The sequence below is a fragment of the Mercenaria mercenaria genome, chromosome 6 (assembly GCF_021730395.1).
Source record: "Mercenaria mercenaria strain notata chromosome 6, MADL_Memer_1, whole genome shotgun sequence".
NCBI lineage: Eukaryota > Metazoa > Mollusca > Bivalvia > Venerida > Veneridae > Mercenaria > Mercenaria mercenaria.
This window is the reverse complement of record NC_069366.1, coordinates 12,230,006-12,302,094: the sequence shown is the minus strand read 5'-3', so window position 1 is coordinate 12,302,094 and position 72,089 is coordinate 12,230,006. Positions and strand designations below refer to the sequence as shown.

Genomic DNA, 72,089 nt, shown 5'->3' with positions numbered 1-72,089 from the left:
AATGGCCTTTCATGGGAAATCATTTAAATGAAAAATGCTGACAAGATACAAAACTTACTTTGTACTACACCTCCCTATAAAGTCTGGTTAAAATCCAATAAGCAGTTTTATCAAAAAGACCGGTAAGAGGTCCCAATAAGATTTACTTATTTTATTTGTAAAAGGCCTACACCACAACCAAACATCATTCAACCCAGCAAGGCTGATCATTCTCAAACCTCACCAGCAGTAAAAGGATATATTGTCAGGACAAACTTATTAAAAAATGACCTTTATTTTATTTTTAATACAATTATCCTTTTTAAGGCTGTGGGGAGGGGTGAGTGGTGGGGGCCAGAGACACACCGGTACCATGACACAATTTAGGTCATTAATTAATTTGTTGGATTTAAGATACCATATATATATTATTGATTAATTGATAATATATATGGTATCTTAAATCTAACAAAGTCCGCATTTGAATCATCAAATATAAACCTTTATATAAAACATTACTCCAAAAGTCTTCAAAGTGTTACCACTGCGTTCAGGTCAGATATAATTATTCAATCACCAAATGCAACAAAATAAAACATTGTGAAAACTTCATCCTTACAGAACACGACACATAGACAAAACGTTTCATGAAATCACCATGATGTATTACAATTCTGAATGAAATTGTAAATGTAACGTACAAAGTCGATAGTTCGCCTTTACAATCCATTACAGTGCCATTGGAACCAGTTCAGTCATCCAGTTCTAATACATGCAAACTATCACTGCGAAAACCAACCAGTAAACGTTTGTATTTATTGTCAAAACACATCCCAAGTATTCCAAGTAAGTTATCTTCAACGACGATTAATTCTCCGAGGCAGGTACTATCATTATTGAACATAAAAATGTTGCCAGAACAATTTCCAGCCATAAATAATGTCCCATCTGGATAAAGCTGACTGTCCTCGCGTTTTTCAATAGTTCATCACTGAAAACTTTTGTCACTTTCCTATAAGCATTCACACTTGCAACACAATTATTCCTGTCAGATATGTATAGTGATATAGTGTCAGCGCCAGCAGGAATATACTGTTTGATGACCTTGATATTTCCTTTGAAATACTTTCAACTATAGACATAATTACTGAACCACTCATGTTGTATAAGCTAATACCGTTCACAGTTTTAACCCAGAAATTACCCGCAAAGAATGAAATTCCAGAGTTCTCTCCATCCTTAATATCAAAACTCCTCGTTTGAAATAAAGTGGCGCCTACATGAACATACTGTATCTTGTCATACATGAATCCGCCTACTTTAACAGCTACCTCTGATTCGCCAGAACAGCAAACACCAAGCGGCACACTGCCTAGGTCGCAGTGGTCCTTCACCTTATAGTCATTATCAAGCATTTTAAGATTCCTGTTGTCCTCGTCAGCTAATATTATAGTGTCATCGGGAAGCTGACATATTCCGATGATCCAACAGGTCATCTTATCTTTTTTTCCTTAATATTAACCACTTTCTTTGATTTAATATTCAATGGTTCTTTTCTCGGTCTTCTATCTGTTTGTTCCCTTTCCTCAGTTGTTACCAGGAACGCTGCCGTCATGATCTGTTCGATCAGCACCTCATTCGCCCTGTATTGTATCGCACTGGCTTTCTTCTGTTTCGTGCTAATAGTCAGGTTTTCAATATCTGCTAACAGATGTTTTTGCACCTTCTCCTGTACAAACTGTTGCGTCTGATTTAGATTTTCCAAAGAATGGATCTGCTCTCTAGACTTATCCAATTTTTCTATTACTTCAGTGATAGTCATGGTGTCGTCTTGCAGTTCTTGCCCTATCTTCTCATATTCACGTTCTATGTAGATGGACGCTTCATCACTTAGCTTCTCAAATGAGAATTGATCTTCCTACTTGTTCGTGTTACTTTCATCAAATGCTCATTCTTTTCCGTCCTTACAGTTTGTATGTTTTCTAATATCTCTTCCTTAGCAACAGCCAGCTCGTCTCGCAGATGGCTTATCTTGTCTCCGATAGCTGTATAACCTAATGTTCTACACCTTGCCGCTTATGCTACCTCGCTCACGTTATCACATAATCTGTAATAAATATCATATTATATATCGACAGGTTAACATTCTTAAAACCGGTAATAAAATTCATTTGGATTTCAAGTCTGGTCGACATGTTCAATTAATCGAAATGAATTATTAATGTTCAATTTTAAGACTTATACTTAATATCCCGTACATGTACATTTAGAGTACAGAACATCCGATCTATCATCTAAAGGTATCGGGTATGTTCAAAAAGGGAAAAACACATACTAGTAGCAGAACATCAGAACGGACGCAGTGTTCCAGTGGTAACACTGATTGGCTATGAAACCAGGGGTCAAGAGTTCGGGCCTCGCTCCTCTAATTACTAATACATATATTGGGATAAGAGTCCTGTGTACGAGTGCCTTTCACTTGGCAATTAAACAGCATCAGGAAAATGTAAGAAATTGGAGTGCATTCTGTATTGTACACACTATCATGCATCTAAAATTGCCAACATTCTTCTGGAGGGACCGCTAGTATGGATTTTCGGAGGCAACTATTAATTACCACTTTATTTACGAAAATCGCTCACCAAAACTTATTATTGTAAATACCGGGTATATAAATACCTAAATACCAACCTGTGATCTTTAGCAATACATAGAGCACAGTACACCATATCGTGCGAGCCACAGAACAACCCGATATCTCTGTCTGGGTGCAAACTGCAGCTGGTATTCAGGAAAGCCTTTGTCCAGTTCCTTGCTACCGAACCATTATATTTCACTGGGTCTGAAAGTTGGTGGTCTCTTGTTGCAGTGAAACGTGTGTGGCATCGTGTACATACAGTGCATAGATATTCCTTACACTGTGGGCAATATTTCGTCACTTCCGTCTCAGAACAAGGAGTGCAAGATACCTCGAAATCGGCATCAGACCCTCCTTGAGTAGACATCGATAGATCCGCACATTCGGCCATTCGTACTGTTAATATTTACAATAACTGATTAAAGTCATGTGAAAGCATATATAGCATATATCTCACGTATCAGATAATATGCTTTACTGACTGATTTATATCTATGCTTGGGCATGAAAATGACACGTAGCTGATAGAGGGGAGAGAACTCGAACTTATTATTTTGTAGTTCGCTGCGGCATATGATGGTTAACGCGCGCTGCACTGGCCCTATGTTCACACTGAAAATTTATTTGCAAATTGTACTAGAATTTCAAGGTTAAAAAATCAGTTGAGACTATCAATACTGAATAGTCATAATTCAACATTTAATTCTCTGTCCTTCATCACGAGCACTGACTTCCGGTCATCTTCGACTGTTTCCGCCGCTCACCCGTGCCAGACATTATGGAGTTTTGCAAGTTTATACTCACCACAATTTACTTTCAATTTAGGGAAGTAATATATAGACAGAAATTTGGGACGGCCATGGGCAGCCCAGGATTACCCATTGTAGCCAACATATACATGGAGAACTTGCAGAAGCAGGCTATAGCCACATCCCAACTGGATTGTCGGCCCACACTATGGAAGCGATATGTTGATGACGTCCTAGAACGCATCAAAAAGGGACAATTGCAAAATCTCACAGACCATCTGAATACAGTTGATAGTACTGGGAGTATAAAATTTACTCACTAAGAGGAAAAGGATGGAACAATTGCGTTCTTGGACACACTAATAGTGCGCAAGGATGATGGAAGTGTCAAGTTACTGGTATACCGAAAAAGTACTAACACCGACCAGTACCTTAGTTATCACTCACACCACCCCCCTCTCCATCAAAAACTAGGTGTCATACGTACATTAATGGAGAGATGTTTTACAATTGTGACGGAGGAGAAAGATAGATCGGATGAGGAAAAACATATCAGAACAGCACTAGGAAAGAGTGTCTATCCAAAATGGACATTTGATAAAGTGAAGCGTTCACTACAAAACAAGAGAGACGATAAGAAAAGGAAACAAAAGAGGAAGGGCGATTCAGACTCCAAATCGCGTGGACTCATGGTCCTCCCATATGTACAAGGGGTTTCCTAGGCAATAGAGAGAACATTCCGGAAACACAAAGTCTCAACGGCAATAAAGCCACATAAGATCCTTTCTTGGGCACCCGAAAGATAAAACAAAAGTTAGTGAAAAATGTGAAGTGGTGTACAAAATAGAATGTAAAAATTGTGATGATGTATACATCGGTGAGACTTGGAGAAAGTTTGAGACCAGATTGATGGAACATATGAGAGATACACAACAACATGAAAGATCCAATTTCACAAGATCAGAAAGGAAGAATTCACTGACTCAGTACAACAAAAGTGCAATTACGGATCATGTGAATCAGAAAAATCACGTCATAAACTGGGAGGGGGCGAGGACAGTGGATATGGAGAGTGACACGCGGACTCGACAAGTGAAAGAGGCAAAACATATCAAGCGCCAATCTTTGACTATGAACCGTGACGAAGGGGCGTACAAGCTTGCAAGCGTCTAAGATTCCATTTTTGCCGCTTCATCTTCTATAATTTCTGCTCCCACAATTATTAACTGTTAAGGTCCCCTTGCAGTTAAGCTGAATCAGTCTGCGAATTTACATCAAAGCCTTTGGAGAAATCCATAATGGCAACATCATCCTGGCTTCGCTGTATTGACTGAGCTATATCAAAAATAAAACCGACGAGCTGGGTTTCGCAAGACCGCCGGCCTCGAAAACTGATTGTCCACCAGGATAATGAATTAATCTAAATAATCTAGAATATTACTAACTACTATATACTCTTAGATCTTACAAGCTATACAGTTTAGATACACTGGCTCATAATATGAAGCTTTTTAAAAACAGGCGTTAAATAGGCCTCGGACCAGTCTAAGGTTATAGAGCCAGTATTAAGGGATTTATTGAATAAAAGTCAAAATTGGTGCCATCTTATTTGCACATTCCTTAAAAAGTCTAAGTTTAATCTGATGTGGACCTGCTGCTTTGTATGGAATTAAGTTTACCAGAAGTTTCCTAACACCATTTTCTGTTACGTTTATTTCAGACATAATGCAAAAGGTCTAGGACCAAGGTTTGGTAGATTAAGATCATTTGTGAAAACAGAAGAAAATTGTCTATTTAAAATGTCAGACTTATCCTTGGCACTAGATTTTAAAACAGCATTTTATCTTAATAGAGAAACGCCACAGGAATCGTTTCGTAATTTTTAAAACCAAAAAAAAAACAGAAGCGGTTGGTTGTGCCATGTTTATGTTCTTCGGGACTACAAACAATGTAATTCATATAATCCCAGTAAGCATTTCGAGCTCTTTTTTTTAAATCAAATATTTATACTTTTTAAGTTTCAAAAACAAGGTGACATTCTTGCTTTTCTTAGCTTTACTGTATAGCCTGTCACGTTCCTTCACGTTCCTTCATCACATTTTTAATTTCAGAAATCAGCCATGGAAGTTGCTGTTTACCAGAAACAATCTTACTTGGTATATGACTGGAAACTGATTTTTCTAACTTATTCATAAATGAGTTCAATAAATCTTGTACATTCAAAGTTTGCAAACAATTTTGAGTGGAAAACTTTCTTAAGCCTCTTTGAATTCGAACCAGTTTGCCTTATCAATCAGTAAAATTCTGTTCCCGCTTATGATTGTTGTACTGTTTACTTGTTGAATGCGAGTATGCACTAAATCAGGTCATTTCATGTGGGCTGTAGATTATTTGGTTTGTACGGACGGACGGACGTTCCAAGAAATTTACATTTTACACTAAAAACCAGAAAAGTGGGCAATTACGTAAAACTGTCGTTTCAAACATATTCTTCCATATTTAAGAGTAGAAGGTATAATACGTTTGCTTTAATTTAAGGCTAGGGTCATTATCTACTTTTAAAAAATATTTGGCCATTGACAATGGTACTTTTATAACATTATGGTACGTATTAGGTACCGAAATCGGCAAAATACTCTGGGTAGCTAACTTTGGTCTACACACTCTGCCAGAAAGGTGCTTTTAGAATTGGGTTGCTAACTTTGGTATACAAACTTTGCCAGAAAGGTGCTTTAAGAATGCAGCTGTTGCAGGTCATTGTATATGTGAAATGTACAAAGACAACTTAGCAAATATATTTGAGTAGTTTAAAATCATAAACATTTTTAGCAATATTGTCTTGTCACAGACATCCCTGTAAACTTCGTTACCACTTTGAGCTGAACATTAAATTTTAAAAACTAATACTTGTATAAATATGGACTATGATCAGTCTCGAAGACGGAGAAAACATAGAAAAGGTACAATATGAAATCATTTCGTTCATATGTCGTTGATAAAGTTTTGTTTTTTTAATCACCTTAAAATCGATACCCCGTTCTTTTTACATTATGTTGTGCACTACGTTACCATACATTACTGCTATATTCAATAAAACAAAGGTATGCCTATTTCTCACTACATACTCATTAGAAAACAGTATTATATTAAGCTAAAAAGTAGAAGGTATAATACGTTTGCTTCATGTTTATTAAGTCAGACAGACTTAACCTATTTTTGTGAACTATGTTACTGTGAACTTTGTTACTATCAAAACAGTAAAATGTCTGATACTTAATCCTAGGACTTATTTCTTGAGAAGCAATACACATAGGCGCTGACTACTCTTCACGATGTTCTTTGTAAACAGAGATGGTGCGTCCCTTAAGTGATTTCATCAATAAAAGTAACACAATCAGATTTTAACCAGTAATCGTTTAGTAACAGATCGAGTAAGTTTACTAACTGATATATATTAATTTTCTGATTTTCTGGTGGTAATATAATGACTCTGTGGTGTGTTACTGCTACATTATATGCAAACATAGGTATATAACACTGAGAGCATGCTGGAGATGGTAACGTAGTTTACAAAATGGTAACGTAGTTCACATAAATCTATTTATGATTAGAATTTTTTTATTGTTTTAGAACATGACGTTGCATTGTTGTTTCATAGACTTAAACGTTATGTCAAATGTTTAACTTGTATTTCTTACATAAGGGTACAGTTCTTACAATTGAACATTTTGTGAAATACGTTACCAAATACATGTACTAGTCGGTATTAGCTACATGCCGTTTTTGTTCCTTGTTCTTTTAATTGAGTTACATCTGGTCACACTTCTTAACATTGACTGTGACTATTTTTATTTGTAATATTAAGCGTAAAGTAACACTTGGCGTATAACGCTATGCTTTCTTACATTTCTGCTGTTTTTATTAAGATCCCTAGTCAATATTCGTTAACTGTGGTGACTATATGTCTATCTTGAATAAATATTGCAGGATTCTTTACATCACAGCTAGTCCAATTAGGTGAAATCATAGTTTTCATAATCCACTTTTCTTAAAATACTGTAAAATAGGAAATTTGTGGAAATATAAAATGTATAAAATTACTGTATTGCAATTTACAACTGCCAAGAAAGTTGTTGGCTTTGGATATGAAAAATTATGTAACATAAATTAACGGCAACGAAATACAATAGTCTACACAATAAACTTATAGAATAGTGAACTACGTTACCAAACACCATTTGTTTTGACCCAACGTGTATTGCAGATTTTGCTTCTTCTAAATTCCAGTCTTGGAATATTTATCAAGTGAAGTCATAATACTTGTAATTAAAGGTATTGTACTGTATTGAAACATTATTTTGCCGTCCATAGTTAAACTTCAAAATTAGATAATTAGAAAATGGTGTAAAACAGATTTTTTAAACAGATATAGACACAACTTAAAATGCAAAAATCTGACAAAAATATATGTCCATGGTAAATATGTTCTATTAAACAGTTTTTGATTGTTTCAGTAAAATGTTAGAAAAAACAATGGTACATTTTATGTTATTCTAGTTGTTTAACAGGTATAATAAATGTATCTACTCACTATATAACATAGTTCACATAACGAAATTGGTATGTTAATGTTGTTTCCCAAAAAAATAATGGCCAGTATGTATTTGCATTTATTTTAGTGTTGAAATGGGTAGCAACAACGATTAACCTGAAAAAATTAAACGCTATAATAAATGATTCAAGCAAAACAAAACTTCAAAAGATTTTCTCAAAAGTTGTCCACATGTGTGTGCGTACGTGTGTGCGTGTGCGTGTGCGTGTGTGTGTGTGTGTGTGTTATAAGCTTGTAATTACACTTCCCTTTACAACGAAATTATTTTAAAAGCTGCGTATTTTTTTTATTTTAATCGAATGTTATATATATACAAGGTTATTTAAACAATATTATGTGAAATGAGTATGGAACTGGAGATTTTAAATTGTTTTTATCTTATATATTTTAGTTGTGCAACATGAACACACAAATGGCAGGTAATGATAATTTTAGAAAATTGCATTTCGGACAGTTTCGTATTTGTGTCCGGCCGATTTTCTAAGTAAAGTAAGCAGATGGATTTTCAGGCATTTATATTCAATCTTTTTGAGGGGTGGGGGTAGGAAGGGGGCGGTGAATCGAAGAAAGATCCAACAATACTTCCAAGGCGGCATTAATTAATGCGAAACGTAAAACAAAGAGTGTGAGTTGATTTTATTTTTTCTGCAACAATTTGGAACAATATTTCTATAAACAGACAGAGTTCCATTTAGAAATAATTCTGTCTTACAACTATGAATCAATAAGAAAGTTTACTTTTGGCCAGATTTTCTCCCAAGTTTGCACAAACTAAGTATTTCAGAGAAATAATACTGTTTTATTTGATAAATATATATATTACAAAATAAAGCATATGGTTTGTTGATGGTGTTCACTCGTGCGTAGGTATTTTTGACATAAGAGATAGAGCAAACGCCACAGAAGTGGCGCTAAGAACCTAAGAACCAGAGTTGGATCCAATAATACCAAGTATTTAATTACTAATACAATCTAATCATACGCATATACCCTCCTCTACCCCTGCCATCTGAAAGCCAGTATTTTTCTAGCATGATAACACGTACTGAGTGTAGGTGACGATCACAAAACGGGTTTTGTAACAATTTCAGCATATCTGAAAATACATTTTAACCATGAAAAATTACAAATGTAATTTGTACATAAAAGTGCTTAAGACTCAGCTACTGTGATCGTTTCCCGTTTTAAAACTGCCTTGAGCAATCTTCATGTAAAGTACACAGTATGCGTACGAAGAAAAGACTGGTAATGTGTAGAATGTGAATGTGAGTTAAAGCCCTTGAATTAATGGAATTCATTGTTTATAAACTCGAAAATGACAGGAAAATTTGCTTAAATAATATTTGGCTTATAAATCTTTAATTACTCAATATTTCCTAAATATGAGTCACATCACTTCAGCAATAATCATGTTTAACACATTATATACACAATAGGTCTCAGATAATAATTGCCTTGGAACAATTATTGGCACTTCGGACCTCAGGCAACAATTTTTTGATTAACCTTCAATAAGTTTTGAGTGGAACACACTTGCATCTAAATCAATTACAATTTGTGCATGCCGTTTGTTTTCTTGGAGATGGTCAGTTTGACTTTCAACTAAGCTATTTCCTAAATTGTTTCCTGTAAACAGATATATTGATAGTTTGAATTTACGATGGACCGGTACTTTTATTGTGTTTTTCATATTTCGTGTTTCAATGTGTAGCTAAACGCCATCTGTGTTCATTCTAAAATAAAGTCTTTTTACTCTTTAACAAACTCGATCACATTCTGCTGGATGAATTTACGTTCAGGTCATTTCTTAAATGTTTTATAGCTAGTATAAAGCAATGAACAGAAAATAAAATGACCAACTAAATACTTGTAAATGTACATGTTTTACTCACAATAAGACATGTCTCATTTCCCTCCACCCAACCAACCTCCAAAAATGCCTTACATCATTTATATTACCATAGTAACTACCAGTTTAATTTTTGACCTCAGTAAGGTTATGCGACTGAATTAAATATGATGTACATTGTCACATTGTGTCTTACTCCCACTTTCCTAATGGGGAACTCCATCAGAGGCAGGTTTTGGCTTAAAATTACGGATCCCATCGGTCAAGAAGCTTTTAGTCCATTTAAGGGTTTGACTACGTACATCGCAGTTGTGCATTTTGAACTGGATATTTTGTTGCTCTTTGTCAAATGTTTACTAACATCTAATAGGATCAGGTCAACCTGTTGTTTGTTGTACGCTGACTGGTTATTTTACAAGCATTATTAGGTCTAATCTTAGACATCATGTTTCAGATAGTACAGAATGTTTGTAAAGTGTTTGATAATTGATTAGAACACTATATGCGACAGGGTTTTGCAAAATACACATTTAAAGGATATGGACAGGCCTTTAGTTGGCTGAGTCTGACCCTTGATAGTTGGAGTGAGTTTGTCGGTCGGTCTGTGGGTGGGTCGGTCGGTCCGTTCTAACCCGAAATTTTGAGTTAGTAACCCGATATTTCGAGTAAGTATGTCGAAATTTCGAATTAAGTAAGTCGCAATTTCGAGATAGTAACTCGAAATTTCTAGTTCGTAAGTCGAAATTTTGGGATAGTTATTCGCAATTTTGAGTTTGCATCTAGAAATTTCGAGTTAATAAAACGCACCTGGCACTAATACTCTTCCGTACAAATGTTAACGGTCATGTACTAATTTTATTTATGTAATTAAATCATGTGAGAAATGTAATCTTAAACCTGTGATATTGTACATGAATGTAGGGACAACGCACGTTTTTTTTTTCGTGTTATAACATCTGCAGAATCCCGAGGGATTTGTTGGTGCCCGAGCCCGGTAGGGCGAGGGTACCAACGTTTCCCCGAGGGATTCTGAAGATGTTACAACATGCGTTAACACTATTCTAGCATAAAACGCGTAAAAAAAACTAATAAACGGATAAATTATCTCTCAACGTCATAGAATTTCCATGAAACGCGCGGGAACGTCTACATTGTTTTTTCACGTTGACGTCATTTCCTTTTGAATTATCCGTTTTGGGGCAGTAATGCGTTTACGCTTTGCCACGGAACGCGCATATATAAAAAGGTGTTTTAACAGCACGTGAGCGCGAAAATCTCTCTGTTAACACACGTTTTCTTTCCAGTTAAAACACCCCCGAAAAGTGACAAGAACATCAGTTTTATGCTAGAATGAGACTTAAATAAAGATTATTATAGTGACCCGCACTTTTCTTTTGATTTTTACTTCGTTTTGATACACTTTATATCTACCTCTCAATTGCACTCTGTGTTATTTTGAAGTATTGGATGCTATCGGCACTACCACTCTCTCTATTTATATTCTGTCAGAAATTGTGTATTTTTCTTCATGAAACTGCTACCACTTTTTGTGTGATTTTTAACTTGTTACATTTTCATTTTATTTATTGTTATTGGGTTTAACGTTACAACATTCGAAGTATAGGTTGTATGGCATATATCTATTTTTGTGGCGGTGGTGGGGGATGACTGCAAGTGTTTGTCCAAGCATTTTGTCATGAGCGGGCATTTGGAAGTACCACCTATCTTCTGCAAGCAAACTGGATGGCCTCTTATTATTAATAAATACATTATTTTATTTTTGTTGTCATGGAAACAAAATGACCGTCATTTTGATCAAATATTTAAATGCCCATAACTTTTACATTTTTAAGCCGATTTTGAAAATTCTTTCAGTTCTTTAAATGATTAAAGAAATCCTAACAGATGGTAAAACAAGAGAACAGCCTATGGCTGCCATCGCTCGTCTACAAGTGCCGGACAGTATGTAAGAAAAGAGCTACAAATCAGAATTTCAAAGTACAAAACTGTGTAATAATTCTAAGAAAATGCAGGTTAGAGTTATGGTTCTTGGCATACAAAGTCAGCTTACGATGATAAACAAGTGTGAAAGGTTTCAAAGCTGTGGCTCTAATAGTTTTTGAGAAAATGCTGACATAAACAAAAACATAAACCAAGAAACTCAATTTTTTCCAAGTATAAAAAAGTTCTTGATTTTGACAAAATGCATATCTGATTATAGAGTTATGGTTCTTGGTCTATACAATCATCTAACAAGTGTGCAAAGTTTCAAAGCTGTAGCTCTTATCGTTTTTGAGAAAAGGTGGACCTCAACAAAATTTTAACAGACGCCGACACCAACGCCGAAGATAGAGTGACGACAATGCCACGTACATTATTTTCGAGAATTAGACGAGCTAACACAGTGTGCCCATACCACGTGACTTTGACGTCATTTTATGGCTAAGACGGCAAGCCAAATTCCGTCGATTCGATTCTTCAAAGTGGCGTAAGTTCTTTATTTCTTGATCAAATATGACCAAATAAAGCGCAGGCTAAGTAAAAAAGTGAGTACTTCACTCACAAGTAAACGGTTTTATCAACAGATGAACAGTTTTGGCCTGAAAACGGGAAAACTGTTTTGTTTAGAGAAAATGAGCATGGTAAGACGGCAAGCAAGAGCCCTTTTTGACAGAAAAAACGGATGATTGTGCACATCAGAGGTGTCGCACGTATTACCGATTCACAGGAATTTAGTGCCGGCTCTGTTGGAGGCCTTAATTGACAAAGATGTAGCAGGATTATTTAAAAACTTTTTAAAAATCCAAAATACGCTAAGACGGCAAGTCCGCTAAGACGGCAAGTCATTTTTTATAGTAATATCGTCTATGGAGTCGCACTTCTCTACAAGCGGTCATTGGATGTTTACCAATAGTAGATCATTCTACTTCTTGTCAAAACTATAGGAAAACATCAAAGAACCGTTATATAAGTGAAGTCATATGATGTTTTGAACTACATTGTACGTTATATGCTTTTTTTTTTTTTTTTTTTTTTTTTTTTTTTGGTACAGTTGCTAAATTGTGAGGCTTAATAGATAAATTAAACGAGAATTATGATTTGCTCTAGCAGGATTGGCATATAAGTGAGAACTGTTCTAGAAAGGTTAAGAATTCAAAAGATACACATGTATACCATCTTGGATGTACCTCTGCGTGTCGGTCATTGGATTAAAGTATGTTATAGCGTTTCGAAAACTAAAGAACAAATATACAGTTAGCAGCAGGCAACAACAAATAATACACATTTTTGACCTAATCAATACTACTTTATATGTTCACAAGTCTGTTGTACATATAATGTTTGAGTGAATGTTTTCTTGACAAATCGTTATGTATCAAAAATAAGGCTACTTATTCAGAAGAGTCATTTTGTCGACTTCCACAAATCAAAAACACAATTTTCAGATATATAGAATAATGTTTTGACAAATAAGAAGCTTATTCTTAACTCAGTCTATAAGCATGAAGACATGCTTTAAAAAGTATTTCTATGTAGCTGTGTTCAAAGTATTGAGTAGAATAGAAAAATCTTATTTTTTCCCCCAATATTTAACACGACATCACATATTAAAATAGAAATAGCGGAAACTCCACAGGTCGCTCAACACAACAAAAACGAAAATGTTGCAGGCTCGGTTTTATTGAGCCTGTTCATGGATGGTAGTGGAAATACATGCTACCGTCCACGCCCTCTAGCCCCGTGTTGAGCAGAACTCAACATTTACACATGCTAAAGGTACAAAAAGCAATTTAGAGACATCCGCAGATGTATTCAAACTTTGATGAACATGGAACCTTCAATGATACACGTGTTGAGGCGTGTAATTCCATTAAGAGCGGCGTTTGGTCCCCAGATAAAATAAAGGGTTTGCCCCAAACGAGAAAACAATGGGCAGAACTAAACAAACTGGAATTTATGAAGGGGATCTGAGGTTATGGAGCCTGCGTATCACAGGAACAGTCAAAAGACAAAATTAAAAAGCAGGCACCATATCCAAAGGGTGATTAAACAATACCCAAGGCTATGAAAGCGGGAGTATTGGAACCACCCACAAATACACCAACTTTCACAATTCTTGGAGAAAGGGTTGTATAATTCTACACATTTCTGCAAAATCAACTTCTTGTTTAGCCGAGCCTAATAAAATAAAATGTACTGATGTCACGACTTAAGTAATCGTGACACCAAAACATTAAAAATGTTGCAATTCTACTTCTTTAATTCATGGGTTGTTGTCTTTAAACTCCACTACCTTGTTAAAAATGTTTGTACAAACGACCGACCCTGCTACAACAACAGTAGAAGTCAGTGGGGTCCGCCAAACTGGAAACTAGACCTGTATCTACCCCAAGATCCTGCTGTTTCGATTTCCGTGCAGTTTTGAGATAAGAAAAAGTTCTATACACATGAAAATCATCGGGAGAAGACGCAAATGCCCCGTTGATATGCTTTGATTCAATTTTGCTTAAAAGAAATCGAACAGTTTCATTTATCGGTCACACATACTTAGAAACTTCACATCAGGCAAACACCAACATTTGATATACTAAGATAAGATTTATTAATTGAGTCGGAAAGTCAAATTACAAGTAACATTAGCTCTGATGAGATTTTTAACCGACTATAAATTCTCGTTATGTACTGTTTTGATTCTATTTTGCTTCGTAATCTATTTTAAAAACTCTGTAGCTTTTACTCTGTTTTATTAACGTTTATCGAAATGACAACTTTCATTTAAATTTTTCAATTCAATAACAATTATAATAATCCGGAACTGATGTAATGTTGTTAAAAGTCATAGTAAAGTACCCCTAACATCTAAATGTATTCAGGATTTGCAAGGAATGTCAATTATTTATCTTGTAAGTATTAATATAGGTTATTACATTAAATATCGAGACAAATAGGTAAGTTAACCAGACGTGTACTTGCAGCACGACCATTTTCCTTAAAGCCCTGCTCCCGTCCTACCTTTTAACCTTGAGTTGTCACTGAAAAAGCATGAAAATCCTGACTATGAACAGTGACGTCTGTCAAAATAGAGTCTATTGTATATGAAATTCTATATGAAATACCTGTGGTTTTGCGTGCTAAAGGTTGGCACGTTGCCGTTAACTGTTACCTATTGTTATCATGGGTTGCATACACACAAAAGAATTTGAATAGCCGCGGAGCAGGGCTTTAACCTGTAACGTGTAGCTTTCCATGTAACAGTGGAACACTGTAGCAATTAATATACTACAGATATAATTATTTATAAAAAAGAATTTTAAACAAATATTTTGACTCAGTTTTGCATCAGCCTTACAGAGATATTAAAACGATAAAGTAAAATGTTAAATAATAAATAATATGAATCGGTCGTTATAAAAGCTGTACAAAAATAAGGATAAAGTAAGAATAAAGGGAAGTAATTCAGAAAGAAAATCTATTTTTAAATTAAATAAAGCAGTTTATCATTTATCTTACTCCTACACAGTGATCTCCCTTGTCATTCGAATCAGGACAGGTAGAAAGAATCGCATACAGATCTATATCCTATACAACTAGAAAAAATGATTAAGATCATATGCTGTTTTATTACTGACGAGTGCATTATGTATTAAGGCTAAACTAGAGAAATCTTTCTTATACGTTTTGAACTAGTTTTTTCACGACATATTTTCATGCGCTTCGGTCACGTCTGCGGTTTTTTAGGCTGGCGATATTCGCCAGACTATTATAACCATATATCGAGTTTCTGTAAAGTTCAACAGGTGCTGAGACTGACAACACAAAATATAATTTCATGCGCAATTCAAATAGTCCGCCACGTTAATCAGTTTTGCCATAGAGTTGTATAAAGATTGTTAAACTTACCTATTTCAATAGATCTACTTGCGCAAACATGTTATTATAATGTTTTATTTTTCTAACGGTAAGCACTTGAAAGATAACATTAGAAAACATTACATAATGATGGTAAATTAATTCGCCTCCATGAATGAAATTTCCGTATGAATGGAACTAACTCAACGTTGACCGCTTCGTTATAGATTATGACCTCCGTCTATAAGGAGCTAAGTAAACAAACGCTGGTTCCGAGAAACAATCGTCGATATGAATTATACTGCGCATTATTCGACGACCTGACATAACGTGGAAAATAAGAAATATGAAATATCAATTAAAATGAACTTATAGTGATATGAGTTATGTCAGGTCTTATATTTAGGGCTTAAGTTTTAAGAAACTATTCTTTCAGATCATTTGCTGTAGGTACTAAGGGACGTAATCGCTGCGTGATTGCCCCAGTAACGTGATAAGAAACAAAGACCACATTATACCTGTTTTAGGCTATTTTTATACTAAATTCGTTTTAAACATTCTGACGAATACTGAAAGATATATATGTAAAAAGCGCTTTGTCACCAATTTGCTTTAAGGGTGGGGGTGTAGATGTAGCGAGTTTTGTTTAAACACACGTTTTCAACTTTTTTCAGGTTATATTAAGATAGTGGACCCGTATTGGTAATGTTTAACAATTGCACTAACTTGATACAGTTCTGAAGTTAACATATTTCGCGCTGTGATTCATTTTTAAATGACTTTTACCGTGTCGTTGTTGTTTGCTTGTTCGTTTTTTATTTGATAAGTTATGTCTTTTTTCCTCCAGCTGAAACAAAGACAAATTTCAAAGTGATAGCCATTGTGCAAAACGATCACAGAGAATTCATTTTACCAATTTTTTTTCTAAATGAAACCTCAAAATATTGCGTAACAATTATAAAACACAAAATAAAATTGGCGATAACAATTTTTCTGGGGAGCCTCGAGTAAAAGGATTTAATCGGAAAGAAATTAAGCTCCAACTTTTGAAAATTATGACCTTGCTCTATGCATAAAGAACCATAGGGCAGAAGTAAAACCTACCTTTATACGTTTATTCAAAACTTTGTAAAAATAAATGCAAAATCAAGAACTTTTACAAATGTAATTAAGTAATTTTCAAAGATGTCTCAACATTCACCTTTCAGGTCAAATTCATGTGAAACAGCAAGAAATGACTAATCGAATAAAACATTTCCGCTTTTGTACGACAGATCAATGATAATATGTCTTAAAAAAACAACAGTTCATCTTACTCGAAAAAAAGTTTGGTCCTAGTAGGATTTGAACCTACGCCCTCCTGAAAAATAGTTAAAGTAATCTCATGGTAGGAAATGAATACTCTTTAAAAAAAATACATTATTACGGGTACGTCAATTTTCCTAACCATCGTATTAAGGAAGCAACATGACTAGACAATAATCATTAACAGTCCGGTTTATAGCAGGGTTCGAGCCCAAAATTTCCCTCATACCGACAAGAAAACCGCCCCATTTGATCAATGTTCATACATTCACACATAATGTGTGTGTTGGGTGGGGGATTGCATATCGAAATATAGATGTTGTGTTTGTTACCTTTATATTTTATCTGATATTATGTCCCTCAATGTTGATTATCGCTTCGTAAGAAACATATATAAACGGTTATTGCACGCCAATTGTCCAATAATAACATTAACCCAGGTTTACGGTAAAAAAAAGTAGAATTAACAATTACAAATAAACAAGGGTTTTCGAACGTAAAACTAGGTTTTTCTAATACTTACCCATATTTTCGGGCGAAAACACGCTCGTGAACCCAGGTTTCAACTAGGTTTTTCAATTGAACTTTGAATTTCGGCCGTTATTTTAAGTTCACGAGCGTGAACCTATGTTTATGGGGAGTAAACCAGGGTTTCTCGGGTGTAAACCATAGCTTACGAACGTGAACATATGTTAACGATCAAGAACTCAGGTTTACGACCGTGAACATGGGTTTACAATCGTAAACATAGGTTAACGCTGGTGAACATAGGATAATGACCAAAAATCATAGTTTTGTTCGAGAAACCAAGTTTTTCGAACTTAAACCTACGTTTACGTTCATAAACTATGGTTCACGCTCGTAAACCCAAGTTCATGGTCGTAAACATAGGTTCACGTCCGTATACAATGGTTCTCGGCAATCAAATTATCCAACAATTACATTCTTTGTCGAAAAATTATGATTATCGAATACTAACATAAATTTTCGAGCGAACACACAGTATTACGGGCTTAAACTATAGTTTACTCTCTTGGACCCATGTTTACGTCCGATAAACTAGGTTTCTCGATTGAACTTTAACTTGGATGCACAAGTTAATCAAGATCACAACAATAACCTATGCTCGCCTTAGTTTAATATGGAAAACCCATAATATCTAAAATTTTGCAAACATCTTTCCCGCACAGTTTCCATTCAGTGTTTTGTGGTAGCCAGCCTTTCTGTACTTTCAGTACTTTGATTCTGAATTGTTTTAAAGGAATACACCTTCGCTTTTCAACTTAGTCATGCACGATGGATCAACAGACTTAAAAACATAATTTTAATACGAAATGACGCATTCTTTAACCTTATTGTATTTACATATGTATGAAAATATCAACCGACTGTAGAACAATGTTCAGAAAACATCAATAAGAATATTTGTCGATTAGCACGAAAAAACGGGCAAAAAAACCTTACTGCGGATTAATCTGTCTTTCAGTGAAAATGGTTAGTCTGATATTTTTGCAAGCTCTGGAATACGGTAATTATAGGTCTCAACCACTTCGTGGTTTCAACCTAAAAATCAATTTAGCAACATCCGATGATGTATTCATTCGGCGATGCATATGGTAGCTTCAATGATAGTGTGTAATTCCACCAAAAACGGTGTATGGTCCAAAGTTAAAATAATCGTTTTGCCTTAATGAGAAAACAGTGAGGATAAACCGTTCATATCTCTTTTGCCCAGCACTAGTGATTCAAGGAGAAGATGAAAGATGATCAATGAATGTCACTGAACTTTTATGTAAGTGTTCATCGAAGGTTCCATGTTCACCGCCGTTTGAATACATCTGCGGATGTCTCTTAACGGCTTATTGTACTTTTAGCATGGGTAAATGTTGAGTTCTGCTCAACCCGGGGCTAGAGGGCGTGGACGGTAGCATGTATTTCCACTACCGTCCATGAACAGGCTCAATCAAACCGAGCCTGCAACATTTTCGTTTTTGTCGTGTTGGACGATCTGTAAAGTTTCCACTTTTCTCTATTTTATTTCACAAGCATTGATGAAACATAGTAAAAATGTTACTGACGGACGGATTGATAGAAGGATGGACGGCCTGTAACCACGGAAGTGTTGAATTACGTAAGTTGGTGCAACCAGGTATATCTAATAAAAATGACTTGCCGTCTTAGCGGACTTGCCGTCTTAGCATATTTTGGATTTTTTAAAAGTTTTTAAATAATTCTGCTACATTTTTGTCAATTAAGGCCTCCCACAGAGCCGGCATTAAATTCCTGTGAATCGGTAATACGTGCGACACCTCTGATGTGCACAATCATCCGTTTTTCTGTCAAAAAGGGCTCTTGCTTGCCGTCTTACCATGCTCATTTTCTCTAAACAAAACAGTTTTCCCGTTTTCAGGCCAAAACTGTTCATCTGTTGATAAAACCGTTTACTTGTGAGTGAAGTACTCAATTTTTTCCTTAGCCTGCGCTTTATTTGGTCATATTTGATCAAGAAATAAAGAACTTACGCCACTTTGAAGAATCGAATCGACGGAATTTGGCTTGCCGTCTTAGCCATAAAATGACGTCAAAGTCACGTGGTATGGGCACACTGTAACAAGCTTTGGTACATATTTCCCTATGTATGTGAAGACATTAAAAGGTAAAAGCAGCAGTTTGATTAATACTATGCATTGTTTGTTAATAAAAAGTGAAATGTGTAGAAACGCTCTATGTAGTAAAACAGCTGTGTAAAACAGAAGCAATGTATATCTACTTTACAACTGTATTATACTTGTATAAATAAATGTAAACTGGTATATAAAACCTTACCCAAACAAAATTTCAAGAAGTCACAACTTCAATCAAATAGATATATGTTTAATAAGGTACATTAAGAAAATGTACAATGACACCTAGCGTTTAATCAGTTATCAGAAAATGCACCAAACTAAACAGAAGTGAAAATACTTCTATATAGAGCACAAAACATAGACAATACTTTTCATGAAATTACAATAATGTGTTACAATTCTGAATGATATTGTAAATGTAAAACAAAAAGCCGATAGTTCATCTTTACAATCTGCTAACAGTACCACTGGCACCACTTCAGTCGTCCAGTTGTATTACATGCAAATTATCACTGTAACAACCAACAAGCAAATGTTTGTGCTTTTTGTCAAAACACATCCCCTGTATGCTTCCTAAGTTATCTTTAGCACGGATTAATTCCCCGAGGCATTTGCCATCATTGCTGAACATAGTGATGTTGTTAGAGGAATATCCTGCCAAAAATAATGTTCCATCTGGGTAACAGCTGACTGTCCTCACGTTTTGCAATCGCTCATCACTAAAAACCTTTGTCACTTTCCTATAACCATTGACACTTGCAACAATTTCATTCGTGTCAGATATGTATAACGATGTAGTGTCAGCGCCGGCAGGTAATAACAAGTCTGGTGACTTTGGTGATATTTCCTTTGAAATGATATTATTTTCTATAGACATTACCTTTGTACCACTCACGTTGTATATGTTTATACAGTTTCCAGTTCCAACCCAAAGTTTACCCACAAAGAATGAAAGTCCATAGTACCCTCCACCTTCAATATCAAAACTCCTCACTTGCGATAAAGTGGCACCTACATGAACAAATTGTATTTTGCCATCCTTACCTCCACCGACTTTAACAGCTACCTCTGATTCACCAGAACAGCAAACACCACTCGGCATACTGCGTAGATCGCAATGATCTTTCACCTTATAATCATTATCAAGCCTTTTAAGCTTCTTGTTGTTCTCGTCAGCCAATATTATAGTGCCATCGGGGAGTTGACATATTCCGATGATTGCACATTTCCTCTTATCGTCTTTTTCCTTTACATTTACCTCTTTCTTTGATTTAATCTTTAACGGTTCTTTTTTCGGGTTTCTTTCTGATTTTTCCCTTTCCTTAGTTGTTGCCAGAAACGCTGCCGTCATAACCTGTTCGATCAGCTTCTCATTCGCCGTGTAGTGTATCGCTCTGGTTTTCTTCTGCTTCGTGCTAATACTTAGCTTTTCAATATCTGCTAACATATTCTTTTGTAACTTCTCCTGCACAAACTGATGCGTCTGATTTAGGTTTTTCAAAGAATTGATCTGCTCTCTAGACTTATCCAATTTTTCTATTGCTTCAGTGATAGTAATTGTGTCGGCTTGCAGTTCTTGCTCATTCTTCTCGTACTTACGTTCTATGGAGGTGGACGCTTCATCTGTAAGCTTCTCAATATGAGAAATAATTTTCCTGCTTGTTCGTTTTACTTTCTTCAAATGCTCGTTCTTTTCCGCCCCTAAAGTTTGTAAGCTCCCTATTTTCTCTTCCTTAGTAGTCACCAGCTCGTCTCGCAAACGGCTAATTTTGTCTCCGATAGGTGACTGAGCTAATGTTCTACACGTGGCCGCTTCTGCTACCTCGCTTACGTTATCACATAATCTGTAATAAATATATATTATCTATCAACAGTTAAATTTTCTGAAAATCTGTATCAATTTTCACGTTGAGTTAAAACTCGGTCAACATGTTCAATTAATCGAAATAAATTACAGTATTTAATGCTCAGTTTAGTTTTAAAGGTTTAAAACATCCTATACATGTAAAGTAATGGTAAGTCCCGTACACGTAAAGTAATGGTTAGTCAATTATCAAATTTTAGTACAAACACAAACTACAGCTGTCACAGGAATGATGAATTATACCCTCACCATACGGCCTTGTCACAGAAGTAAGCCAATATCAAAGTCGAACTTGTCCTATATTTGATGATGTTACACCTGTGTATCAAAAATGATTTAAATCTGTCAACCCTGCAAAAAATTTCTATTGATCTGGGTCAATGTGACCTTTGACCTACTGGCCTCAAAATCAATAAGGGTCATCTGCTGGTCATGATCAACCTCCCTATTAAGTTTCGTGATCCTAGACTCAAGCGTTCTAAAGTTATCGTCCGGAAACAGTTTAACTGTTCCGGGTCATTGTGACCTTGACATCTGACCTACTGATCTCAAAATCAATAGGGATCATCTGCTAGTCATGACCAACCTTCCTATCAACTTTTATGATCCTAGGACCAAGCATTCTAAAGTTACCGTCCGGAAACGATTTTATTGTTCTGGGTCAATGTGACCTTGACCTTTGACCTACTGACACCAAAATCAATAAGGGTCATCTGCTAGTCATGACCAACCTCCCTATCAACTTTCGTGATCCTAGACCCAAGCGTTCTCAAGTTATCATCCGAAAACGGTTTAAATGTCCTGGGTCACTGTGACCTTGACCTTTGACCTACTGACATCAAAGTCAACTTTAACCTGTATTTTATGATGTTACATCTGTGTACCAAAATTTATGATCCAAGGCCCAAGCATTCTCAGGTTATCATCCGGAAACTGATTGATTGTTCCGGGTCATTGTGACATTGACCTTTGACCTTCTGGCTGAACTTGACCTACAGGTACTTTATTATGTTACATATGTGTACCAAAAAATATTTGAATATGTCAAGCATTTCATGAGTTATTGTCCGGAAGCCATGAAAACCAACGGACCGACCGACAGACCTACCGATAGACAGACCGGCCGACCGACAAGCTCACTCCTATATACGCCCATCCCACATCCCCCGCCGGCAATCTTCCTTTGTGGTGGGTATAATGAGTACATCCGCTCAAGCACATATAGGTTTCGGGTATGTTTAAAGCAAAAACAAAATCAAACTAGTAGCAGACAACCAGAACGGGCAAAGTGATCCTGGTAACACTGATTGACAATGAAACTAAAAGTCGTGAATTCGAGCCCCCGCTCTAACTTATATTACTACCATCGGGATATGTGTATGGATGCTTATCCCTGGTACGCAAAAAAAGAACTTGAGAAACTGGTGTATTTGGAGCGTCTTCTGTATCCTGCACTATCCTCCAACAAAAATTACTAACAGTCTTGTTAATGGGTCGCACCTATGGATTTCCGGTGGCGACCATAAATAAGCTTACAAACAAGCGATCAAACACGCAAATCGCTCACCAAAACTTCTTACTGAAATAAATTATTTGGTATACCTACCTGTGATCTTTAGCAATACATAGAGCACAATACACCATATCGTGCGAGCCACAGAACATCTCAATTTCTCTGTCTGGGTGCAAACTGCAGCTGGCATTCGGAATACCCTTTGTCCTGTTCCTTACTCCCGAACTATTATGTTTCACCGAGTCTGTAAGTTGGTGGTCTCTTGTTGCAGCGAAACGTGTGTGGCATCGCGTACATGTAGTGCATAAATATTCCTTGCACTGTGGGCAATATTTCGACCCTTCCGTCTTGCGTCCATCGTCAGAACAAGGGGTGCAAAATATCTCGAAATCGGCGTCAGACCCGCCTTGAATAGACCTCGATAGATCCGCACATTCGGCCATTCGTTCTGCAATTACAATTACTGATTGATGTCATATGTGCCTTTATGTGTCTGTATCAGATGATATCCTTCCCTCCCTGATATTATCTATGTTTAGGCATGAAAATATGGGTTGCACTGTATAACCTTGGTAGGTGAATGCAATTCATATCGGGCCACAAATACTACAGTATTCATAAATTCCTGGTTGGTTTTAAATTACACATAAACACGTAACCAGCACGTATGAACATGTCTGTAAAAATGACACTATTAACTATCCAAATAATTGTATATTGTTATATGTTTTTTGACTGGTCGATATCCCGCTCTTTAGGTCTGTATGTCAGACAACGTGTAATATCAAAAACCTGAGGCCTAATGTAGATCTAGTACTAGTAGTAGGCCTACATGTAGTTAATATATCTACTTGTATACCGTTCATTCCCGGTTATCTACCCAGAACTGTTGATTTTATCTTAGTCTAAGCTATAAACAGTAAACATATACAGCTAAATGTTGTAGATACTTACAAGTTTTTAGTTTGTCACAAAATTTAACATTTTAAATCTCTAGTTTCGATTTCTGTTCAGGTTTAAAGGCAGTAGGGTACACTTTGAATTTTGGTCAATATTTGTAATAATTAGAAACTTCGTGATTTTGGATGTCTGTAAATTAAAGAGAGAGATAATGATTGTTAATTCTTTAGAAAATTTAAACAGCTGATACATTTAAAATTCTGATGTCAGTTGTAAAACTAACTGCTGCTAGCTTTGTATGAATCGATGAGTCATCTTGGCGCGGGAATTCAAATCATAGTTCTAAGGGTCAATGCTTGTTGATTGATACTCGGAAGCATTTTTGCTATTTTGTGAAAAAAAACGAGATGGCTAGGTCCTCATTCCATTAATATCCTGTAGTTCAGTAGAGACTATTGATATGAGAAGTGTAAAAAAAATGGACATTGTTCCTGTAACGGGATCATTGCATGCTGTTCAAAAAGTGCAAAGTTGATTATTTTGGCATGTTATTTTTATTGATGGTGTAAAACTTTCGTTTTGATAACTTTCTGTATTCTTGTATGAGAGTCCTGATCATGTCATTAATTAAAAGCACAAAATATGCACACAATTTATAAAATGGCCACCCTGATTCTGCTCATTAGGGAAGTGCAATATTATTAAATTAGATCTAGAGATCTACGACTCTGTACATGTAAGCCTGGCCGTTCCCAAAATGTTCGAATCCAAATGTACCCTTCTACCTTAAGTAATGTTCCGTAATGATAAAGGTGGAGGTTGGGGAGAGAGAGAACTCATACCTATTATAAATGCGGCGGACTTGCACGCTGAAGAACCAGGGAAGCTTCGGGAATTGGAGCGTCTTCTGCAGGGCTTCGGAAATTTGCCGGTTTGTCGGTTTTGGACCGATTTTTGACTTTTCAGACCGATTCATGAAGTGAAAAAACGAAAAAAATCGGTCCCGTAAAAATGGAGAAAAGTATAAATTTCGGTCTGATATCTCAATACACGATCACCTGCCAAGCAGGAAATTGTTGGTCGCACCCTCAAATAATCAATAAACGTGTCAGACGGTCTGATTGTCACTTTTATAATCGGTCCGCAATTAGCACGTGACGCAATCAGTGCTCGCGCGGCACATCCTTTAATGTTTGCAGACAGCCGACTGCAATGTAATTAACATTTTTGACTGGTTTCCAAATATGTCTGACTGGATCTAAATCATTTCGACGGGGATCCACTTCTTTTATTTAGAATCCGACGGATGGTTTATTTCAAAAGGCTATGTTTGATCACGGTAAAAAACAAATGGTCACTGCATTTAATCAAAGAGCTATAATTGTACATTATAATGAGACATCACACGGAAAACCGATCAAAATATTTTTCATAATTACTTGATTTGAAAAAATTACAAGATTCATTTGTTGGGGCTCCAGTTGAAACAAGTGCAGAAAATCGTCTTTGCAACCTGACTGTGCAAAAAAGAAAAAGAAAAAAAATGGACTGGCAAACACGAATGATAAAGAAAACCGGAGTGGCGCTGTTTATCAAATCGGTCTTTTAAAAAACGTTTCAAAATGAGATTTTGTTTACATCAGAAGAGAACATATAACTTTATAAAATGTAGTTGCTTATTAAGTTCAACATAAGTGAAATGAAATATTCGTGGCCATCACGCGTGACCTTTTGGTACTATACATGCGGGAAATTCGATCTCTGCCTTCATATAACGTACACACTCGGTCCGCGGCAGAGTATTCTTAAAATACTGAGACTGTTTAGCAGAGAATATGTGTCGTGTAATTCACTTTGACGCATTGTATTTTATAGAATTCCGTTAAAGAATGAGGAAACATCACAAAGTATCTGCCGTGTATACGGTACCGGTCACGTGCGTTGGCTTTTAGACTAGTTACGCAAACGGTGTCAATGCCTCGGTAATTTTATCCTTACACTGAATAACTGTCTTCATTGTATGGAAACACGCGGTGACCGGTAACTCAGTTTTAATGCATGACATGCTTATTTCTTTACTCTTTCACGTTTTACAAAATATGAAATATGGGGTAGCGCCGACGTCAGGATTTTCGTTTCGGACCGATTGAGTTATCAAAATTTCCGGAGCCCTGGTCTTCTGTATCCACTAATATTACTGGCGGCGACTATAGATTCTAAATAAACTTACATACAAACAAATAAACAAGTTCAACTATATCTAGATAAACTAGTGTACCTGCGTCCATCGTCAAAACAAGGGGTGTCAGATATCTCCACTTCGATAGGCCCCACCCTTCCGTCGTTAATTCAAGCATTTTGTTGCTCTATGTCATGTGAGGCTCTAGGTTTTATCGTGGTTCATGTATACTGTGAAGCTCGCTTAAATTCGTTAATGATGATGAATCATAATAAAAACCCTTTTTTAATTTACAGAGATCTATTTTTAAGGAATATAACGGCTCATTACACAACTTTAGATTCTCCTAAGAAATATACGTTTTATTGTCTTTTATAAGTTTATGACGAATCTTCACATAATTAATGGAACTTCCAGTGTTGCAGTGAAATTATTTTAAAATTCATTTTAATGGAACTTCCAGTGTTGCATTTAATAAATTTAAAAGACAGTTATATTCAAACAATCTGAAGAGACGTGAGTGTGAAAACTGGTTGAAGATTGCAGATTTAAAAATTATCTATTTCGATATAGAAATATACAATATCTATACAATTAGGACATAAACAAAATGCTAGGTAGTAAAACTGGGCACATATGAGGAAGCTGGAGCTGTCACTGGAGTGTTGAATTACTCAAACTGTGTGGATGCATATGAAGATATTGGACAGTAGCTTAAGTCTGTGTCATGTGTATTTAGTAATAAAAGAGATAGAGAAGTGTATCAAAACATTAAATAAGTATAAAAGGGACATAATTCGTGGAAAATTTCTGCAAAAGTATTGCACCATGACATTGTGTCATGTCATGTGGCTATTTATGTGAAGCAGCTGTTTGAAGTTTGAAACAAATAAGTGAGATAAAGACGGAGTGCATCATAACTTGAACTTGATATTCTAGCAAAAAGAGGGCATAACTCATAGCATTTTGGTGACAGCATCATGAACATTGTGTCCTATAATGTGGGTGACCATGTGGAACAACCGTTTAAAGTTTGAATAAAATCAATTTAGTAGCAATAGAGATGTAGTGAAAGAAGCATCAAAATTAAACTGAAATTCTAAGTAAAAACGAGACATAAGTCACTAAATATTTGTGCCAGCATTATGGACCTTGCGTCATATGATAAGGACGATGATGTGGAAGAACTAAATTTGAATTAAATTCATTAAAGTGGCATTATGCGCATCTTATTGCACATAGTGTCTTTCTGGTGAAAGTTTTATCAAAGCAATAGTTGGTTGCTATGCATTTAAATGTGTTAAATTAACGATAATGCTGCATAAGTATTTGAAGTTGATGCTTTAGAAATAAAGAAATCAGACTAATAAAATAGTTGTTATTTTCTTCAATCTTCTACGCAGTGATCTCCCTCACCTATAGGTAGAGTTTTCTGAAGTTGAAGAGAAACAACTCCTGCAGGCAGTTTGGCTTTTCTTAAAAAACTGCCCCAGTCAAAATAAGAAATGTTATATTGGGAAAGTTATTATATCGTACTGGTAACAGGATGAGTTTGGTATATTGGTATAAAAGCTATAATTTCCTCCACCCTTTTTACACACACATCTATTTCAGCTGGATTTTTACTTGAAAAATACGTATAATTCCACTTTAAGTAATAATAAAGATAAAGTGTAAGTGCACCAACATTAACCTAAAATTCTAAGAAACAAGGGGGCATAATTCATAAAATATTGGTGCCTGAGTTATGGGCCTTGTGTCATATGATCTGTGTGATGATGTGCTACAACTATGTCAAGTTTGAATCAAATCCGTTCGATAGTAAAAACAGATATAGAGTGAAAGAGCATTACAATTATAACTGAAAATTTTATGTAACTGAAAGTGGGCATAAGTCATGAAATATTGGTGCCAGAGCTATGACTATTGTGTTATATCGTTTGAGTGATGATGTTGAACAATCGTTGTAAGTTTGAATAAAATACCTTAGCTGTAATAACAGATATATTGAGAAAATGCATCAAAATTAACCTAAAATTCTAAGTAAAAAGGGGACTTATAATGCATATGAAAAACTTGTGCCAGATGGACCTTGTGTCCTATGATGTGGGTGATGATGTGGAACAACTAAAGGTAATGGTTAGATTTTCATAGATTTAATAGTGTACATTCAATGCATGCGTACCCTCAACAAAATGTTTCGATATATGTCTAGCTAATCTGTTCATGAAAATTAACATGATACTGGTCCATGTTGTATTGGCATGTATCATGCCTGACATGTATCATGCAACTTGCCATTTGTGGCGCATTTTAGTACAAAAGTCAGTATTGTTCATAATTATAATGTTAGACAATTAACTTTGTATTGATAGGACAATATTTCCTTTCAGCTCATTTAGTATTCAATTATAGAAAGGATTCAGAACTGTTTAAATTTCTAGCAGATATAATCAATTTAGTCAGTTTCAGGCCATTTTTTCGTCCGAACAGGTGTATTCAAGCGGTCCTAACATACAATTTAGCCTGGTGACCCACACACTTTTGGCCGTTTTTATGTTCACAATGCAATTATCTATACACAAGGAAAACGGAAAAAAACCTATGAAACAGTTTGTTTTTTGTTTTTTTTTTTCAAAAAAAAAAATCTTTACTACGAGTATTTTTCATTGAAACAGTTCACAAAAGTGAATATGAAACAAGATTTTTTTCCATTTGTACCCATCATTGGCCGCTTTGGAACAGTCATTGGCAAAAGCACCACTTGGAGATTCGGACCACAAACAATAGTTTTGTTTATTAACAGTCAAACCAATCAGTAAGTTAATATGTTATGACCACTGAATTGATTAAAATTGGAATATTTCATTGTTGACATAGCAGATATGTATACATGTCTCGTGGTTATGAACGAGTAGTATAATGATCAACAATTCTCATGTATAACATCAGAGTTACGGCTCTTGATCTGTTGCTACTGGGGGGCTTACTTGTGCCAGTATTCAGATGAACATAATAATTTATATGAATCCAGCATGCGTAGCCCTTTGTTTTAGTCAATTTTGCGTAAGTAAATACTACAGGATTGTACTTTTACTTTACTGCTTGTACAAAAATTACAATATTATTTTTGACAAGCTCTTTTGTTTGACAATGGTGCCTTCGATCAGTTTTGTGACATAATACAAAAAGTTGATCATTCCAGCCAGTGGTTGCTGAGAAGTACGACGACAAGGATCAGTGGCGCTCTAGTTAATCAAACATTTATAACTTTGTCAAAAATCAACCATCCGGAACATGAAGATGAACATCTCTTGATAGTGAAGCTTACTATGACCTTTCAATCAATTCCAGCCAGTGGCGGCTGAGAAATATTCCATAAAAATGTAGGACGGACGGACAAAGAAGCGATTATTACTTCCCTGTTAGGGAAGCATAATAAAGCCATTAAGAGTTTTTGACTTGTGAATTAGTTGCACGAATCTTTCATGCAACATGTGGTATTATCAGGTCAGACTCTGCAGCTTTCCAAGAAATGTTTATTATATTCAGTTTCACTTTGCCCTGTACACAAGACCTGTGTATGTAAATGTACTCCCAAAGTAATTAAATTAAACTATCCAAGGCATGCTGGGAACACTCTCCGAGACTGCTGGTTATTTGACTTTAAGGAATCATTTAGTGGTGAATCACTGTAAATCTTCATACAAACAGACAGCTATAAAAGGGTAAATCTTCATCCACACAGCTATAGAAGGGTAAATCTTCAATCAGACAGCTGTAAGTGGGCATATCTTCTCTCAAAGGGCGACAAAAGGGCAAATCTTCGAATCTTCATCCAGACTGCTATAAAAGGGTAAATCTTCAATCAGACAGCTGTAAGTGGGCAAATCTTCTCTCAAAGAGCAGTACTGAAAAGGGGAAATCTTTAAAAAGACAGTGACACTTCACGACAGGTGACCTAAAAAAACTTGTTATTTTTTTTTATTTTTAGCCACTGCAGGCATTAATTAAATGCTGTCAACAGGACCATTTGAATAAAATTGGAAAGGTTCATCCAAGGATGTCACTGACCAGTTTCGGTGAAGATCCATACAGAGGTTCATGAGAAGATCACAGTTTTTTATATATGTATTTAGCTCTTGTGGCCAGTAAGTGAACTGTCTAAATATTTGTGAGAGCTCTATGCCAGGATGCTACAGACCAAGTTTGGTGCAATTATGACCAGCAGTTTCTAAGAAGAGGAAGTTCAAGTAAAAATATTGATGCTGACAGACAGAGCGATCACAACAAGAGCTGTCTGTAAGACAGCAAATGCGAAGACTATCCGAATTGTCGCAGAAGCAGGAATATTACCCTAAATGTTAAAATATCTACAGAGTTTCAATCCAGTATCTGCATTAGTTTTGGTTTACTTGCATGCAAAACTTTAACCAAAAGTTATGTTTGAAAGGGGACATAATTTTACAAAATACATGTCAGAGTTATGGGACTTGATGCTACGACCTAGATTTATAAACCCGAAGAAACGTGTGAAGTTTCAATTCAATATTTGCATGAGTTTTTGAGATAGTTAAGTTGCATGCAAAACTTAAACCAGGATTTTCTAAGTCCAAAAGGGGGCATAATTTGCCCAGACTACATGTCAGAGTTATGGGACTTGATCCTGTGAGGTTGGTTATTGACCTTGAAAAAGAAAAAAAATACGTTTCAAAGCTATACACCTTCAAATGATAGCTATACCTACTTGCATGCGAAACTTTAACAAAGGTGTGACACCGACGCCAGGGCGAGTCCAATAACTTGGACTATTATTCGAATAGCCAAGCTAAAATATGCTCAGGCATGCAACTAAGCATGGTCTTGTTGTCTTTGAACCAACATACATATATAACAGTGGGAGTATCAGTCCTCAACCAACATATTCAAATCAGCAGTAAAAAGTGAATTAAGTGATGTCTCAAAGTCACATCAGAACATTATCAACAACAGCTGTCTCCATAGGACGACACATGTCCCCGATGGCACTTTGAATGAATAGTTATGGCCAATGTTAGAGTTTAGGACCTTTGACCTATGGAGCTGGGTCTTGCGCGCGACACGTCGTCTTACTGTGTCACACATTCATGCATAGTTATTTTAAAATCCATGCATGAATGACAAAGATATGGACTGGACACGCCCATCAATGCACTATCATGAAAAATGACCTTTAACATCTAAGTGTGACCTTGACCTTTGAGCTACGGACATGGGTCTTGCGCGTGACACGTTGTCTTACTGTGGTACACATTCATGCCAAGTTATTTGAAAATCCATCCATCGATGACAAAGATATGGACCGGACATGCCCATCAATGCACTATCCTTTAACGTTTTAGTGTGACCTTGACCTTTGAGCTACGGACCTGGGTCTTGCGCGCGACATGTCATCTTACTGTGGTACACATTCATGCTAATTTATTTGAAAATCCATCCATCGATGACAAAGATATGGACCGGACACGCCCATCAATGCACTATCCTTTAACGTCTAAGTGTGACCTTGACCTTTGAGCTACGGACCTGGGTCTTGCGCACGACACGTCGTCTTACTGTGGTACACATTTATGCCAAGTTATTTGAAAATCCATCCATCCATGACAAAGATATGGACCGGACATGCCCATCAATGCACAATCCTTTAATGTCTAAGTGTGACCTTGACCTTTGAGCTATGGACCTGGGTCTTGCGCGCGACATGTCGTCTTACTGTAGTACACATTCATGCCAAGTTATTTGAAAATCCATCCATCGATGACAAAGATATGGACTGGACATGCCCATCAATGCAGTATCCTTTAATGTCTAAGTGTGACCTTGACCTTTGAACTATGGACCTGGGTCTTGCGCGACACACGTCATCTTACTGTGGTACACATTCATGCCAAGTCATTTGAAAATCCATCAATCCATGACAAAGATATGGACCAGACACGAAAATTGCGGACAGACCGACAGACTGACAGACTGACAGACAAGACGGTTCAAAAACTATATGCCTCCCTTCGGGGGCATAATATCCAAGTTACTGAAGTACAAAAGGACACAAAATAAAGAATTCAAAGGTTTGTCTGGCTTTATTAACAGGTTTCATAACAAATATCATTTTCTTAGGATTAAAGCCTTTATCCTGTAAACAAACGAAATGCTTTCACATTATGTCTTAAAAAGAATCTGTCTTAAAAGTATTCTTTTCTTAAACATGCAGTCTCTCAACCAGGTCAAAGGTCAATCATAGGCATTCCATAAGGTTATAATAATGGTCAATCACAGATGCACTACTGGGTAAAAAGATGATAAAATTAGCAGTCAGTATTTATAATTTATTTGTTACCACAGTTTTACAAATAATTAGCACACTGATAAAAATAAACATATTTGCAAGACAATAGAAACTAAATAAAAACAAGTTTTTCAACATTTTTATATCTCTATTTTGAAGAAGACAAACTTACAAAAACATACCTTTTCAGTAGAAGGAAAATATTTTTTTTTATTTTAATTTAAATGATGCAACAATCTTTAACAGGAATGGCAATTTAGTTCAACTTTTCCTGATTGCAGATCATATGAAAATGCTGGAGCTGCAATTTTGTTTTTCAGGTTCTCATTTTCACTTCTGTTTTTTTTTCTAGCAAACATGTTTTGACATTTGATCACATGATCAGATTATGCTTTTCTTAATAGCTTAGAGAGAAGTCAATTTCCAGAAATATACTTCATGACTTTCTGCACTTATTATCGCAAAAATTGGAAATTGCCAATAAAAATCATTTGTATGCATTTCTTATTTGCTTTGCTTTGGAAGTAGCTAGTCTAACATGTAAAGTACGATAACATTGATGTAATTTATACACAGGACACCATTTTTATCATGAAAATCTGAACAATTAATGATCTTCTGGCAGCTACTGTCTCTAAAATAACATGAATTTTTATACTGGGGTTCAAAAGTTAACACCTATTTACCTTATCCCAGGCCCACAATGTTTTCCTGGCAAATTGAAAATAGTTCTACATCATGTCTAAGTATAACAGCATATATTTGATTCACACACTAAATGCCATTGTAAATAAGGAAATTACACATTTAATAACAAAACGTTTCTCTTTAATTCTTTACCTTCATATCGGAAATGAAAGGTAGAATAAGAATAAAAAGCAATGTTACTTTTCAGTAAAAAAAACCCTCTATATTCATAAAGTCATATTTTGTATTTATTTTTGTGTGTAACAAAGTATTCTAGATCTGAAAATTGCGTCACTTTACGGAAGGAAACTGATAATCACTGCTGACAAGATTGGCTGATATCTCTGCAAGCCATTTACAAAATCTGTCTTGAAATTTTTTGTCACCAACACGTAACTTGACAGTACGTTTCCGAAAGGCATGATCCACATAATTCTTGTCACAAATTCAACAAAATAACAGCAATACATAGAAATTTTGATTAATTTAAGAAAATTTTGTTTCAATCAGTTCAATTTATAACATAATATTCATCATAATGTAACTTGTAACAGATATATACAGTCAAACTTTGTTTGCTCAAACTCAATCGGACCTGCAAAATTTGTTCGAGTTATCAGTAGTTTGAGCCATCGATCATTATACATTATACAAGGATTTCGCCAGAACCTGATGATGAGTTCCAATTATCAGAGTTCAAGCGAACAAAGTTTGCAATGAAAAAATAAAGAGACAATTTTTTTCAAACATACACCTGATTTTGATAGTCAAAAGTTTGTGTTTTTTCCATGAAATTACAAGCTCACAATTTTACAATTAAAATATGATTGTGACTATGGTGCTGATTGATATTCTCTAATTAAAACAGATGATCTGCCAACACAGATGTTCGCTGTTCCTATCACTCCACTCAATCGCTTCATTACGATGTCTGTTTGTTATCTATCAGCCTGTAACTGTCTGTTTGACAAGGTGATTTTCTCTCCCGCTTTAAATGCTGGCATACCCAAATAAGGACAACTTGAACAACGGAATGCATCTCCCAAGTAACACTGCAAACAGAATGTTAACGTTACAAGCATTTATAGACACTATAGTTTCCTTACATACTTACATGATGGTCAACACTGAAACACTAAATTATTAAAATATTTACACAATTTGAAAACATATTCTCATTTATTACTTGTGTCTTTTAATGGCTAAAACAAACATTTCAGACACAGCTGGTACGGTGCTGATGAAACTCATTCTGCTTAGGTCAAAGGAGCTTATACATTTGTAAGTGCTGAAAGGCCTATATGGCGGCTGAGTAGTTAAAAGATTCTACCCTGCAATCGACCCTTGCTCTTCACAATTCTAAAGCAGCGCTTGGGCCAACTTTACCCATTTAAGTTCAAACAATAAATGCATTTGCTAAATATTCATGAATTCACAATGGTACATCTTGCACAGAAAATAGGTACAACTGGATTGTAACAGTACAAATACTGTGCAACTTCTATATACTGGTATGTTTTTTGCAAATATCTGCTTGACTTTTACATTTTTACCAACAAACCATGACAGTGTGTCAAAAACAAGGATGACGCCAGTTCTAAAAGGTCAAGGACATGCTAAGAGGTCAAGCTGAGAACATTCCCAGAAACACGTAGAAATGTATGAGGCATTGTCGTATATGTGACTTGATAATTGTTCACTACATAATTATCTTTTTTTACATGCTTATACCTGCATGATTATTAATTCTTCTATTTCTTTAATTATTAAAATAACACAGATGCTGCTCACTGCAGACCTGGAGTGGTCTTCTGCGCATGTCCGAAAGTGATTATCAATCGGAGTGCAGAACAAAAATATGCAAATTATTGCATGTCCTCAGGCATTTAGTGTATAATATACTGAATAATGGATGGGATTACCAAGGATTACCATGGTTACAAAATATACACATTAAAGACAATTATTATTTAAATTCGGTATATACTGGAGTCTTGTTATTTATTACAGGCACTCCAGGTGTTTTTTTAGTCACAAATAACACTAACTCAAGTTCCCTTGGCTTAAAGCATGGTGAGAAAGGAAGAGCTGCACACATGTCAATATCTCCATAGTCGCAGCTTAACATTTATATTGAATAAGGAATTAGTTTCACTGGAGTCCAAAACATTGTTTAACCCTTATCATGCTGGACATGATTAATTTACCCTTTGCACCAGTGCAGATTATGATCAGTCTGCACATCTGTGCTGTCTGATCGTGATCTGACCTGTTCGCCATTCAGTCAGTATCTTTTTGGTATGCACCCATTTTAACAGTTAATGGTTTTGTCCAAATTGAAAACTGGACAAGTTCATTATAGAAATTTAGCAGGTAAGGGTTAAGATGTATTAGTGATTTGGACAGACAAACAAATGTCAGACATGTATGCATTAACCAATGTTTCCTTGACCTGACCTTGTAAAACACCAACTCATAATGTTTACCATTTGTGTTTTGTTTCATAGGAATCTCTGTTAATGTTTAAGTAATAGCTAATAACCAAAGACCTTTGCACAGAACTGACTTACAAACTGTTACGGTGGGATTACTACATGCTTTCCGCTGAAGCATAAATATAGTCACATTAACACTTAGTTGGTGTGCACAGACAGATTATGTATAAATACTTAAGTGTTGAATAAACAAAAAGTGTAAGACATCTCTGTTTATTGTAAAATGAAAAAACAAAATACTTACACTACCACATGCTGACGTTGCTGTTTTTGGCTTTGACTTAGCTGCCTCAGCATCCAATTCCTCTGCCAGACCACAAGTACAATTTTTGCAGGCTTTTTTCTTCTTGTCTGCACCTGTCCCACAGTCAGCTAAAGTGTGGAAAAGCACACCATTTAACAAGAGCTGTCTGTAACAGCCAATGCCTGTCTATTCAAATTATTGTCCCAGAAGCAGGAATATTACCCTGAATGTTAAAATATCTATAGAGTTTCAATCCATTATCTGCATTATTTTTAGCAATACTAACTTGTGTGCAAAACTTTGACCAGAAGTTTTTAAGCTTAAAAGGGACATAATTTTGCAAAATACAAGTCAGAGTTATGGGACTTGATGCTATGACCTAGTTTTATAAACCCCCCAAAAACCATGTGAATTTCAATTCAATATTTGCATTAGTTTTGGAGATACAGTGGAACATTCATAATCTGAACCCCTCTAATCCGGTAAATAAAGTAAAGTAATAAAGTTGCAGTACGAAGCTAACCTTTCAATGAAGCAGGATCTGGTCTTTTCAAGTCATCTTCATCTAAAAGTTCATCTTCATTAACTAAATCTACATCATCATCGGCCATATCCATAGCTGACAACTTCCACACAGCCGCTGTCTTCTCACTTGACCCAACAGCGCTATCTGCAATGTGTGTGCATTTTGAATATTCTAACATGACCCAATTTATTTCCCTATAAAACAAAGAAGACTGAATCCATGTGTTATTCTGCAATACATGTACTGTTTGTATGTCACAATTATTATGTTCCGATGATGACAAAATTCCTTTGCATCTGAACTCAAAACAATGATTTTATTCAATGACAGCTGTATTATTTCTTAATATAAACTATGACCACTCCCTGTACATGTATATATGCAATATAAAATGCAACAAAAGAATAACATTATATAAGCATAAAAAACAATAACATCCATCGTACATGTAAAAGTCAAGTCCATGCCCCAAATTTATTCCTGTATGGCCACTGTAACACACTAAATGACCAGCAGTAAAATACTGTCCAGCTTTCAAACAGAATGAATACAGTATTGTAATGATTTATTATTACTGGTATTATAACTGTCTCACTACAAACTTTTTGGTCTATTATACATGCATATTGGGGCATTTTTTCTGGTCTTACTAGAGGGAATCCTAAACAAAACCTAAAATGCACAACTTCCTATACTGAACATCATTCCTATAAAATTTCATGACACTTTCTTAAACTAGAGCTATCACTAAAGGTGATTAATGTACCCCCACCCCCCGCATGTACTGACACAGTACATTGCCATGTTTCCAAGTTTATTATTAAATTCTCAGTACGTACATAGCATAAACATGAGATTCACATTCTAATAAATAACAATAATAATAAAGACACATGATCAATAGAGGACAAGTCTTATTCAAAAAAGTGAAGGAATAATAATTAAGTAAAAACATTGTTCCATGATTAAATGGGGGTCAAATTAGTGTCACCAAATGGTGTTAATGTGGACAGGGATGTTAATTAATAGAATTTGCAGCAGATGTGTCATTTTATGGAATTTATATTTATATGTGTTCAGGAGATTAGGCACACACAAGATTGCATAATTATGCAGAATCTATGTATATAGTACTGTAAAAAAGTCAAAGTCCCGTAACTCTGCAAAAATATTTTCTGAAAGAACCTAACATGCACCATGCACAACTACTGTTGTTGCTGATCACTTGTGTTAAGTTTCATTTAATTGTGTCCATGGGTTCAGGAGATTAGGCGCGAACAAGATTGTGTCTTTATATATAGTATAGTAACAAACAAGAAACGCGGCAATGCCACGAAACCAGGTTTTCAACACTTTTCATAAGAATAAACAAGAGTGCCAGAATGTCACAATATAAATTTCTTTACTCTAGCACATGTATTTGCAGATGTAATTTTAATTTTGTGGTTGTTTAGTAATCATTGTAATTCTTTTGTTTTTCTAAGTCCACAAAAAAACTCCTTACCAGGTAGAGATACCTTAAAATACACCTAAAATTAGAAAGTAACAACTATGTAGTACCACAGAAAAGTGATCTTGGTTTTTCCCTACGGTCAATTATAAAAAAGTTACAATATAAGTTATTTATGGTAACAACTAAGGGAAGTTAATCTTAAAAAAAAAAAAAAAAAAAAAAAAAAATACAAAAAAAAAAATTGTAAGTCCACACAGAAATCCTTACCAGGTAGAGATTGGTCAAAATACAACTCAAAATTGGATGTAACATGCATGTTGTACTACAGAAAAGTGGTCTCGATTTTTCCCTACGTCTAGTAATGAAAAAGTTACAATATAAGCTATTTATAGTAACAACAAAGGGAAGTAATTCTAAAGAAGGGAACTGCACAAGACACTTCGTCTCATGATGGTGTATAATTGTGCCAAGTTACATCAAAATCCCTCTATGCATGAAGAAGATATGCTCCGGACAAAGTTTTCATTCTTGTATCCTTTGACCTCCAAGTGTGACCTTGACCTTAGACCTAGGGACCTGGTTCTTGCGCATGACACTCCGTCTCATGATGGTGAACAATTGTGCAAACTTTCATCAAAATCCCTCCATGCATGTAGAAGATATGCTAACCCTAACCCTAACCTAACCCTAACCCTATTTTTAGTAACAATGACCTTGACCTTGATCCCAGAAACCCCAAAATCAATCCCAAGCTACAACTTTATATAAGTTTTCTATACACCAAGTTTCATCATGAGAGCTCATTCCTAAGTTAAGTTATTGACTGGAAACCCTTTTTCTATTTTAAATAACAGTGACCTTGACCCCAGAAACCCCAAAATCAATCCCAGCCTTTGTCTTGATATAAGCTACATACAAACCAAGTTTTATTCAAATATCTTTACCGAAACAAAAGTTATTGACCGGAAACCCTTTTTCTATTTTAAGTAACAGTGACCTTGACCTTGACCCCAGAAACCCCAAAATCAATCCCAGCCTTTGTCTTGATATAAGCTACACACATACCAAGTTTGATTCAAATATCTTTACCGAAACAAAAGTTATTGACCGGAAACACCAGTTTGACGCCGCCGCCCGCCCGCCCGCCCGACCGACATCTACCCCAATCAAATAACTCTGATTAACAAAAGTCCCATAACTAAGCACTTTTTTTCCTGAAAAAATCTAACATGCCCCATGCACAACTACTGTTGTTGTTGATCACTTGTGTGAAGTTTCCTTAAATTGTGTCAAGAAACTTCACCTTAAATTGTGTCAAGAGGATAAGGAGAGATGGTGCACAAGATTGTGTCTATGGACAGACAGACAACCTGAAACCAGTACACCCCCACTTACAACTTTGTTGTTCGGGGGGTACAATAATTTAGACATAAGTGCCACATGGTAATTTGGGACAGGACAGACAAGGGCAAATTCATGGACCCACATACTAAAAGTAAGAGAATTTGAAACTGCAGAAAACAAAAATATTATTAAATTAATTGTAAGGGCCATAACTCCCTTAACAAGAGTTGTCTTATGACAGTGCGCTTGACGTTTTGAAGCCCTTCCACCTAATACTAGCTCACATACAAAAGCTTTAGCAAAAATTTTGAAAACGGGGCATAATTTTGTTAAAATGTAAGCCAAAGTTATTTTTTCACCCCAAGATGCTTTAATGTGTGGAAAATCTGAAAACATTTGGTCATGTAATTCATGAGAAACATAATTACACGCACAACTGTCACAAAATTTCTATGTTAAAAAGGGGCATAATTTTGACAAAATAAAAGCTAGAGTTATGTTACTTGCTGCATGAAGTCATTTTATAATGCCAATGACAAGTGTGAATTCTGAAACCATTTGGCCAAGTAGTTTCTGAGAAACGTACTTACATGCAAAACTTTAACCTAAAATTCTGAATTTAAAAGGAGCATAATTTTGACAAAATAAAAGCTAGAGTTAACTTATGTTACTTGCCATATGAGGTCATCTCATAATGCCAAAGACACGAGTTAAATTTGAAAGCATTTAGTCTTGTGGTTTCTGAGAAAACTGCTTACATGCAAAAACTTTAACCTTTTGTGATGCTGATGCCGACAGGAAAGAGATTAATTACAAAAGCTCTATAATTTCAAAAAAATATTTTGGTAAGGATCGGCATCATTAACATCATTTTCAGTAGAATAAAATATTTATGTTTTCCAGTATCATTGGGCTGTCAGATATACAGATTACATATTCCATAAACATAACTGTTTTTACCTGTTTTCTTTTTACCAAAGGATATTTTAAGCTGTGATGAAGCCCCTACTTCATAGCTTGGTTTATTTGCTATAAACTGGATGAGACACACATCATTTGTTTTGTGTTGTTTTACAAGATCTTGCTTGGAATCATCTGACAGAGAAATGACCTTTGGCTGCAAAAACAGTAATACATTATATGCATGGTTTTACAGTATCATTATCAAGGATTACACTACACGAACTGTCCATCCATACAATGTATTTGAAAACAAGGAATCGGCAAAACCGAATGATGCTCCCAAATGCATGTGCTTGTCCCAATATGGCAAATAATGTACTAGAAACCTCAAGTTATGCTCCTGACAATCCTTATTTTGTATCATAAAGGGAAATAATTCAAAAACTAGGTAAGGTAGAGTTATGATTCTTTGACAATGCACTATGTCTCAATGGCCTCTATGATTATGTGAAGTTTCAATTAAATGCCATTAATGCTTTTCAAGTTATACTCTGGACAAAAGTGTAACAGACAGACAGACAGATGGAAGGATGGACAAAGCAGCAACTACATGCTCACCCTTCGGGGAGCATAATAAAGCTCAAGGTAAAACTAGCAAATTGTATCTCTATCTGATCAATGTCTGTACAGACATAAGCAATATAAGTGACTAAGTAGAATCAAGACTTTACACATGATTTAGTGACACCTAAAATGATCAGCAGTCACAACAGTTCACATTTTTTTGAGTTCCTCTCTGTGTTCACTTAAGCTGTATGTCATAAAACTGTTCTGACTTCCTTTAAATTCTCCAGTATTTTGCATCTGAACTAGCCAACAATTTTAAAGCAAACGAACATATATTTATTTGAGATGCACGGACAAAAACAGATAACTTAGACAAATACTGTTTAACTGTAACAAAATGACATATTGTAATACTGTTTTCCCCATTTCGACTGCACAGAAATATAAGGTCTTAGGTCTTTAGAATTGATATAGCCCTTATGACCTTTGATTTCTTAGGCATCAACTTCCCTTCTTCCAACTTTTGATGAAATTATATGGAAGCTATCTACATGTACATCTAAGTGTGCTAGAGTGAATGACTTGTTATCTTACCTGTGATATATTTACAAATCCAGACAGTTTCAAAACTGAAGTAGTTTTATCTGTCATTTTCATTTTGTTTTCATCACTAGAAGCTCCTGTGACAACCTGACCTAGATACAACTTTCCATCAGGCTTCAGTATACGACACAGTTCTGCGAGTGTGTCCGAGTTATGTAGACTAGCACTGGGGTCTAGCAGACCTGATACTGCTATATCAAAAGTTGATGATGGGTGGTTTGCTGAAATCATCAAATCAAACATGACAATTAAAAATCATCACAATAAACAATCACCAATTAATGTTGCAATAAATCATGGATGTTGGCTGCATATCCTAACTGTACTTTCATTTATTATCAATAGAAAGCAATCCAGGGTCGCAGTGGCCTTGAGAAAATAACAGCATGTGTTTTTAACAATGAAAAAATACACACAAAATGTAGTTGCAAAAACTGAAGAACTGAAGCAGGCTTGCCCACATGTTTCTCATTATAACCAAAACAAGAGATCACAGAGTGATCTTGGCGCCCACCAATGTGCCATTTTTGAGTGTTCCAAATTTCAAGACTTACTGACTACCTCAAGGTCAAATTTCATTTCCGTACACAACACTGTGCATGTGGTCCTAATTCGAAAGCTGTAGCTTGAGAAATGTGAAAGTAGGTCACTAGGTCAATGTCAAGGTCAAAGTTTTTTACGGTACACAATCCTATGCATGTGGTCTAAATTTGAAGCCTGTAGCTACAGAAATGTGAAAGTAGGTCACTAGGTCAATCTTAAGGTCAAAGTTCATTTCGGTACACAAAACTATGCGTGTGGTCCAAATTTGAAGGCTGTAGCTTGAGAAATGTAAAAGTAGGTCACTAGGTCAAAATCAAGGTCAAATTCTATTTCGGAATACAAAACTATGCATGTGGTCCAAATTTGAAGCCTGTACCTTCAAAAATGTGAAAGTAGGTCACTAGGTCAATGTAAAGGTCAAAGTTCATTTCGGTACACAAAACTATGCATGTGGTCCAAATTTGAAGGCTGTAGCTTGAGAAATGTAAAAGTAGGTCACTAGGTCAAAATCAAGATCAAATTTTATTTCGGAATACAAAACTATGCATGTGGTCCAAATTTGAAGCCTGTACCTTAAAAATGTGAAAGTAGGTCACTAGGTCAATGTAAAGGTCAAAGTTTATTTCGGTACAAAAAACTATGCATGTGGTCCAAATTTGAAGGCTGCAGCTTGAGAAATGTGAAAGTAGGTCACTAGGTCAAAATCAATGTCAAATTTCATTTTGAAACACGGAACTATGCATATGGTCCAAATTTGACGCCTGTACCTTCAAAAATGTGAAAGTAGGTCACTAGGTCAAAATCAATGTCAAAGTTTTTTCCAGTGCACAAAACTATGCATGTGGTCCAAATTTGAAGGCTGTAGCTACAGAAATGTGAAAGTAGGTCACTAGGTCAAAATCAAGGTCAACTCATGTCAAGGTTCATCTTGCCATTCAAAAATATACATGTGGTCCAAATTTGAAGGCTGTAGCTACAGAAATGTGAAAGTAGGTCACTAGGTCAAAATCAAGGTCAACTCATGTCAAGGTTCATCTTGCCACTCAAAAATATACATGTGGTCCAAATTTGAATGTTGTAGTTATTGACAAGAACATTTTAAAAGCTTTTCCCTATATAAGTCTATATAAACCATGTGACCCCCGGGGCGGGGCCATTTTTGATCCTAGGGCGAGAATTTGAACAAACTTGGTAGAGAACCACTAGATGATGCTACGTTACAAGTATCAAAGCCTTAGGCTTTGTGGTTTGGACAAGAAGATTTTCAAAGTTTTTCCTTATGTAAGTCTATGTAAACCATATGACCCCCAGGGCGGGGCCATATTTGACCCTAGGGGTATAATATGAACAATCTTAGTTGAAGACCACTAGATGATGTCACATACAAAATATCAAAGCCCTAGGCCCTGTGGTTTTGGACAAGGGGTTATTCAAAGATTTTCCCTATATAAGTCATTATAAACTATGTGACCCCCAGGGCGGGGCCATATTTGACCCCAGAGAAATAATTTGAATCATCTTGGTAGAGGATCACTAGATGATGCTTCAAACCAAATATCAAAGCCCTAGGCTCCGTGGTTTTGGATAAGAAGGTTTTCAAAGTTTTTCCCTATATCAATCTATGTAAAATATATAAATAAACAAAGGGCCATAACTTACTCATAAATTGTTGAACCAGTCTGATTTTCAGCGGGACACAACTAGGGTACCAATACATCATTCTGACAAAGTTTGGTCAAAATACCCCCAGTAGTTTCTGAGGAGATGCGATAACGAGAAATTGTTAACGGACGGACGGACGGAATGACGGACGGACGGACCACGGACGCAGAGTGATTTTAATAGCCCACCATCTGATGATGGTGGGCTAAAAAAGAAAAAACAACAACAAAGAGTTTGAAATTTTACTTTTTTCAAACTAATATACATACTTGCACTGTCAACAAAACACCGTCTAACATCAACTGCATTGCCTTTTCACGATATTATATTAATAGCAATAATGGCAATCGGTGACAAATTGTTGTCACTGACAATGCATCCATGTATGCTTTCAATCACTGAATCATCAACCTAGTGTGCAATCTGTTATCATTTCACTTCAACATTCTACATTATATTACATTACATTATAATAATATGAGTATCTTAACCATGTTGTTTGTTGGTTTGTTTTGCTGGGCTTTTAGTCACATCAACACAGTTCAGGTAATTCAGCAAACTTCCATCTTTAAGGTGAAGGAAGACCTTAGGTGCCTCTCCTGGCAATATATCAGACACAGGTGAGAATCTGTGTAGAACCACTGATTATCTGAAAGCCAGATGGACAGCTTCCTCACAAAAAAGAAATTATTCCAAGTGAGGTGTACACGGACAGCCTTACAGGACAATTCAATGACCCTAGTGGCAGTAGACCTATTCTGGATCAAAAATTGCAGTTTTACAGTGACACCAGACTTCACTGCGAGTTCTTGAAGAAATGTCAGAAAGAAACTCACCTAGAGCAAGTCTATCAATGTGTTCCATCTGAACTTTACCCGAGCCAAGCCTCTGCTGCAGATCTTTCACTTCTGACTGAAGGTCCTCACTGGGAGATTTACCTGACCATAGCCACAATACAATCTGGCCACCTTTCACATCTATATCTTCCATTCTCTACCTAAAACAATTCAAATAATGTCATTGAACAAATACAGCACAATCAATTTCAATTTCCCTATACCCTGTCCACTATGTTTGTTGTTTTTTTTTGTATTTAAATTGAGTGAATCTTAATAAAACTTGAAAACTGTTTCTGAAATTCTCTCAAACTAGCTGTCACTTGAAGCGATTAAATTATCAATACATGTTGAGTTCCAATAACTTTTCAATAGAGAAATATAGGAAGAATTACAAAAAAAAATTCTAAGAAAATTTATTCTTGTGCATCAATGTTTACTTTTTTCCAGGTAGATTTGGGGCTAAAGGTAGACCCCAATGGCAAATAGCATGTTTTCCCCAATTTCAAAGCTAAAACTCCCAAAGTTAAAGATTTAAAAAAAAATTTCATTCAAGAGTACAAATGAAATCATGAAATATGAATTAACTCTTGCCCTGTCGCCAATATTGGGTTTTTTCGAGAATTTATTTTTACAACAGTCTAATTAATCAGTGTGAATTCACATAACTTGATCAATTAAATTTATTACAGATATATATATATACTGTGACAAATCTGACAGCATACAGCGTATAAGCATTCATACTGATTACCGGGCCCCTACTAGACTTTTCACCTCCTAGACGTTTCTCCCATAAACTTTTCACCTCCTGGTTGTTTCACCCCTATTGTTGTTTTTGTTTTATTTACCCTCGCTTCCAGCTGTTGCCATATGGGCGAGCATTTTCTAAGTTTTCTTCTTCTCAAGTTAGGTTATCTAAAGTCAGGTTGTCTAATGTTGATGTTTGTTTAAAGTTGATTTTGCCTCACCTGAAGGTGTTCTAAAGTTATTGTCGTGCTCGGATCATCTCACGGTATAATCAAATTGACCGACTTTTGATGAAAAATTACATCATTTCTGGATTATATGTGCCCTCAGCTGTTCTTGAATGCTAAAATGTTATGCCCGATGAAACCCCATGCCGTCAAAGATACCGACGACATCAGTCTATCCTGCTCACCATCGCTGGTCCAAGATGCACACAAACCACCAAGGCAAGATATGCCGAAACGCCGCCAGTCTTCACACCCTTACATGTATGTCACAACTTTTCATCAACGCCAGCCGATAGCACAGTGGCTCTCGCCAATAAAAATAGATAAAATGCCAGATGACATCGACTCGGTGACATCAACCGAGGAATGTGAATCCAGGTGCCCCTATAACTGGATGCAGAGTTGACAGAATTAGCTCTGCCAGATGAGTTTCCTTAAATTTTTGGGGAAAACTGCATGATTTAAAAGAAATTTTCTGAGGGGAAGGGCCCTATTATAGAAGGGGAAAAAAAACTTGCAGTAAATATAATTATTATAATTTAATAATTGCTTAATGCTGCAATTGACAAGTATGACATTATTTACAATTTTCATATTTTTATTTGTTGGAACTACACATCAAACACTTTGCAGCAACCTGACCCTTTAATCATGATATATGTGATAATTGGATTAAATTATTCCTTTGATTATGTACACATGTAACTTAACATCCATATTTGTAATTAGGTGTGATAAATAGTTTATTCATAAATGTTTACATCAATCAAATGTATCTTTTTATCATGAAATTATGTCATTAAACTAATTATATTTGTGTTGTTAATTTTATTATTATTGTCGTTTTAACAACTGAAAATAACTAGAGATGGAAAGGACGCCTATACTACTAGTAGTACTAGGGACACCCCTCCCGCACCCACCCCTTTGTTCATCAAAAAATATCCTTCTGCAACATGCCTTCAAAAAATCCTGGCTAGAACCCTGGAACACATTTGGAAGTCCGAATTTGATTAAATGCTATAATTTTCCATCTTTTGATACGAATTAATTTAAGAAGTCGACGGTCATTTCGCCCCTGTTATGCTTGACTTTTTAATAGTTTGAAACTGTACTGTGCTGATATTCAATCGAAGTAAATAAAATGTGTTGAAAATAATAATAATGTTAACCTTGTGCCGCGAGGTAATTGGACAATGGAGTAGTTCACACTTATTCAAAAACAAACACTCGGTCCATTGTGCATGATGTCAATATAAAACAATTTACTTAATTGACAGGTCATGATTTAAAGAGGTGTAAACAAATTTAAACACATTATTGACGTCTTACAAAATATACAAACTTTTATCCTTTTAACTTAAAGAATGATTATATAGTACAAGCTTCATAATGGGAATAATGTTGGCGGTGGATATAAATTGGTGCTTTGGACCTCGACCGCATGTTAAAATCTAAATTCATACAGTTTTACGTGTTTAAGTATGACTTTTGTTGAGTTATTTTAATGTATCTGAATAAATTAACTTAATCAGTTTAAAACTATTAACTACTTCCATATATCGGAATCTATTTACCGATGATACCGGCGATACTGCCCAACTTCCTAGGACAAATTATCCAGTGAGCCATACATTCATTAATACGAATTTCGTTTGATACGAACACATTTCCCAGGTCCGGATGAGTTCATATAAAGCGAGTTTGACTGTACTTACAATTTTTATATTTTAGTATTCAAATATTTTTTTAATGAGTAACTGTTTTAAATGACATTTAATTTCAATAGTGGCAGTGTGATGTTCAAAACTTTTAGAAAAACGGTAGTTAAGCGTTCATAATTAATCCATTTTATTTCGAAATAATAGTCAAAATTAATTAATGAATTTCCATTTATCAAAAAATGTTTATAAATTTGTGTTTTAAGAATTTAAATTTAGGCCATTAGAAAAACAACACTTTTTACATTCGGCAATCAATGTTTTATCATTTCTAAAAATAGAAGATCAACGGATTTGTACACAAACACGATCTCATTCGTTTTATCGACTGAAAAATCAGTTGAAAAATATACTTTGGTATGTATTCACACAATATGTTGTTTACAGATAAGTATGGATATCTTAAATAAAATCATTATTTATTCATTAAAAAATCAATTACTGGACAACTAGAAAATCCCGAGGATTTGCTAGCTGTCCTGTAACCGGATGACTAGAACGCAGGCTAGACGTCCGGTTATCGGACGGCTAGACACTTCCAACCATTTAGATCAATGTTTTCCAGTGAGTACTGGTTAAGCCTTATTTGTTATTTCATTTAAAAAAAAAAATTAAGATGAAAATAACCCTAAATCTCTATAAAAAGGAGGTCCGTATCCCTAGAAAACCCCTAACAGGCTTGTCTAGAGGTATGGATCCGTACCCCTAGACACTTCCTTTCCTAAGACAGGCCTAGTTCAATAACATTAAACTTGCACAGGGCGCCTTTTAATATTTGGACGTTCAACATGTCCCTGTGTCAAGTTTAATCGAATGACAGCCGTTTGCATAGCAAACATTTCAATCTTATTTTATTGGAGTGTAATGTAGGAAAACCTTCAAACATGTGATATATTGGTTTACCGTAGTGAAAACATCACCACCAATCACTTCCCCAATGAATTACACAGACTCCTCTAGCGTAATTGAATGAAATATCATGAACAATACAACACTGAATAAATATTTAGAATCAGTTATACATGCTTAGACGAAAATAAATACATTTAACCTACGGCACTAGTAAAAAATCTGCGGCCATTATTTAACGCATGGGTACCGCCGAATGCATGTGGATTAGCCTTTTAAACTGCTTTAATATGAAATTATAGCTTAATGAAATAACTTTTAATTAAGGTTTCGATGGAGGCTTTGAGAAAAAAAATCAAACAACACCAAATCATAGAAAGAAAGAGTTGTTTGACATGAAAATTGAACAGCATGTAAAACATGTATATTACTTTATGAAACAAGTGTCAGTATACTGATATAAACATTGAATTCCGGAAAAGGGCTGCCTAAAGAGGTTCCACTTCCGGACAGTTAAACGCCTTTAAAAACTCACCATTTTCAAAGAACAGTTACACATGTTCGTTTTGATGCATTTGCAATAGCGTGCGAGTGGTGAAATTTCGCATAACAAGTTGGAACACAGTTTTCAGCAATTGTTTATCTTTATTTCTTCACAAATGACATTCATTTTCAAAGGGAGACAACTGTTCCCGATTATTTTAAGTACAAATGGCATTCATTTTCAAAGGGAAACAACTTTTTCCGATTATTTTAAGTAATCTTTGAGAAAAAGTTGTCTCCCTTTGAAAATGAATGCCATTTGTAAAGAAAAAAAGATAAACAATTGCTGAAAACTATGTTCCACCTTGTTACGTGAAATTTCACCACTCGCACGCTATTGCAAATGCATCAAAACAAACATGTGTAACAGTTCTTTGAAAATGATGAGTTTTTAAAGGCGTTTAACTGTCCGGAAGTGGAGCCCCTTTAGGCAGCCCTTTTCCGGAATTCAATGTTTATATCAGTATACTGACACTTGTTTCGTAAAGTAATATACATGTTTTACATGCTGTTCAATTTTCATGTCAAACAACTCTTTCTTTCTATGATTTGGTGTTGTTTGATTTTTGTTTCTCAAGGCCTCCATCGAAACCTTAAATAACAACCAATAAATGTGACGCACCATGACATTTTGGGTCCAAATTCGGCGTTACGTCATTTGAGAAAACATCGATTAAAGTTACGTCACAAAAAATGGTGGACGTTACCACGTGTTCACGGCAATCAATGCATTATTGTTTTCAATAATAGTCTACCCTGCCACAAGAACTAAATGAAGTGACATATTAAACATTTCCGTGTTTTGCAATTCCGTTTCTTTAAAATTTTTGAATGATTGATAATTAATTTATCGCCCTTTGAATCGACACGCCATTTGTAAACATGGAAGGTCCCGGAGAAAATGAAACTACCAAAAACAGTTATTTGATGATTTATTTCGATTGTATAAAGAATGACAGTTAACGAATCTCAAGGTAAGTAAGTATTTAAGCGATATGTAGGGTTTAAAAATATTATCTGAGTTCGTATCGACTGTTTTGTCCGATATCTTTTCGAAAAATAGCCCGGATTTGACACTAATGACAGTTTGGAGGTAGCGCAATTCACATTTTATTTACAAGTGTCACTGTATTGTACACTATATATTATTTATTAAATCTGCCATGAATTAAACTTTTTTTTAATCGTTTTGAACTCTTATTCAGTAGAATCAGTATGCAAGACAGTTAGATTCTATGCAAGAAGACTTTGTGATGCTGGTGCCAAACAGAAACACAATAGTCAGTCATAGTGTTTAGTTACATAATTAAAGCCCTGATCATTTTATATAGCCATGCCATGAAAGTGACTGATCAGGAACAATTGAAACACATCTATTGTCAGCTTCAATAACTTAATTCTATCTTGTAATGTCAAATCAGTCCATACATAAAACTTTTACAAGGCATAAATATTGTTTTTACTTGGTTTGATATGGTTTTTTTCTAATACTTTTCAAATTTTTGTTAAATCTGCATACTTTTCACTTGGCCATTATTTCTGGAATCCTCACCATTTTGTACTGTTCTTGGCAAGTCACTGACAGCCACTTTGTAAAATGAATTAACGTTAGATACATTTTGTTTTGAAAGTCTTGCCAGGGATTCAGACCTATTACTCTTCTTATAGAAGTCTTTGTGCTCTATGTACTGAGCTAACTGCCCAGAGCATTTTTATCTTACATTTCAGCCTTTTTCAGTATTTTTTTCATTTTACAGTTCAACCACTGAGGATTGTTTGGCTTGATGCAATGACCTTAAACAGTTAAAGGATTTTCCAGGAAGGTCTATACACCACAAGCTGGAGTTTTTGGGGGTTTGTAAATTCCTTCATACATTTTTACAGTTATTATACTGCTATTCTAAGAAAGATAAAGACATTAAAGTAACAAACATACATGATCTATTTTATTCATAACATTTTAAGAGAAAAGATTTTAATTATAGGCCCATTCAACAAATATGTGTTAGTATATTAAGAAGTGAATAAATAATGATATTTAATAATTAAATATATCATGTATGTATGTTTACATTAAGTATGATTGCATGAATTGTATGTCCAGTCTGTCAAAATCTTAGATAGCTTATGTATTCTTGAAAAGCTACTTTTCTGCTTAAATACTGTAATATTCTTGGATGAGTTTATACTTATCAATTCTGCTTTCATTCAGCTTTTATCAAAAGGACTCTCTTAAGCTTAAAAAGATGCTTTACAGTCTTATATACTGTGACCTTATACTAATCTTAAAATGAAGTTCTAATGTTGTTGAATTTTTGTTTTGCAGTGATGAAAGAACTATGAATATGTGAATGGGAATGAAACAGAAGGAAATAATATGTTCTACTGATCATCCAGCTGAAATCATGCCTATGGGATAGAGTGCATGTCACAACTACTTACATGAGCAAATGACTCCATACTGCACAAATAAGGACATGTTTCCTGCCCTCATGACTTGAAAAAGTTAAACATTCTAATTCAAATTACAAATGTGTTTCAAGAAAAAGTAAAACTTAGTCAACTGTGAGAAATATTGGGTAAAAGTATTTTATAAGTGTTTTGTTGCCAAGACAGCTGTGAAGTGGTTTGAAAAGCATTATCTTAATTGTTCTAACAATACAGAATTTAACTTATGAATTTTCCAAAACTGCATGCATGAAATATTAAGACATGTCTGTTGAATGAATCCTAGTTGTTTCAAAACTACTACATGTGTGACATTTAAAGCACAACCTATGGATGAAACATTTTTACAATCAAAACTGCCTTGCCAGTGTGAGTGTAGGAAAGATTTTCCCAGAAATGGCCATGACAGAAAACTTCCAATATAGCAGAAAATATTTGTTACTGGCTAATTATAATATATTTTATTTCAAGAATTAATCATGTAAATCCATGGCTTTAATTGTGTTAAAAGATATTTCACATGAACTTTGCAGAAATAGCTAATTTTTGTTGCAAAACATTGTGAGTTGCCATGGTAACACAAATTTGACTTAAATTTAGATTTGTTTGATTATGTAGACAACATGTTTCTTGTTTATATTCTGCTAATCAGACTATGTTCTGCAAGAAAATATCTTTTATGTGTAATCATTGCTTCAACAAAACATGTCATAACACAAATCTGCCATAAAATGGCAGAGTTGTAATGCAGGTAGGCATATCAGGAAAATATGTAGTTCTCAAAGTCAAAATATATTACATGAAATATGTTTTTTTTATAAATGATCATAATTGACCATTTATGGTGTAAAACAAATGTATACTGAACAGATGCTAAATGAATGTTCTGATTCTTTCTGGAAAATTTACAAAAATACTACTATTTTAAGAAAATAGTGCATTGTTGCCATGGTAACGTTAATTTGACTTTTAAATTATTTTGGATATCATCATATGTAAACAATATCTTTCTTGTTTATATGTTATATTTGTTAATCTGTAATATGTTAGTGAATATATTTTCATATATAATAATTGCACCAGCAAAGCACTATGTTATCACACAAGTCTGCCTTAAAATGGCAAGAGTTGTAACTGAGAGAGATGTATCCGAAAATTATGTATTTCTCAAACAATATTACATTAATTTGCATGGAATGATGTCTCTTACTTTAAATTAAGAAAACAGACAGATTTTGATGTAAATATATGGAAAAACACTTCAAATATTCAAATTATTACAAAGAAATTGACAAAAATGTTAGTATTTTTGTAAGAAAATACCACATTGTTGCCATGGTAATGTTAGTATTTTTGTAAGAAAATACCACATCGTTGCCATGGTAATGATTCACTGATCAGTATATCTAAGTCTTCTGAAATTTTAGCAAACTCACAGTTGATAATAACAGTCTAATAATTATATCTTCTTGCTTGATTTTTCTTTCTTACTGTTTAATAGATAAGGTTTCTATAACAATAAGATTAATGTCCTAGTTTTTGGGATGTTGTCTAATTTGATATTAAATAAAGTCTGTATTTGTTCAAAAGAATGTCATAAAACAGTTGTCTGTAAAATGCTTGCACACTAGAAAAAGTTAATTGTGTATTTATTTCACATTCTATGTAATTTATTGCTAGATTCATCAATAGACTGTTAAAAAAGAGGTTAAACAACAGTGTTGCTATAGAAACGATTTTTAGAACATAAATACTTTTATACTACATGAAAGAAAGAGACAAAAAGAAATACATTCCATTAATTGCATGTTGCTTTTGTTATTTCATCATGTATTTTATCTTGATATTATTTAGATATGGAGTCATTATTAAGATGTACTGCCTCAATTTTGATACAGTTAGACAAAAACATGGTGTCCGAAAAGGGATAATATCTCCATGACAACGGCTGATTTTTGTTGTCAAATTGAAGATTTTTACTCAGAACGGGTCAGTCTGTCAGATTAGCCCAAAACCCCATTTTTGACCAAAATTGCATTTGGACCCAAAATCTCATGCTCTGTCACAAATGCTGGTTACACCAATCAATTATAACCATATGCACACAACGTAGACAATAATTATGTTAGTAAAAGGCCACATTTTTCGTCTAAAATCCGACCGTGAGAATATTTTTCATCTAAAATCAATTTTCATAATAAAGAAGATTTGACAGTTTCGTGTTGTATTGCAAAGTGAATGGATGTAAATTTCACTTTCCAAGTGTGGACAGATCTTCGGTACTGTCAGTAAAACTGTATTGACCATATCGACATTATTGATAAATCCTGTTTTCCGGTATTTCCGTACATAGGGTCAGGGGGGTCGGCGAGATTAACCGATAATAAAGACCGTGTACAATATGAGCGATTATTTTTGCCAGAAGATAAGAATTTATGAAAGATCTTACTTTCTCACATTGGAAATACTATTCTATGACTTCGGCAACATTTTTTTTTGCAAAAATAATCTGTTAATCTTGAAAAATGCTAATAATTTCACACCTTCGGTATCGAGCCACGGAAGCGGCAGTGTAGAATAAAAGATAAAATTTCAAAAATAAAGTAAACTTTGAGGATATTTTTGCTATATCTTAATTACAACAATGTTTAATGATAATCTGCAATACTTTTTTTATTCATTTTCTTTGTTTAAAACTTTAAAAAAGGATAATCTAAACACTACCGCCATGTAGCGTAATGGCCGATACCCCCCTCACCGTGAAAACGGGAACGGGCGTTTATTAGTGGTTTATACCGGAAAACGGGATTTTATCCATAATGTCGATATCGAGAATGTTCAATGAATGTGTAAAATAGGTTTCTTTGTCCGTTGTTGGTATTTAGCTATCGCTTTTTTGTCACTTTCCCCTTGAACTTGTAAAACCTTCCGCAAGATATTTTGCGGAATGCTCTACCAGGAAATTTATGATTTTGATGAAACATCAGACTATATCAAATGTCAAAATCGTAAAATATTTAAGTCCGACGTTTATTTATAGAACTAAAGACAGGCCTACCTTTCTTTTTCACACTGCATTAAAACTATGGTGTAGTGTTGTTAAATACAATGTCAATCAAGTGATAGCAGCTCCTCCCACTAGCTCCCTAGCAGAAGGATGTCTCTCTGATACCATTATATGTTAGTTGAATACATGCATGCAATATGACCACTTGTAGTGCCTTAGTAAATAAACTTGTAGAATAGTTTTATTGAGTTACTCATTTCTCAATACAGTACAATGGCGACGAGGATAAAAAAATTGACTTACAATAAATTGCAATAAAATGTGTACTTTCAAAAAAAAAACGCTGGAATTTATGTTTACACATATAAGCAGGAACTTAAAAGTTTAGAACACTTTTTTGGACATCTTTGTAACAATAACTGTCATTTATCAATAACACTGATATTTAGACAATAAATATGGCACAAGGATTACCAGTTTTTCCCGCATTTAGTGTAAACGAGCCTGGCATAGACACAAGGTGGAAAAAATGGACAAACCGTTTTGAAAATCTTATGATTGGAATGAATATCAAAGACAAAACGCGACAACGTGCATTATTTCTTCACTATGCAGGGGAAGACGTCAACGACATATTTGATACATTGCAAGACACCGGGGACGATTATGAAACCGCAAAAACAAAACTGACTGAATATTTCGCACCAAAAAAGTGCACGGAGTATGAAATCTTCAAATTTCGACAGGCAAAGCAGGACTCGAGCGAAAACATAGACAGTTTTCACACGCGATTGAGGGCATTAAGCAGAAATTGCGAATTTCCTAACACGGACAAAGAAATCAAATCACAAATCATTCAAGGTTGTACCTCCACACGGTTACGTAGAAAGGCTTTATGAGATGATCTGACGTTGGACAATTTGATAAAGGAAGCACGTGCCCTGGAACTATCGGATCTAAAAGCGTCCGAAATTGAGAACAATTCAAAGAAAGATGCAGTGAATGTCATGAAATCGAAACACAAGTCAGCATCAACAAAACACAACTCTTATCCGACAAGAAAGAAGGCAACATGCAAATATTGTGGATACGAATACCCACATCAATCAGGAAAATGTCCGGCGGACGGAAAGACGTGCACATACTGCAAAAAGAAAGGTCATTTTGAAAAAGTGTGCAGGTCCAAGCAGAGAAATCGTAGGAAAAATGTAAACAGAATGGATGATGAAAGCTCTCAAAGCGAAACTAGAAGCGAAAGTGAAAATGAAAATAGCATATTTGGATTATCAGTGAATTCGTTGCAGTCATCAAGACCTAATTTGACCATCCAAATAAACGGTCAGTCTGTCAAGGCATTGATAGACACAGGGTCGTCTATAAATGTAATTGATGAAAGGACATACAGCAAGCTAAAAAACAAAGTGACTCTCAGTAAGGTAGACACGAAAGTATATGCTTATGGTGCTAATAAAGTGGACTTATTAGGAAAGTTCCAGGCGACAATTGAAACCATACACAAGGTCACAACAGCTCCAGTATATGTGGCAAAAGGTAAAAGTGGCAACTTGTTATCTTATTTGACATCTGTTGATCTCCAGGTTATTCCTGAAATAAGTGTCATAACACAGAATAAGGTCGATGAACTTTGCGATAAATATGGATCTGTCTTCAAGGGTATTGGAAAAATGAAAGACACTGAAGTAAAGTTGTATGTTGACAAAAATGTGCAACCTGTCACCCAGCCGCACAGACGCATACCTTTTCACCTGAGAAAACAAGTTGAAGATGAGCTCCAAAGGCTTGAAAAGTTAGACATCATTGAGAAAGTAGATGGTCCGACAGATTGGGTATCACCGATAGTGGTGGCTCCGAAGCCCAAAAGCACAACAAACCAAATAAGGATTTGTGTTGACATGAGATTGCCTAATCAAGCAATAAAACGCACAAGACATATAATTCCTACTATTGATGATATGATCGTGGACTTAAGCGGTGCTAAAGTGTTCTCTAAATTAGACTTGAATCAGGGATATCACCAGCTGGAACTATCAGAACAATCACGAAACATTACGACATTCACCACACATATTGGACTGAGAAGATACAAACGCCTAAGCTTTGGAATAAATAGCGCAGCGGAAATTTTTCAAAACGCTTTAAGTACGATTCTAGAGGGATTAGATGGTGTGAAAAATATTTCGGATGACATAATCGTATATGCTAGAAACCAAACAGAGCATGACAGAAGGCTTGAAGCAGTCTTAAAGCGACTACAACAAATGAACATTACGCTAAATAAAAAGAAATGTGAATTAAACCAGAACAAATTAGAGTTCTTTGGATATGTATTTGGTGAAGACGGCATGTCGGCAGACCCAAAGAAGGTCGAAACCATCAAGAACACACCACCACCCAAGAATGTGCCAGAGGTGAGAAGCTTTTTAGCTATGACAAATTATGTGTCGCGCTTCATTCAAAATTACAGCACAATTGCAGAGCCTCTAAGACGCCTGATAAAGAAAAACGCAAAATGGACATGGCAAAATGAACAAGAAGAAGCATTCCTTAAGCTGAAATCGATTCTCAGCAGTGATACTGTCATGACCTACTTTGATCCTAATAAGGAAACACAGATCATCACAGATGCAAGTCCCATTGGAGTAGCCGCAATAATGCTACAAGAAGGAAAAGTTGTGTGCTATGCAAGCAGGTCATTGACAGACGTTGAAAGAAATTCATATTCTCAGCAAGAAAGAGAGAATTTGGCACTAGTTTGGAGTGTAGAACATTGGCATATATACTTATATGGACATAAGTTCACTGTGATCACTGATGCGAAATTCATTGAAAATATCTACAGTAATCCAAAGTCAAAAATTGGATCAGAAATGCCTGAGGGGAAAATGTTTGAGATGTGTGTGTAAAAGTGCTCTGATCATTTTTGCCAATTACATATGGATTAGTGAGGGATAAAATGTCAAAAAGTACATGAAGATGAAGCTTATGAGATGGACTGCAAGATGCTGAAATTTGACTAAAAAGAGAGTTTTAACTTTGGAGATATTAGTGAAAATATGAATTTTTCTTTGTCTTTCCTTTGTTCACATTGAGAGACCTGGATCACATGGATTAAGGAAAAACTTGAAGTAATAATAGTGATCAGTGCAGCTATTATCATTGGATTATAAACACTATTGTGTTGTGAAGTGTATATGGGTCTGGTGATTGATTGGAGATAATTATAGTTTACAGTAGCATAAAGGAATTGCTGTAACAGGAATGAAATAATACCTGTCAAGTCAGTGATTTACAGTTAAAATTTCAAGGTCAATTGCCTTAAATCTAACCGTTAGTGAAAACCAAAACACTGAAGAAATTTAAGTAAAAAGAATCCAAAAGGTGCAGTTACATCTTCATCTGCTGGTCCAGCCCAAAGTCAAGGAGGTGCAAAAGGGGCAAACAAACCATTATTAAAAACACAACAAACACAAAACAAAACAACAGGACAACAACCAACAAAACAAGCTAAACGAACATTATCGGAACTAAGTGACACTAGCAATGAGAGCATGAACTTATCAGTGATTCAAAATCAGCTTGATATAATGCAGGAATCAATGCTTAGGAAGGAAGACATAGAAACATTAATAACAAACACTATCACACAAATAATGAGCAAAATGGAGGAGAAAATTTTAGAGACAGTCAGTTCCAAAGTAGAAGAAAAAACCAGATACTTACAGGATCAACTAACAACACTGAAATTTGACAATGATAACTTGAAAGATATATTAGATAAAAAGGATGAGGAATACAACAAGAAAATAGAAGAAATAGAAGAGAGACTACTGAAATCTGAGGACATGTGCATAGAGGCCAACAGAAAGGCAAACAGAAATGAACAATATTCAAGGAAAAATAACATAAAAATATATGACGTTATAGAAGAAAGAAATGAAACCCAAATAAAGCTTACCGAAAAAGTTCAGGGCATTCTTATAAAGGAGAATGTGAATTTAAGAGAGGAAGATATTAGTGCCATACACAGGTTACCAACCAAACCCGGACATATAAGACCTGTCATTATTAAACAGTGAACAATACTGTTAAAACAGCAGTGATGAGGAAGAGGAGGAATATGAGGGATGCTGGGCATAGAATTGCGGATGATGTCACAATAATGAACTCTGGACTTATAAATAGATTAACACTTCATAGGGAAATAAAATCAGCATGGTTTTTTAATGGAGCAGTATATGGGGAAACATTGACTGGCGAACGCGTAAAATTTGACGTGTACGACAATATAGACGAGGCATTGAGAAAGGCTCGCGAGAAGAAAGAAGCGGACAGAAGAAGGGGATTAGAGGGACAGAGCGCTTCTAGAAGTTAATCAATTAAATATGACTGAGAAGAATTTTGTGTTGGGACTGTTTTGAATATGTAAATTTACTTTGGTGGAAAAATATGTTAAAAGCTGCAAATTTAGTATGATTTAAACTTATTTGTAAATATATGCTTTAAAGAATATGCAGAGATATGAATTTTTCATGTCTTGATATGTGCTGATGTCTGGTATTTCAACAATGAACTCTCCCATTCCCCCCCCCCCCCCCCCCCCCCCCCCCCCACCCATCATTAGACTTACTTATGCTCCACACCACCTCAACCCACACCCTTCCTGGTTCAGAAATTATCAGATATTGGAAGATATATGCCATATGTAAGCAACTTGCTTCTTTGTGTACAGATATCCATTGTAAAGGTAGCTGGAATAAAGGTTGCTGGTATTTGTCTATCATTCTGTTTTAACAGCATAAGATGTAAATACATTTTGTTTACAAAGGTTAGATAAATGTCTGAATAGTACTGTAATGTATCTTTAGGTTTGTTGGTATACTATTATGTTTTTAATCACAGAAAAGTACATTGTTACATTGGTCAGAATTGTAAAGCCTGATAGGATTTGAATAGAAAAATATACATGTTTGATAATTCTTGTAAATTACAAACAGAATAAATGTCACTAAACTCACTATGCATTTAAGTGAATCGATACAGAAGAATTTGCAAAGCAACTTACGCAGCAAAAGTCATGTTTAAATGAGCATTTTATTGTACAGTGTGGTTCAGATTTATTTATTTTTTTTTTTTTGGTTTATGCTATACAGTAGAACCTTAAAATTTAATAGAAATAATGTAAAATTTATTTTAGTAAATGGACATGTATAAACAAGTAGTCATAGTCAGCAAATATTCTAAAATGCTTTTTGTCTTTAAAAAACTTTATACAATTGATGATATACTCAAAGAATACTTTTTAGTTGTGTATTCATATGTAATTGTGCAAAATCAATGCACAGGCAGTTATGCTGTTACTAACTGTTTATTTAGTTTGTTTTTCGTTCATGTGTTATATGTTAAGCTGTTCGATTATATGGCATTTAATTTGTGATAGTATAGATGTACTGAAAGGTAGAAAGATGTGGATTGCCTTTTATAACAGTATTAGTAAGCTACTGAACATTTCTAGTCAGTATGAGTAATATAAAATTTGTCTCATACAACTGCCGGGGTCTAAACAATAATAGTAAAAGAATTGATATTTTTAATTTCCTGAAAAAACAGAATGCTGAATTTTATTGTTTACAAGATTGTCATTTTACTGATGGTTTAGAAAAAGTTATTTACTCACAATGGGATGGAGACTGCTATTTTTCTCATGGTACTTCAAATTCTAGGGGTGTTTGCATTTTATTGAAAAAGAATATTCCAACTGTTGTACACTCAGTTGAGCGAGATACTACTGGTAACTGTCTATTCTTAGATGTTAGTTATGATGGGAAAAGATTTACTTTATGTAATATTTATGGTCCAAATGCTGACAAACCTAGTTTCTATTCTGATGTATTTAATCGTATAGATACAATCGGTAATGATTCGTACATTGTTTGTGGAGACTATAACCTTGTATTAGATGTTGACAAAGATTATATGAATTACAGATCTGTTGATAATAATAGAAAAGCTAGGGAAAAAATCTGTACAATTATAAGGGAACGAAATTTAGTTGATACATTTAGAATTATTAATGGTGATGAAAAACGTTTTACTTGGAGGCGGATGAATTCTACACAGCAAGGTAGACTTGACTTTTTTCTAACATCAGAAAACTTGCTGTCAAAAATTAAGGAGTCTTCTATTGGAATCTCTTACCGGTCTGATCATTCTGTTGTATGTTTAGAATTGGTATTCAATGAGATTGAACATGGTAAACCTCTATGGAAATTTAATAATTCATTGCTGTATGATAGAAATTATTTAGAGTGTATAAATGATAAAATTGACGAGATTAAAAAGCAGTACTGTTTACCTGTATATTGTTTAGAGAATGTACTTAGTATAGACAACAATGATATTCAGTTTGTTATAAATGATCAGTTATTTCTGGAAACTTTGTTAATGGAAATAAGGGGAAAAACCATTGCATACTCAAGTTATAAGAAGAAACAGAGAGTTTCACGTGAAAAAAATTTAGTAAACAAAATAGAAAATATAGAAAAGAACTTAGATGAGAATAACAAAGAAGAATTACTGAATTTACAAAATGAATTGCAAATAATAAGAGCAGAAAATATGAAAGGATATGTAATAAGATCTAGAGCAAAGTTCATAGATGAGGGTGAAAAGCCTTCAAGTTATTTCTGCAATCTAGAAAAACAGTATTGTACAAGCAAAGTTATTCCATTTATAGAAAAAGAAGATGGTACTGTGCTTTCAAATCAGTCAGATATTTTAAATGAAGCTTGTTCTTTTTATAAAAATATGTATTCTAAAAATGTTTTAGAAAAGTTGTATGATATAGAAAATGACTTAAAAGATATTGCTGTTAAGAAGTTGTCTAGAGAAGAAGCAGATAGTTTAGAAGGTCTATTAACTTATAGTGAAATGCTCAACACCCTGAAAAAAATGAAAAATGATAAGTCTCCAGGTTCAGATGGATTTACTGTAGAATTTTTAAAAGTTTTTTGGATGAAACTTGGTCATTTTGTTGTAAGATCTATTAATTATGCATTTACTATTGGTTCCCTATCTGTTACTCAGAAACAAGGAATAATAACATGTATCCCAAAAGAAAATAAACCCAGAAAATTTTTAAAAAACCTCAGACCTCTTACATTGTTAAATGTTATCTATAAGTTAGCCTCTGGATCTATTGCAAATAGACTGAAGTCTGTATTACCAAAACTAATAAATCATGACCAGACTGGTTTTTTACAGGGTAGATACATAGGAGAAAATATTAGGCTACTGTATGATATAATGAAAATAACAGAAGAAAGAAAGATTCCTGGACTATTAATTACAGTAGATTATGAGAAAGCATTTGTTTACATTATCCTTTAATTTCATTGAAAAAGCTTTCAATTTTTTTAATTTTGGAACCACATTCAAGGAATGGCTTAGATTGTTTCTACATAATACTATGACTTCAGTACAACTTAATGGATTCCTATCAGATTTCTTCAAAGTAGAACGAGGCTGCCGCCAAGGAGATCCAATTAGTCCTTATATTTTTATATTGTGTGCCGAAATAATTGCTATTAAAATAAGAAATTCTGAGAAAATAAAAGGTATAACTATTGATGAAGTTGAGTATAAAATATCTCAATTTGCTGATGATACTTCACTCTTGTTGGATGGCTCGGAAGAGTCTTACGTGCAGCCCTAGATATGCTACATGAATTTTCATTTTATTCTGGTCTAAAAGTTAATTTTGAGAAGACTAATGTTATTTGGATAGGTGCAATGAAATACAGTACCCGATCTATAAAGACAAAGTACAAACTATCTTGGGGTACTACAAGGTTTAAAGTACTTGGTATTATTTTTGATGTAGATCTTGATAATATGATAATGCTTAATTTCAATGATAAGTTAGAAAATGTTAAAAGGATGATATCCTACTGGAACAGAAGATTACTTACTCCTATTGGAAAAATTACTGTTGTAAAATCATTGTTAGTTCCTCTCTTTACAAATTTGTTTATAATTTTGCCAACACCACCTAAAATATTTATGGATAATTTAAACAAATTGTTATATGACTTTGTATGGAATGGCCCATATAAAATAAAGTGCTCTGTTGTTGTCAAAAATTATGAAGAAGGAGGGCTAAAAATGGTGGATATTTATAAATATGAACAAAGTATGAAAATGTCATGGATAAGAAAAGCTTTTAATGGAACTGGAAAGTGTTATGTGTTGTTAAAATCAATATTTGACTTACATAGAATTGTTAATCTTGGAAATTTGTATTGCGAAAATATAATGAAAGGCTAGGAAACAAATTCTGGTGTGATGTGTTAAGAAGTTTTATCTCTTATATGGATAAGATGCCTGTTGAAACTGTAGATGAACTTCTTGCAATGCCATTATTTTATAACAGCTGTTTTAAAATTGGTAACAAAGGTGTATTTGATAAAAGTATGTTTGATAGAGGTTTTAGATTTGTTAAAGATTTAATATCAGACACAGGTGAATTTGTAGATATATCTTACTTAGAACAGTGTATTGGTAAAAGGTTAAATTTTGTATTTTATGAAGGTTTAAAAAGTACTATAAAATCCTATTTAAGAACATGTAATATTAGAATAAGTGGTAATTGTAGTTGCTATGGACCTGTTGTTTCTTGTTATGTTTCAAAAGTTTTATTTTCAAATATGGCAAATAAGCATGTGTATAATGTACTGATTGCAAACAATGATATACCTACTAGTCAAGTTAAATGGAACCAATGTTTTAATAATATTGAATGGAAGTATGCCTATAAATCTGTATTTCTCATGACAAGAGATTCTTACATTCAGTGGTTACAATTACGAATACTCCACAGAATTATTGGTACTAAGTCTTTATTATATCATATGAATATTGTAACTGATAATCTTTGTACTTTTTGTAAAGAAGAGGAAGAAACAATTATACATCTGTTCTGGTCTTGTACTTGTATTCAAAATTTATTGCAAGAAGTGAAAAATGTTTTATTGAATAATGGAATAACTATTCAAATAAGAGCAGAAGACTTTATTATAGGAAACTGTGAAAAAAAAATTAAAAATTTTTACGTTTTGTTCTTACAAATTAAGAAATATATTTTCGCTTGTAAAAGAAAAGAGATTGTACCAAGTTTTTATGGTTTAAAAGGTTATTTGAATTGTGCCTGGCAAGTATACAGAAGCACCAATATAAAAGAAATAGAAAGAGATAACTGGGCAGTTGTACAGCTTTTTATTGTCAGTCCACATAATTAATCAACATTTAATATTATAATCTGTTGCCATTAGATTAGTAAATTGTTTTTCAATTATTTAGAATAATCAATACAGCTTAATCATTTCTTCTTTCTATGTACTTCTTTTGTATGTTTCAATAACCTGATAGTACTTCTTAAAGAGGTTTCTTTTTCCTTTTAAAGTAAAGTTGAACTACGTTTTTCTAGAAAAAGACATGTACATGTTAATCTTTGAATGTTATATATGTTACATATTGAAATATAAATGTAAATTTTGTGATGAATAAACGGGCCTTAAACGTGGTTCCAAAAAAAAAAAAAAAAAAAAAAATTGGATCAGCAAGACTTGAACGGTGGAGAATGCGACTATTATCATACGACTTTAACGTCATACATAAAAGTGGAGATTCAAACATGTCGGATTTCTTGAGCAGACACCCAGACACAGGAAAACACAAACAAACAAGTGTGGCAGAGGAATATGTTAATTTCCTGGCATATCATGATGTCCCTGTAGCCATGAACATGAATGAAATAATTCAAGCAACATCCCAGGACGTTGACCTCCAAATGGCCATTAAATATGTCAAATCTGGAAACTGGAATAACCCAAGCAAAAACAAAATCATTGATACCCTGTCACGCTGCAAAAACGAGCTGTCGGTAGTAAATCTTCAAAATGGTGAAATTCTGCTGCATGAGTCCAGGATTGTTATCCTAGGCAATTACAAGATAAAGTGATATCATTAGCTCATGAGGGTCATCAGGGAATTGTTAAAACCAAACAATTATTAAGAGAGAAAGTGTATTTCCCAGGCATGGATCAATTAGTAGAAGCAAAATGCAAAAGTTGCATTCCGTGTCTAGCAGCAACAAATAAAAAGACTCAAGAACCGCTGCAAATGAGTGAAATGCCAAATATGCGTTTCAGGTAGTTAGCTTGGACTTTTGTGGACCATTTCCAGATGGGAAGTATTTACTCGTGCTAATGGATGAATACTCACGTTTCCCGTTCGTTGAAGTACTTAATTCAATCACAGGCAACACAGTGATTCCTGTGCTAGACAAAATTTTCTCAGAAGCAGGGATTCCAGAAGTGTTAAAGTCAGACAACGGAAGTCCCATGAATTCACACCAGTTCAAAGATTTGCTAAGCATCTGGGTTTCAACACAAGAAAATAACTCCGCTGTGGCCGCAGGCAAATGCTGAATGTGAACGCTTCATGAAAACAATAGGCAAAACAATCAGAGCTTCCCATGTCCATCATTCTGATTGGAAAAAAGACATGTATGCTTTTCTGAGAAATTACAGATCAACACCGCACGGAACGACATCCGAAACACCCTCTGACCTATTTTATGGAAGACCCATAAACATTAAAATTCCATTCTTACAAAGGCAAAAGAAATCGAAAAAACACAAAAACGCAAGAGAAAATGACAGAAAATCAAAGCAGAAAATGAAAGACTATGCTGATACACGGAGAAACACGAGAAAAACTGAAATTAAAATTGGTGACAGTGTGTTGGTAAAACAAGACAAACACAACAAATTTTCGACCCCATACGATCCAATACCCTATCAGGTAATCAAGACAAAAGGGTCAATGGTAACCGCCGAACGCGAGGACAAACAAATAACTCGAAACTCTTCTTTCTTTAAACGTGTCGGAACGTCGAAAAATGAGCCAAACAACGAGAAACCAACGCCAACCATGATACGACCGTATCATCCCAATTCGAGAAGAAAACCAGGCACGAAACCCCATCACACCAAGGCAACGACTCTGGCGATGCCGTACTACCACGAACACAAAGACAGAAAAAACCACCGGATTACTTAAAAGATTATGTGTGTCAGAGTACTAAATAGCGGCATAATAATCCGCTATAATTCAAAGCAGAGCTGTATTCGAAATTGGAATTTAAAAGTGTTAATCAATAATCTATCATTTAAAAGCTGCATTCAAAATTGGAATTTAAAAGTGCTAATCAATAATCTACCATTTAAATATGTAACGTTGTGAAAAAAAATCCAAAGAGATGTAAAAGGATTTAACAATAAAATATAATTCACTATGAATTATACATGCAACAGGTGCATTGAAATAATACATGCCATTCATATGCTTACACTGTTTTGTTACTGGATTTACATTATTGTTTTAGAATAATATATCTGACCTTCATTGCAAATTCATTTTGTATCATCGGGCATATAATTTATCTAATTGAATGAAATGCCAGTCTCATTCACAATCTTAGAAACAATAAAGTAATTTATGAACACGTGTAGACAGTACTTGCTATCAGAACCAATCTTTAAATCAGCCATTGAACATTAACGTTGAGATAAGACGATAAAGCAATTAGGGGCATATCATTGCTACAAATAAAATTCTCGTTATCTGGACAGACACTCGTGAAGACAAACACTTGTAATCTCGGTTAATGTTTGGAAACAATGACACTGCTGTTAGAGAATTTGATTAGTATAAACATTCTTTTATTCTGGCTAATTTCAAATCTTGGCCGGGAGGAATTGTAGTGTTGTTAAATACAATGTCAATCAAGTGATAGCAGCTCCTCCCACTAGCTCCCTAGCAGAAGGATGTCTCTCTGATACCATTATATGTTAGTTGAATACATGCATGCAATATGACCACTTGTAGTGCCTTAGTAAATAAACTTGTAGAATAGTTTTATTGAGTGACTCATTTCTCAATACAGTACATATGGGACAACTATTTGGTCCTTAAGCTTTGCTAGGTTTAAACTTTGGTTATTATTTCGTTACTACCAAAAACATGGCAAAACTTAGTTGCCCTATAAACTGACCCCGTCCTATAATCCGAATTATATAGCTATCCGAATACTATATTACACATTCTTTTAAAATGCGTGATTTCGGGAAAGCAAGATTTATTGATAGTCGTATTCGACAAAAGGATGTTTAGATTTACTCATTACCGACATATCTAAATACTTTTTTCCATGTCTACTCTACCTTTAAAGTGACTTTCGAAAATTCGTTCGTTCGTTTCACCACCGGAAGCACCTTGACCGCTAAATTATGTCGCGGAAAGTACCAAATAAAATGTTTTTTCGCGAAATGGACAACGTAATATCTTTATACCTGCCTAATTTATTCATCGTCAAAATCAGATAAAATCAAATCAAAATTTATTTATTGTCGGAGAGATTTCAATAAGTTAGCATAAGCTATGCATAGCTTTTTACCGACATTAAAACATAGGTTACAAATATATACTGGTACTGATGATGAAATGGTATAGAAAAGCTCCTAAATAGCATAGAAAAGCTCCTAAACAACTTAGACCCACATAAGGCTGCAGGGCCTGACCAAATGAAACCAATAGTTCTTAAAAACATCAGCAAAGAACTATCCCCCATCCTTGCAAAATTATTTTAGAAATCCCTGCAAACCAGTATCCTCCCTGAAATATGGAAAAAGGCAAATGTAGCGCCAGTCTACAAAAAAGCTCAAGGTCAGATCCAGCCAACTATCGCCCAATCTCTCTTACCTGTATCCTGTGTAAAACCCTGGAACACATAGTTGCCTCTAGTATCACAAAACACTTCAAAAAGTCTGATATGTTCTATATGAACTTCAGCATGGTTTCCGAGAAAAGAGGTCGTGTCAAACCCAACTCCTTATGCTCATTGATGATATTCTTCGGTCCGTGAACCTGAAAAGCCAAGTTGACCTCATACTTCTTGACTTTCCAAAAGCGTTCGACATGGTCAACCATGAAAAACTATTGTACAAACTCCATTATTATGGTATAAGGGGCCATAACTTGAAATGGATCAGAGGCTTTCTAGACAATAGGTCACAATCCGTAGTTGTCAATGGCTACAACTCCAGCTCCATACCAGTCTCAGTTTGTTAAATTTTCTAAAGTACGCCTCTTCGCTGATGACACTGCCATATATCTCTCTCTAACTGTTGCCTCACATTCTAGCCTACTACAACAAGATCTACACCAGCTTGAAATATGGAACAGAAATGGGACATGCAGTTTAATCCATCCAAGTGCCAGGTCATCCAAATCACAAAACGTAGTACAGTCATTCCAACTCAATACATACTTCACAACACCATCCTTGAATCAGTTCCATCTGCCAAATACCTTGGTGTTACAATATCAAATGACTTATCCTTTAACAACCGCATTGACAACATCACCAAAAAAGCAAATCAGACACTTGGCTTCCTCAGACGTAACATCAAAGTCCACTCGCAAGCGCTCAAATCAACGGCATACATGACACTGGTCAGGCCCCAGCTGGAGTACAGTTCTACAGTTTGGTCCCCGTATACAGGCACTCGCATTGATCAGCTTCAGTCGGTACAGCGCAGGGCTGCTCGATGGTCAATGCATGGTTATTCTAGACTATCCAGTGTCACTGATATGTTGACCTCCCTAAACTGGAGACGTCTTGACCTTCGCCGCATAGACCAGCGCCTTGTTATGTTTCATAACATTCTCCTTAACCAGGCAGCCATTTCCCTTTCAAATGATGTTAAACCACTCGCAAGACCATCTAGACAAACTCACTCCCAAGCATTCCAGCCAATTCCAACCTCAACTGATTACCACAAGTACTCCTTCTATCCCCGTACCATTATATACTGGAATGCTCTTCCGCCAGATATTGTAAACTTATCCGGTCCGCAGTTCAGTCAGGCTGTTAGCAAGATTGAACATGTCTCCCCATAAACCACCTGCTCTATTTTTTAAACCTGTTTTTAACCAACCTTATTTCTTTGTTTTTAAACCTCTTTATGTTCACATTCTTACTAATATTCTTTTGTCGGTTGACGCGTGCAAGGTCTACGTCCTCGCGAGGGGTTTGACCTAAAAGGAAGATAGATAGATAGATGATATACCCGGACATATGATAAAGTCGACCACCTTGGAAATATTCGATTGCAATCGGTTATTTATAAAATTGAACACACCATCTAATAGTTTCCACTACAACACCAACTGGTGTAAACAAAAACAAAATTGGTAAATATTCTGTATAAATAAATGACTTACATTTATTTGTACAAAAAATATTTATCCAAAATTACTGGGAAAGAGGGTGTTTTTGCGCATGCTCACTGCCAAAACATGAAGGCCTGACATTGGGTCACTTTTCATTACTTGATCAGGAATGACTGTTGCAGCTTTTTGAGAAAGTTTCAATATAATAATACAAAGAAAATTTTGTAAATGACAAAGTGGTCGAATTTATCATCAGTCAACGTTCATACAGTCCCCGTTTTACAAACCCCTTTCAGGGCCTCACTTCGTGTGAGTCTGCTTACTAAATATACATTTGATTTTTGTAAAGTTTTCAGTAAAAGTAAAGCTTTATTTTGATACCGACCATTGATTACAATTTGCAGAAATAAACTAGAATGTGTCTGTAGGACACAGGGTGTGCCCCCACTGGTACATTTGTCACAAATAAGGGGCAATAATTCAAATGTTTGCAGTCTTAATGGGGTATAGCCTCAACAAACATTTTATGAAAAGGATTCATTATTCTAGGCCCTACACTTTTTGAGCTATGAGCATCACAAACAAAAAATCCACTATTTTGGCTATTTCAAGGGCCATAACTCTGTAATAAGAGCTAAGATTCTCAAGAGGAGTGCCAAGTGTGCAAGGTCACATCACGTTAAAGACTCCAGCAAGGTTTCCTGAATTTACATCTAATACTTTTTGAGCTAGGCACATAATTAGGTGAAAAAGTGCGGGGTTTTTTTTGCTATTTCAGGGGCCATAACTTTAAAAATAGTGGTTGGAGCCAGCCAAAAAATTAGAGGTGTGCAAGTTTATATCATGATAAAGACTTATGCAAGTTTTCAACCATTTATATTAAATACTTTTTGAGCTAGGTGCGTCACAAGGTGGAAATGTACATTTTTGACTATTTCAGGGGCCATAACTCTAAAAATAGGGGGCAGACCCAAATGAAAAATAGGAGGTGCGCAAGTTCATATCATGATTAAGACTCATGTAAGGTTTCATGAATCTATATCAAATATTTTTGAGCTAGGCGTGTCACAAGGTGAAAATGTGCAATTTTGACTATTTCAGGGGCCATAACTCTGAAAATAGGGAGCGGAGCCAGATGAAAAATAGGAGGTGCGCAAGTTCATATCATGATTAAGACTGTTGCAAGGTTTCATGAATCTATATCAAATACTTTTTGAGCTAGGCATGTCACAAGGTGAAAATGTGCAATTTTGACTATTTCAGGGGCCATAACTCTGAAAATAGGGGGGGGAGCCAGATGAAAAATAGGAGGTGCGCAAGTTCATATCATGATTAAGACTCATGCAAGGTTTCATGAATCTATATCAAATACTTTTTGAGCTAGGCGTGTCACAAGGTAAAAAAGTGCATTTTTGACTATTTCAGGGGCCATAACTCTGAAAATAGAGGGCGGAGCCAGACAAAAAATAGGAGGTGCGCAAGTTCATATCATGATAAAGACTCATGCAAGGTTTCATCAATTTATATCAAATACTTTTCGTGCTAGGTGCGTCACGAACTTCGGACGGACGGACGGATGCACGGACGGACGGACGGACGCACGGATGCACGGACAAAATCAAATCTATATGCCCCCACCACTCATGGGGGGTGGGGGGTGGGTGGGCACAAAAAAGTTACAGGTAAAAAACCTCATTTTCTGTTCGGGTTTATCATCAGTACCAGTATAATAAAATAATTTTTAGAAGCGACTACCTTCCAGGAACACAAGCATACATGAAAACAATTAATTAATGCATATACAAAAACACAGGCACATATAAAACACAACAAAAACAAGCATAATTATAAACTCAGCACATTTAAAAGAAAGCATCAGAGCATAAAGCAGTCAAGCACATTAAAAACAAACAAAAATCGTATAAATTAGCAAATCGGTAGCTAGAACAGGTAGTGCATGTGCAGCTCTCTCCGCTCCAGGCATATTCTTATATTCATAATATGACCAAACTTCAATTTTAAAGAAAAATCATTTTAGCCAAAATCTGGAGGCCAGTTCTTTTAATAACTTTTCAGAACCTGATTTCTATGGGATGTAATAATAATTTTCAGATACATCCTTACTTGTCTACGAAGAAAGTAAATTGATAGAGGATGAAGAATTGACATTTTCAATCTTGGCCGACTGACTTGGGTGCAATTACAGTAAAATTCGCTTAAGGGCACGGAGGCAGAGAAAGAAAATAAATATTATGGTCTCAGCTGATTGCTTCGATCGCAAGAACTATTGCAATAATTTGCATATCTTACTGGCTCCTAAACAAATCTACTTTAAAGAAGATATTATAAACTGCCTTTGATTCAAAGATGTCATAGAGTTTTTATTTGTTTTTGCTCGCTCCGCCCGCAGTATCTATCTCATTCTCTTCCATAACTTACAAATCGTAATATTTTTTCACTTTAAAACAAAAAAAAAAGTATAATGGTAGGGTATCCCAGTATCTGCTTATATTTTTTATCAACTAGGTAAAAAAGTCTTTCTACCCTATAGTATGTATTTGCGTACTCATTCGTTACATATATTTTATTTGTATAATTATTATGATTCTAAAGTGACACAAAAATTGCTCCTCAACTCAATCTTTTGAAAAAAATAATCTGACCATAGTTCCAACGTAAAATTAAACTATCAGGCCCAAGTTTCTAAGGCAATAAATATTTGAGCCTGATCCAAAACTGCAAACCCAACCCAGCTCCGATCTTCCAATGATTTTCCCTCTGATAAAATTAAGTTTGACGTAGAACAAATTAGTATAAAATTTTAGTTTAAATTTTGACACTCTGAAACTTACATGTGAATGATAAAAAAGACACATTTTTACCATATTAAAGCTTTATACGTTCCGGAACTGGTGGTATACTGGTTTATATCATACAATTAAATTCAATCATTTGACATCACCTGAATGTGCGGATGCTGTCGGTAGTATTTTTAGCAAACAAAGACACATGATCGAATCCCGTCCCATCCCTTCACTTTAAACTTTTTTATCAATCTTGTTCACCGACAAGATTTTAAAATTGTTTGCAATTCACTGTGATACTTCAGAAGCGCCATTACTGCTCAGTGTATAATTTTTATTTTGGATTCCGACTTTGCAGGAATCACAGTTCTAAAGGTCTCAAGAAAATAATTGTATGCATTTACTGTCTTTAATTTTTTTGCGACCAAAGAGGGAAATCCCTTTGTGAGCCTAGATAACAATTTCAAAAATAATGATGTTTACAAAAGTTTTTCAGTAATACGTGACCTGGAAGTTCTATAAGATAAACAAAAATGTCTTTGCTTACCTTCCTGCTAATTATCATTTATTTATTGCTAATTATCATTAATTATAAATAATCTCTGTGTGTGTGTGTGTGTGTGTGTGTGTGTGTGTGTGTGTGCGTGTTGAGTTTGTTTAACGTCGCTACCGGTTAATACCATATGGGCGACTGGAACTACAGTTATTTCCCTACCCCTTCCGTAACATCATCTTTTCATCACTCCCATTAGTTGTATCTGCGTTGTTATGTTGAATCTACTTGATGTTGTGCATTCTTATGTGCTGTACCATCTGTTATTATGTGTCTGCGTTGTTATGTTGATCTATATTGTTAGTTGTCATCTTATCTGGAGTATCTACAATTCACGTGTCATCTTTTGTTGCTATATAAAACGTCTGGTCATCCGGTCTGCATCCGCTATGATCTGTGGTAGTCCCCTCGGTCGTCCATATCCTCCGCCGTCTTCAGCACCCAGCATCTGGAAGCCTTCGCGTTGTTGTCGTCACCAAAGCAGACCATAATTGAAGACAATTTCCAAGAGGTCGACCAAAGCTGACATGCTTTATAGCCTCTCCCGAGTTCTTGAAGAGTTTTCCAGTCCAGTGCAATCCCATCGGTCTGCTGCCGGTTCTTCTACCCGGGTATCCGCCA

General features: G+C 35.1%; 2 protein-coding genes and 1 long non-coding RNA gene across 5 annotated transcripts; 1 reads left to right on the top strand and 2 right to left on the bottom strand.

The window, feature by feature from the left end:
* Nucleotides 1-19,726: 19,726 nt before the first annotated feature.
* On the bottom strand, nt 19,727-24,027 carry LOC123550309 (tripartite motif-containing protein 45-like). The gene is made up of 3 exons (XM_045338740.2): nt 23,941-24,027; nt 23,080-23,434; nt 19,727-21,453 (listed from the first exon to the last, which is right to left on the bottom strand). Exons 2-3 carry the CDS (start codon nt 23,427-23,429, stop codon nt 20,088-20,090), a joined length of 1,716 nt encoding a protein of 571 aa, XP_045194675.2. The 5' UTR covers nt 23,430-23,434; nt 23,941-24,027; the 3' UTR covers nt 19,727-20,087.
* An 8,389-nt stretch (nt 24,028-32,416) lies between these two features.
* Nucleotides 32,417-66,191, bottom strand: LOC123549620 (anamorsin homolog). Of its 3 annotated transcripts, none has more exons than XM_053545122.1 (7): nt 66,101-66,191; nt 44,254-44,414; nt 41,204-41,433; nt 40,100-40,256; nt 36,340-36,486; nt 35,817-35,944; nt 32,417-34,129 (listed from the first exon to the last, which is right to left on the bottom strand). In XM_053545122.1, the coding sequence occupies exons 2-7, from the start codon at nt 44,405-44,407 to the stop codon at nt 34,016-34,018; spliced, it is 930 nt and encodes a 309-aa protein (XP_053401097.1). In that variant the 5' UTR covers nt 44,408-44,414; nt 66,101-66,191; the 3' UTR covers nt 32,417-34,015. The 3 variants fall into 3 exon arrangements, with proteins under 3 accessions (XP_053401097.1, XP_053401096.1, XP_053401098.1); XM_053545121.1 differs by lacking the exon at nt 66,101-66,191 and adding an exon at nt 47,855-47,977; XM_053545123.1 differs by lacking the exon at nt 66,101-66,191 and adding an exon at nt 45,225-45,589.
* On the top strand, nt 48,139-52,268 carry LOC123541747 (uncharacterized). The gene is made up of 3 exons (XR_006684631.2): nt 48,139-49,317; nt 50,101-50,197; nt 50,670-52,268. It is a non-coding gene; the product is annotated as an uncharacterized LOC123541747 (long non-coding RNA).
* Nucleotides 66,192-72,089: the final 5,898 nt, after the last annotated feature.

Coding starts and splice junctions, on each gene's coding strand:
- LOC123549620 (XM_053545122.1), bottom strand. CDS start 44,407: ATGGAAGATATAGATGTGAAAGGTGGCCAGATTGTATTGTGGCTATGG. Junction 41,434..44,253: donor CATTGATAGACTTGCTCTAG/GTGAGTTTCTTT, acceptor TGATGATTTCAG/CAAACCACCCATCATCAACT. Junction 35,945..36,339: donor AGATCCTGCTTCATTGAAAG/GTTAGCTTCGTA, acceptor TCCACACTTTAG/CTGACTGTGGGACAGGTGCA.
- LOC123550309 (XM_045338740.2), bottom strand. CDS start 23,429: ATGGCCGAATGTGCGGATCTATCGAGGTCTATTCAAGGCGGGTCTGAC. Junction 21,454..23,079: donor TGTATTGCTAAAGATCACAG/GTAGGTATACCA, acceptor TATTTATTACAG/ATTATGTGATAACGTAAGCG.